Source organism: Phocoena phocoena, chromosome 9 (genome assembly GCF_963924675.1).
Source record: "Phocoena phocoena chromosome 9, mPhoPho1.1, whole genome shotgun sequence".
In the NCBI taxonomy this organism is placed as follows: Eukaryota; Metazoa; Chordata; class Mammalia; order Artiodactyla; family Phocoenidae; genus Phocoena; species Phocoena phocoena.
In genome coordinates this window covers 75,866,557-75,938,645 of record NC_089227.1, presented here as the reverse complement: position 1 = coordinate 75,938,645, position 72,089 = coordinate 75,866,557, and positions in this window count along the sequence as shown.

The following is a 72,089-nucleotide window of genomic DNA, read 5'->3' as shown; positions in this document are numbered from 1 at the left end:
GCTTCCCTGGTGGCGCAGTGGTTGGGAGTCCGCCTGCTGATGCAGGGGACACGGGTCCATGCCCTGGTCTGGGAGGATCCCGCATGCCGCGGAGTGGCTGGGCCCATGGACCATGGCCGCTGAGCCTGCGCATCCGGAGCCTGTGCTCCGCGGTGGGAGAGGCCACAGCAGGGAGAGGCCTGCGTACCGCAAAAAAAAAAAAAAAAAAATGTGAGGCTCTTCTTAGCTTTGAAGACAATTTGTGTTTTTTTTCTGCCTCCTGGCAGTTCAGCTTAAGTTGAAATTTATACAGCACACATCTTATCATAATTCCTACCTCTGAAGAAACTCAGTAATGATACTTGCACTAGAGGCTTGATATTTTAAAACACTCTTACTTTGGAAAAAATTAGATGTTAAACTCAGCATAATTGCTGAAGACACAATATTTATGAAAAATAAAACTTTCAGAAAAGTTTTTGTTTTGGGGGAAAAAGATTATATTATCAACTTGGCATTAAAAATCAAATGTAAGTCAACAAATATTTGAACACCTATTAAATACAGCACAGTTTGTTATGAAAGACACATTAATAAGCAAAAGGGAATCCTCAAGTAGTTTATAATCCAGTACAGACATAATAAAAAGCTGAATATCATAAATACTACAAAAGACATTAAATTATGCAATGAGGGAAGTTTGTGGAAAAAAGGATAATATGGGGAAAAATATCAGAAAATGCTTCAATGAGGATATAAATAGGGCTTCACAAGCAGAAATGTCAGAGGAAAAAACCTGAGGTAGATACTCGACATGAGGAAATAAAAAAGAGACTATAACCAGGCTTCCCTGGTGGCACAGTGGTTGAGAGTCCGCCTGCCAATGCAGGGGACACGGGTTCGTGCCCCGGTCCGGGAAGATCCCACGTGCCGCGGAGCGGCTGGGCCCGTGAGCCATGGCCGCTGATTCTGTGCGTCCGGAGCCTGTGCTCCGCAACGGGAGAGGCCACAACAGTGAGAGGCCGGCGTACCGCAAAAAAAAAAAAAAAAAAAAAAAAAAAAAAAAGAGGGGGGACTAGTGTTTGAAGAAACTGTGAGCAATCCAGATACATTAGAAAATAGTTTAAGCACCTAAATAGGTACTGGGATATGAAGGCTGAAAGTATGATTGGCTCATGTTGTGAATAGGCTGAATATGCTAGATTTCACTTGATAGGAAAAGAGGAAACTGAAACTTTTTGAATAAGTATGTGTATGAATAAGAAAGTTTAATTTAGTAATTGTCTTCAGAATGACTTGTGACACTTTTCCAACTCGTTTATTTATCTGTGGAAGTAAATTTTTAATGGCTGGTTAATTATATCACTACATTTTTATTGCAAATAGTACTCATTTAAGCACTTAAAAATGGAAGGTGTACAAAGATTAAATTAAGACACAGTAAATTGACTAAATATTTGGTTTTTATATAAATAAAGGTCATGACCACACTGTTGACATGTAATACTGCTATAGTATAACAATTAAACTTGTGAGTCTACAACAGAAGTCATCTGTAGTTAAACAGGAAACAGTTGAAAAAGACCATGTTAAAACAAAACTACTGGGATTTACAGGTCGGGATTGTAAGTGGCAACAAATTCACTCAGCTCCTGAGTATTTCAAGTTTTACAGTACACATTAAAAATGATTTCTTCCATCAACACTATAAATTCAAACTGTCAGATGTTTATGCATTTTGCAAGTTACACTGATTGAATTGCTTACATGGGAGCGGGGGTCAGAATACCTCCCAATTTGAAGTTTACATCACCCATATGCTAACACAAACACAACTTGTTCCCTTTCCTTCCCTCCTCTCTCCCCACAACAAAGAAGGCAGGGCTTTTTGTTTCTTTTAGGATATTGTTTTAAAGGATTTGTGATGATCAATCTGAACGTCTGAAATTCAGTAATATTTAACTCTTAGACAGCTAAGAGGTTAAAGATGGAAAATAATTTCTCCTAACACTAAGTTAGAAAATCATTTGCATCATACTGTAAACAAGGAAGCAATGTAAAGTGACAAAAACCTGTCCCCGGTACAAAACTGAAAAAATCTAAATTTCAAATCAGCAGAACTGGTCTACTTCCATGTTGACTATATGCCACAATATAAGTGTGAGCTCCGTAAATGCATAGCTAATGCAGGTAGTCTTCCACTGTGGCAAAAGCACAGGATCCAATTCCTGATCGAGCCATCAGTCCTAGATACTGTGTGGCCTGTCCCATGGCTAGGGCAAGTGGAGGTTGCTTTGGCATACTGTGGGTTTCTAATATTGCACTGCTAAGAGCTGAGCACACAGGAAAAATGATACTTTTCCAACTCTATTTTTCAAAGGCTTTTACGTAGATTACAGAGTACTGACTCCTAAAATTGAGTTTATCACTTTATCCATACACCTCACACGGCACCACCAATGCACTCATTTACAGAGGTTGGTATACTGTTTGACACCCAAAAGGAAAGCAAAAAATGCTTTCTGAATGACTGAAAGAATAATACGTATAGAGATGACTAAACTAGTGTGAAGACTAATTTTCTAATCAAGTAGAAATTAAGGCATGAAATAGGACAGGGCACTGGTAATGAAAACAAAGAATGAGTTTTAAGAAAATCGAAGTTGATTCTAAGGTTTTAATCGTGAGGACTTTAAAGAATGGAGAACAAGTCATCAACCTATAAGTGTTAAAGGCAAAGAGTTTAAAAATAGTGGGGGCATTGGTGTTTGGGGACATGTTAAATTTCAACAGCAAATGGAAGACTGAGGTGAAGTTAGGTAGAATAAAGTCATAATCATAGAACAGGATTTCTAGAAACAGGTAATATCTAGAGGTGAGGTTCTGTCAATACTCAACAATATAGAGATGATTAAAACAATGGAAGTATCAAAGTTTAGAAACTATAAAGAGAAATTCAAAGATGTTCACATTTAGAAAGCCTACATTTAAATGAAAAATGGTAAGCAAGGTAAATAGAGAAGTGAGACTGCAGAACAAAGTTATTTGGACTGGTATGAAAAGATTCAGACGATGTTGCTGCTGCTGAAAATGGAAACAATAATATGACATTTAGCTATATGCTAACCACTCTGCCAGTTATTTGTAATGATTTTCAGATTTAGTCCCCAGAACACGTGTATGATGTCTATATTATAATTTTTCCTTTTTTTTTGTTTAAATATAGGGAGAGTGTTGCCCAGAAAGTTTAGAGGAAGGAATGACATCAGGATTCAAAAAAGATTTTGTTTTGAATTTTATTTTTTTTATACAGCAGGTTCTTATTAGTTATCTATTGTATACCTATTAGTGTATATATGTCAATCCCAATCTTGCAATTCATCCCACCACCACCACGCCGTCCCCAACACTTTCCCCCCTTGGTGTCCATACTTCTGTTCTCTACATCTGTGTCTCCATTTCTGCCCTGTAAACTTGTTCATCTCTACCATTTTTCTAGATTCCACATATACGCATTAATATATGATATTTGTTTTTCTTTTTCTGACTTACTTCACTGTATGACAGTCTCTAGATCCATCCACATCTCTACAAATGACCCAATTTCATTCCTTTTTATGGCTGAGTAATATTCCATTGTATACACGTACCACTTCTTCTTTATTCATTCGTCTGTTGATGGGCATTTAGGTTGCTTCCATGTCCTGGTTATTGTAAATAATGCTTCAATAAACATTGGGGTGCAAGTGTCTTTTTGAATTATGGTTTTCTCTGGGTATATGCCCATTAGTGGGATTGCTGGGTCATATGGTAGCTCTATTTTTAGTTTTTTAAGGAACCTCCATACTGTTCTCCATAGTGGCTGTATCAATTTACATTCCCACCAACAGTGCAAGAGGGTTCCCTTTTCTCAACACCCTCTCCAGCATTTGTTGTAGATTTTCTGATGATGCCCACTCTAACTGGTGTGAAGTGATACCTCATTGTAGTTTTGATTTGCATTTCTCTAATAATTAGTGATGTTGATCAGCTTTTCATGTGCTTCTTGGCCATCTGTATGCCTTCTTTGGAGAAATGCCTATTTAGGTCTTCTGTCCATTTTTGGCTTGGGTTTTTTTTTAATATTGAGCTGCATGAGCTGTTTATATATTTTGGAGATTAATCCTTTATCTGTTGATTTGTTTGCATATATTTTCTTGCATTCTGAGGGCTGTCTTTTCATCTTGTTTGTAGTTTCCTTTGCTTTGCAAAAGCTTTTAAGTTTCATTAGGTCCCATTTGTTTGTTTGTATTTCCATTACTGTAGGAGGTGGATCAAAAAAGATCTTGCTGTGATTTATGACAAAGAATGTTCTGCCTATGTTTTCCTCTAAGAGTTTTATAGTGTCTGGTCTTACATTTAAGTCTCTAATCCATTTTGAGTTTATTTTTGTGTATGGTGTTAGTAATTTCATTCTTTCATTTCATTCTTTTACATGTAGCTGTCCAGTTTTCCCAGCACCACTTATTGAAGACACTGTCTTTTCTCTATTGTATATCCTTGCCTGCTTTGTCATAGATTAGTTGACCATAGGTGTGTGGGTTTATCTCTGGGCTTTCTATACTGTTCCATTTATCTATATTTCTTTTTTCTGTGCCAGTACCATATTGTCTGATTACTGTAGCTTTGTAGTATAGTCCAAAGTCAGGGAGTCTGATTCCTCCAGCTCCATTTTTTTCCCTCAAGACTTCTTTGGCTATTTGGGGTCTTTTGTGTCTATACAGATTTTAAGATTTTTTATTCTAGTTCTGTAAAAGATGCCAATGGTAATTCGATAGGGATTGCATTGAATCTGTAGATTGCTTTGGGAAGTATAGTCATTTTCACAATATTGATTCTTCCAATCCAAGAACATGGTATATCACTCCATCTGTTGGTATCATCTTTGATTTCTTTCATCAGTGTCTTATAGTTTTCTGAGTACAGGTCTTTAAACCTCCCTAGGTAGGTTTATTCCTAGGTATTTTATTCTTTATGTTGCAATGGTGAATGGGATTGTTTCCTTAATTTCTCTTTTTGATCTTTCATTGTTAGTGTACAGGAATGCAAGAGATTTCTGTGCATTAACTTTATATCCTGCAACTTTACCAAATTCATTGATTAGCTCTAGTAGTTTTCTGATGGCATCTTTAGGATTCTCTACGTATAGTATCATGTCATCTGCAAACAATGAGTTTTACCTCTTCTGTTCCAATTTGTATTCCTTTTATTTCTTTTTCTTCTCTGATTGTCGTGGCTAGGACTTGCAAAACTACGTTGAATAATAGTGGTGAGAGTGGACACCCTTGTCTTGTTCCTGATCTTAGAGGAAATGCTTTCAGTTTTTCACCATTGAGAATGATGTTTGCTGTGGGTTTGTCGTATATGGCCTTTATTATGTTGAGGTAGGTTCCCTCTATGCCCACTTTCTGGAGAGTTTTTATCATAAATGGGTGTTGAATTTTGTCAAAAGTTTTTTCTGCACCTATTGAGAAGGTCATATGGTTTTTATTCTTCAATTTGTTAATATGGTGTATCACATTGATTGATTTGTATATATTGAAGAATCCTTACATCCCTGAGATGAATCCCAGTTGATTACGGTGTATGATCCTTTTAATGTGTTGTTGGATTCTGTTTGCTAGTATTTTGTTGAGGACTTTTGCATCTAGAGTCATCACTGATATTGGTCTGTAATTTTCCTTTTTTTGTAGTATCGTTGTCTGGTTTTGGTATCAGGGTGATAGTGGCCTCATAGAATGAGTTTGGGAGTGTTCCTCTTCATTTTTTTGGAAGAGTTTGAGAAGGACGGGTGTTGGCTCTTCTCTAAATGTTTGATAGAATTCACCTGTGAAGCTATCTGGTCCTGGACTTTTGTGTGTTGGAAGATTTTTAATATAGTTTAAATTTCATTACTTGTGATTGATCTCTTTGCTTTCTATTTCTTCCTTGTTCAGTCTTGGAAGTTTATACCTTTCTAAGAATTTGTCCATTTCTTCCAAGTTGTCCATTTTATTGGCATAGAGTTGCTTGTAGTAGTCTCTTAGTATGCTTTGTATTTCTGCAGTGTCCTATGTCACTTCTCCTTTTTCATTTCTAATTTTATTGATTTGAGTCCTCTCGCTCCTTTTCTTGATGAGTCTGGCTAAAGGTTTATCAATTTTGTTTATCTTCTCAAAGAACCAGCTTTAGTTTTATTAATCTTTGCTATTGTTTTCTTTGTTTCTATTTCATTTATTTCTGCTCTGATCTTTATGATTTCTTTCTTCTACTAATTTTGGGTTTTGTTTGTTCTTCTTTCTCTAGTTTCTTTAGGTGTAAGGTTAGATTGTTTGAGATTTTTCTTGTTTCTTGAGGTAGGCTGGTATTGCTATAAAATTCCCTCTTAGAACTGCTTTTGCTGCATCCCATAGGTTTTCGATCATCACGTTTTCATTGTAATTTGTCTCTAGGTATTTTTTGATTTCCCCTTTAATTTCTTCAGTGAGCTCTTGGTTATTTAGTAATGTATTGTTTAGACTCCATGTGTTTGTGTTTTTTACATTTTTTTCCTCTGTAATTGATTTCTAATCTCATAGAATTGTGGTCGGAAAAGATGCTTGATATGATTTCAGTTTTCTTAACTTTACCGTAGCTTGATTTGTGACCCAAAATGTGATCTATCCTGGAGAATGTTCCATGCACACTTGAGAAAAAGTGTAATCTGCTGTTTTTAGATGGAATGTCCTACAAGTATCAATTAAATATACTTGGTCTATGATGTCATTTAAAGCTTGTGTTTCCTTGTTAATTTTCTGTCTGGAGGATCTGTCCATTGGTGTGAGGTGTTAAAGTCCCCCACTATTATTGTGTTACTGTCAATTTCCTCTTTTATAGCTGTTAGCAGTTGCCTTATGTATTGAGGTGCTCCTATGTTGGGTACATATATACTTATAATCGTTATATCTTGTTGGATTGATTGCTTGATCATTATGTAGTGTCCTTCCTTGTTTCCTGTAATGTTCTTTATTTTAAAGTCTACTTTATCTGATATGAGGATGGCTACTCCAGCTTTCTTTTGATTTCCATTTGCAAGAAATATCTTTTTCCATCCCCTCACTTTAAGCCTGTATGTGTCCCTAGGTCTGAAGTGGGTCTCTTGTAGACAGCATATATATGGGTATTGTTTTTGTATCCACTCAGTGAGCCTGTGTCTTTTGGTTGGAGCATTTAATCCATTCAAGTTTAAGGTAATTATCGATATGTATGTTCCTATTACCATTTTCTTAATTGTTATGGGTTTATTTTTGTAGGTCCTTTTCTTCTCTTGTGTTTCCCACTTAGAGATGTTCCTTTAGCATTTGTTGTAGAGCTGGTTTGGTTATGCTGAATTCTCTTAGCTTTTGCTTGTCTGTAAAGCATCGAATCTGAATGAGATCCTTGCTGGGTAGAGTAATCTAGGTTGTAGGTTCTTCCCTTTCATCACTTTAAATATATCATGCCACTCCCTTCTGGCTTGTAGAGTTTCTGCTGAGAAATCAGCTGTTAACCTTACGGGAGTTCCCTTGTATGTTTTTTGTCATTTTTCCCTTGTTGCCTTCAATAATTTTTCTTTGTCTTTAATTTTTGCCAACTTGATTACTATGTGTCTCGGTGTGTTTCTCCTTGGGTTTATCCTGCCTGGAACTCTCTGGGCTTCCTGGACTTGGGTGGCTATTTCCTTTCCCTTGTTAGGAAAGTTTTCAACTATAATCTCTTCAAATATTTTCTCGGGTCCTTTCTCTCTCTCTCCTCCTTCTGGGACCCCTATAATGAGAATGTTGTTGCGTTTAATGTTGTCCCTGAGGTCTCTTGAGATTGTCCTCATTTCTTTTCATTCTTTCTTTAGTCTGTTCTGCAGCAGTGAAGTCCACCTTTCTGTTTTCCGGGTCACTTATCAGTTCTTCTGCCTCAGTTATTCTGCTACTGATTCCTTCTAGTGTATTTTTCACTTCAGTTATTGTATTGTGCATCTCTGTTTCTTTGTTCTTTAATTTTTCCAAGTGTTTGTTCTTTAATTCTTCTAGGTCTTTGTTAAACATTTCTTGCATCTTCTTGATCTTTGCCTCTATTCTTTTTCTGAGGTCCTGGATCATCTTCACTATCATTATTCTGAATTATTTTTCTGGAAGGTTGCCTATCTCCACTTCATTTAGTTGTTTTTCTGGGATTTTATCTTGTTCCTTCATCTGGTACATAGCCTTCTGCCTTTTCATTTTGTCTATCTTTCTCTGAATGTCTCAAAAAAGGTATTTTTGAGCTTTAGTACCCTTGACCTTAACCTTAAGAATATTTCCCTTAATAATAAGAAAATCAAAAAAGGAGAAAAATTCGAGACTATACACCCCAGTATCCATTTTCAATGGGAGTAGGATAAATCTGCAAACCTGTCCCACAGTATTTGCATATATGAGGCAGAAGAATAAATGATGAAAGCCTGAGCAGAGAGGAAGAAGTCATACGTAACTGCCTTCAAGTTGGAGTGGGAGTGAAGGAATGGGAAGGCTAATGGAAAAGCCAGCATAACCTTTGGAAAGCTTCCAGTTCTGACATACTCGATACTGTTTGAGTGTGGGTACAGGTGCAAAAAATGAGAGCCTGGTGGAAAGTTGATTAAAAGCAGGAGTGGGGAAAGTCTATATTTTTCTCCAGGCTTTATACCCAATGTAGGTGCACAATGTGGAATGTATTTTGTGCATTAGGTTCATCTCGGACTACTTGACCTTTTGCCTAAGTAGATCCAGAAAATCAGCAGCCAGATTTATTGCACCCAGGCAGGACAGCTGACTGCTTTACAGTAAATTCAATGCACACAGAGTTTCCAATAAATTTTTAGTACCTGATTTGTAAATATAAATGAGCTGCCAACATTTAAGGATGAATGATTTAGACAAAGCAAGCAAATGGAAAATAGGAAATGGTGACAATGATGAAAGAAAAAATATATATTAATAATGCCTTCAGAGATACTGGAGAAGTATTAAACAATACTAAAATATCATTTAGAGAAAAAGAAAGGGGTCTTGGAAATGTAAATATAATAGCTATAAAATTAGAAAAATATTTGGAAGAAAAGTCAAGTCTTATCTCAGGAAAATAAAAAGAAGACAAGATGATGTTCAATAGGAGGAAACAGATTAGAAAATTAGTAGAGAAATTGAAGTAATCAAAAATCTGGCTATGAGAACTTCAACAAAAGGAGAAAAGTGAAACTAAAGGAAATGAACTTCTGAAACCAATCATTAAAATAAAAATCTCAGAAATAGGTACACGGTTTTTCAGAGAGATAGGGTCCAAAAAATGCTTGGTACAGGGAATGAAAACGACTCTCTTATTAAAACATTTTACCATGAAATTTTAGAACATAGAAAGTAAGAGGAAATTCCTAAATGGGGTGTAAGTCCCCAATTCAATGTTATTCACTGCCTTAATATTTGGTAAAATCTGGACTGTGTCAATGGCCTGCTCTGCTCCTGCAGAGAAGGTTCCCTAGCCAAACAACACTCCTTATCAAAGAGATCGGGCAGAGTTCCTACCTATCCCTGGGGTTCAGTTCCCTGTCAGCCCAGGGGATTTAGACAAGCCAATCACATCCTCCCACAGGTGTGAAGTGCAGCCCAACCCCTTGGTATTACAAAGCCTGCCTCCCCTGCCCCCCTGCCCTTTACCCAAGTGCACCTCCCTGAAGTATCCTCCTCCCCTGGACAGTAAGTACACGTGACTAATAAAACCCTGTTAATATCCTCTGCTCAGTGTCAGGGTCATATGTTCAGACATCCCTGTAGCCATAGAGTGTGAGACCCTCCCTCATTAACGGGGTGAATAGGAGACAAACACTAAAATATTTGAAAGAATAGGCAGGTCCAGTACAAAGGATGGTGAATCAGAATGACAGATTCTCAAATGCAGCAGTAGAAACAAGAAGAATTTTGAATAATGTTTTCAAAATTCTGAGGAAAAATCTATTTACAACTTCAAATGCTCCATCCCTTCAGATTACCTAATAAATATCAGAGAAGAATAAAAGTACTTTTAGACTTTCAAAGTATAGAAAATTTGACTCTCCTGTGCCTTTTTCAGGAAGCTATCTAAGGATGATTTCTGTCAAAACAAGGAAATAAACCAAGAGATAAGAGAACTGTGATCCAGGCAACAGGATATCTAACACAGCAGAAAGGTGAAAAAAAATCCCAGGATCATGGCAAAAAGGAAGTATCCATATGATAGTTGTATAGTAGGCCTAGAGTACATATTTTAGCAGAAGGTCAAATGTCTCCACTAGGCAGGTATTCAGAAAAATAAAATATGCTTGAAAAAGAGATAAAGGCTATGATCATATGAAAAAATGAGGCATTTCACAGAGCTTTTCTGGGGTGACAGTCGTAGGCTGAAAGTAAACCAAGTCAAAAGGGGGCAATTTTTAACTCCAGTAAAAAAAAAAAAAAAAAAAAAAAAAAAAGAAGTAGAGGAAGTAAATGTAATCAGATGCATTTTCTTGGCTCAGCAGTGAACAATATTTAAAAAGTCATCATGGAAACACAATGTTTTTAAGCAAAAATTGAGGCATAATTATATTGAGAGGAAAATAGAGGGTAAAATTGAGTCAAAATGATTAAATCTTACGAAAGAAGTTGTCAGGTAAGATTTAAATTGATTAAGCAAGATATAACACTACATTGATATTCTTTTGACCTATGGAGATAATTACCAAATAAAATAGCTAAATTTTAAATGTGTTTGTCTCTGAGGTGTAGGACAGGTCTTAAAGTGTCAAGGAATAATTTCTAAAAAGTAATCATTTCAGGGATAGTTGTTTTTTTTAACCAGTTTTATCTGACCACACATTTATTTCAAATAAATACTAATTTAAAAAAGCAATTTGGCTTATATTTCTGATTATTAAAAATGTGTTCCATAGTCATGCCCCCTAACAAGTCACTTGAGGTTTTCTAATATTTTTCTGTTGAAAATATAAGTGTAATTGCTTGCAGTATGACAATTTTTGCTATATTAATTCTACTTTTTTTTTGCTTCATGTTAGTGCAGCTCATTCCCCTTCAGCTCACATGGTAAATTAATTGGACTCTTCTTAAGAATCCTTTTGATACTCTCATTAAGATTACCCATTTGAGATCAAATTACGTTAAAAGTAAAATGGTTTCTGAGTTCCAATTTATCTCTAGTTTATGGCAATTGGGAACCTAATTTATCTAATGATGATCATCCTAAACTGCTAGGCCATGGGTGGTAATGGGTACCCAATCATTTCTTAGAATATTGTATTTCTAAAGATTCTAGTTATAAATCAAGATGTAAAAAAATAAGTTGATTCATTAAAAATCTATAGCAAAGTTAAAAAGCTACTCTTATAAAAAGGTTTTTAAATGTCTGCTAATTCATTTTGAGTCTAACTGATATAATGATGTAATGAAAGATCATTTTGGAATTGAGTTTGAATTTCTACATTTGGAAACTAAATATTACCCAGATTGGACCCTGGGACCTAATTTGCATCCAATCTAATATTCAAATCCGTTGTCTTTTGGCTTTTCAAAAATAATCCTTATATTAAATATGTTTTTACTTATCCAAAAATCATCTTTATATTTGTAAGAACACATATATTGCTGTTTGGTTCTAAAGTTATGGTCACATGAAGATATACATAAAGGTGCATTTAGTATTGTGCTTAAATCCAATATAAATCTTCAGTTTGGCACCATGGTTAAGGAATGAGGAGGTCTATATATAGCAGCAGCCATAGCAATAACTGTTGGGGAGAATATAAATCATGGGAAACTTCAGAGAGCTATGCCACCTGAGAGTATAATAAAAAGAGGAAAAGGGGAGCAGTTAAACAGGTATACCAAGGGGTATAAAACACCAGTGACATACTTGAGGGTAAAGAATATTTCAAAAATGTATCCCTAAACTAACATCTCATTTTATGCACAAGAAATATCACAATATTCCCATCAAGTATCAACAGAAGATAAATACACATCAAACAACTTCCAATTAAAAAACAGCCGATTCAAAACAAACACACTGAGAAGGATAGCAAATAGTGCATGCATTCTATCACTATATCAAATTGTTTCAAGAGTCACAGGACTGAATGAAATAATTTCAGAGGTTTCTGTAAACTGTATGGCAATTCTCATCACTTCAAATAAGATATGTAGGCAAATAAACTTATAACTGTCTAGTATGCTTTTCTTAAAACATACCCATAAGCCACATAAATCCTCATTTCTCCTTGTGTAGTTTCATCTATACTTAAGGTTTACTAAATTCTAACAAGCTATAGTACCAAATAATTGGCACTCTGCTGTAACAGATGGAAATCATGTGTACATGGAAGCGAGGTAAAATAAAATTGACAGCTGAAATCTGAAGTTAACATAGGAATCACCATAAAACCTAGCAACTCTGAAGAAAATTGATAGAAGTGATATCCCCTCTATGTTATTACATATATACCTCTGCGATTTGTTAACTAATTGAATAAGGGTATTTGTCATATTCTTGTCTAAGAACATGACAGTGTCCAAATGTAAGGAAGAGTAGAAGAAAGTCTCCCTGATGAAGGAAAAAAACCAAACAAAACCTTTTTAACAAAGCATCCAATGCTATATTTAACCAGATAAAAGAAAGTGAAGGGAGGTCACTAACCGGATAACTTACTGATACATCTTGTTATTGGAAATTGATAGTAACACATGTATCATTCACGCTGCCTCAGTTGGTCCTCTGCTTTCTGTGTGTGTGTGTGTGTGTGTGTGTGTGTGTGTGTGTGTGTGTCGGGGGGCGGTGTAGGGTGAAGCTTTAGAAAGTTAATTTTGACCTGCACGTGTTTATGACTATGACTAACAGATGATCTGTCCTTTCCTTGAAAAAAAAAACTGAGTTCACTATTTCTAAAACTGTAGAACTAACTCAGTTCTCTGCTAGTGCTCATGCCTGTACTGGCTGTTATCTCACTGCAGGAAGATGCCAGTTTAGCTGCCTGAAGGGCTGAACAGAGTACCTTGGTTTGTCCTACTGATGCATCAATCGCTATCACTCAGAACACAGGGGATAGGAAATTGACAGAAAACACCACAATGGCAAATTGACACATACTTATACTAAACATTTCCCTGTGAAATTCAATATTAATTTTCTATAGATGGGAAATTGTCTACAAAATAAAAATGTCTTGAATTATCATTCCATGATAATATGGAGTTTATTCATAGTTTAAATTGATGTGGCCTGTAGAGTTTCTGTAAAGCAAATATAACAGGAAAGAATAGTATGTAACATCATGTTACATTTCACAGAGTAGCCTTGTTCATTTCAGCAAAGAGCCTGCAGAAGAAAATTTGTGGAGAGAGAGATGGCAGGACCCTGACAAAAAATGTGTCCACAGACAGGCAAGATTTTGAGCCCAATAACATCCTTGTGCTGATGAGATTAGTTTGCTTTATAATCTACTGCTAGCAAACTAACTTTGACACTCTCATAGAAGAACACTGGGGAGATGCTGAAAATAAAGTGGAGAGGAAACTTGTATTATTAATGCAGGTGCGAGAGAAAAAGATACCATTTATTGTAAAGAGAATCTTACCAGACTTACGTTCTTAAAATGTGTAAAAATAATGATTTATTTTTCTAAAAGTATAGAACAGAATCCCATTGTGCAACTACTAAAAATTACAAGCTAAATTACTTTGTTTTGTGTGTTACTAATTTAATAAGCACTTCAGGAGTAAAAATCTGTCTTGATAATGGATTGCACTGAACCAGTAGAGCTAAAGATCTAATGTATCCTTTTTCTTAGTGATTCATGCTATCATCTTGTTGGGGAACTAAACCTGGAAGATTTATCTTATTTCCTCAGAAAGGTATACATATTCATACCGCAAAGGGAACTTAAATATGCCTAATTGAAATTTCTAATTTCTCAAATGAGATAATTGTAGCCCATATGGTTGATGCTCATGCCCAACGGCATAGAATAAACCATTAATATGAACCTTCTTACTCTTATGAGCCACTCTGTTCTGCTATATCACACGTTGTCCATGCTTCTGTGAAGCTGAAAAAAGTCTAACTTGATATGTGACCTGGTAATGTTGGATATAAATATTCTAAAATCTTGGAGGAAATCTCATGTTTACTTCTATCTATCTGATGCAGAAACCTTTAAGTTTGTCCAATGCACACAGAAATTGGTTATTTATCAAATATGATATTCCTATTCTCATCCTAGTGATTTTGCTTACATGAAATATTTGGGTGAAGAAGATAAAAAGGCCACCATTTCAAAACAGTACAGTAGGGAATTGTGGTGATAAATAGTTTTTCAAATACATGATGACAGATGCCATTAAAAGGCACAAGCTGTTAAATCTTGAATCTCATATGTGCTTTGTTCTTGATTTCTAAATTTATCCCAGGTTGTTTTCAGAACTTAAAACACAGTCATGGGAGGTTGGTGATTAGAGAAACTATTTGAAGTTTCACAATCAGAACAGCTGGTCCAGAGATGACAGAAGATGATGCTGAGTCTTATGAAGAAAATGCAAAGTAGTAATTGGGGAATGTTTTGGCAAGTAATAAGAGAAACCAACAAGAGACTTATTGCAGGTGTCAAATCGCATTTAGGTTATATATGTTTTCCTGACCCAGTGTTTCAACTGGCCCTCTTACATCTAAGTGAAAAAACTGTATGATTATCTGAAAAATATAGAAAGGAATAGAGTTTGATTTCAAAACAGGCATAAAACTAATACACGGAAGGAGTACTGAAAGAACAGGTCACAAGTTCTAGGGCATAAAATCATCATCATCTTTCATGTAAACGACTACAATCACTTCCTAACTAGTTTCCCTGAATAAATCTTCCTCCCTTAGATTATTCTTTCTAGAGAATACAGAGTGACTATTTTTTTTTTTTTTTGACTCAGGTCATCTTATTATTCTACTCCAAATTCCCCCATATTTAGAATAAAATTCAAACTCTTTCTCTTTGCCTAAATAGCTCTATATGTTTGGTTCCTGACTACTTCTCTATCAATCCCTGTTTCTCTCCCATGCTTAGAATACAGTGGCCACCTCGCTGTTTATCAAACATGCCAATTATCAATCCATTTCAAGATCTTTGCCCTTGATGTGTCCTTAATCTGGAATAGTCTTCCCCAGATATTTGCATAACTGGCTCTCAGACTTAAATCAAGTTCACGTTCAAATGTCAGCTTGTTGCCACATTATCTGAAGCAGAATTTCCAGTGACTTTATATCCTTAGCCTACTTTATTTTTTTTCCTATTACATATCATCACTTGTATTCTATTTTTTTTTTTTTTTTGCGGTACGCAGGCCTCTCACTGTTGTGGCCTCTCCCGCTGTGGAGCACAGGCTCCGGACGCACAGGCTCAGCGGCCATGGCTCACGGGCCCAGCCACTCCACGGCATGTGGGATCTTCCTGGACCGGGGCACGAACCCGCGTCTCCTGCATCGGCAGGTGGGCTCTCAACCACTGCACCACCAGGGAAGCCCCTTAAGAATTTTTTTTATAGTTCTAGAGAAATGTCACTCTAGAGCCTTTCTAAAAAATGCTGTATTTAAAAATGAAAGTAATTTTTCAAATCCTGAGACTTTCCCAAAATGCTGAATTTAAAAATGAAAGTAGTTCTTCAAATCTCAGCATCTGTCTCCAGATTCTTTTAACTGTAGGTATAGGATGAACAGCGTCCTTGGTCTCCCTTCAATTCTCTGTGCTTCTTGTTCTTTAATTTTACATCCCCAGGGCATGTTTCCTCAAGATCATCTTCAGATTATGCTCCTGTTCTGCTCTAACTTACACAGTTTGTACTTTCTCCTTCCTCTCAAGAAAGATCACTTGACTGGTGATAGTGATTATGATAATTTTTAATTTGTAGTAATTTGTGTTTTCACTGGGGACTTACTACTTACCAGAAACTTATTACAAACAGTAGTTTAGTTCCTATTCCTAAATTATACAGGGGGAAATTTAAGCTTAGCCAAGTTGAATAACTTTGTCCATGGTCCATGCCACCTTTCTTGTCACCACAAATCCCAACCCATGAAAGATCAATTGCCATGGGTGATAAGACAGAAGAATGCTGTGTTCAGTTCCACAGATTCTTAGAGGCAAAACTCTCACTTGACTCCCTAAAGTGCTGCATCATTGACTATGGTGTTTCATAAGGTTCTCTGTTTCTGCTTTAAGGGACCTCCCTTGGTTTTCAGTCCCAGATGACCACAGTAAGTTGTCTCTAGTTCACAGCAAAGGTACCAATCCCATACACACACCCTGCAAATAAGATGAGCTCCACGTATCGGTCTCCATTAGGCCTGATGAGCTAGTTTTTGGGAAAATGTAAGTTATAAGGTACATATATATTTTCTCTGAAATACAATAACTGTGTTTTGCATGCTATGCAAATTAAGCTCATATATCCATATATATGCTACGTAAATATAGACTGATAGGTATATATAAGCATAGATATAGATATAGAAATAAGACACAGTACAAAGCAGTGGTTCAGAGCCTGGCTTCTGAATCAGACTGCCTGGATTTGAATCTCAGCTCTGTGAACACTTTCTTCATGTATAAATTGATTTGATATCTGAAGTGCAGTCTAAAGGCAGAAATAATCACAACACTACAAACAAAACAAAAAGGAAGAAAGAAAAAGAAATAACCTTTGAAGCCTAATAACTTAGATTCAAATCAGAGCCCCGCTACTTACCGGATATATGATCTTGGCTGACTTATTTCACTTCTTTCTTCCTCACTTTCCTAATCTATAAAATGAGAATAAAATTCCAGTCACCTCATACAGTTCTGAGGAATAAAGAAGAGTGTAACTTAGACTCTCATCTGGTACATTACAAAAACTGTAAAAATGTTAGCTATTATCACCATTCAGTCTATTCAGAAACCAGGGAACAGAAAGGGCTACTATTCATTAAAGGCTTCTCAGGGTTAGCATATGGTTTGCAAAAAATATGGACTGCAACCTCCACTAGAAATGCTTTCTCTCTACTTGAATATGAAAGAACATACAAGGGCTTAACGTTCTTTGACAATTATCGTTCTTTAAAATTCCAGTAGTGAATGATACAGCTGCTCATAAAACAAAAAGACAAAAAAAAAAAACATATACAATTTAATTATATTAAATCGCATTCTGTAGCTTAGTCATTGGGAAAATGTTTGGGGTTGTTTCATTTGCTATTAGCTCTCACTTTATGTTCATTACCATTCCTGAGGTCTTCCCATTTTAGTTTTCTAGGATTGAAAGGCTTATTTTATAAATTATTCATGTGTGTTGTCATATTTGACTTTCCTAGATCCTTAAACTTCACTGTCAAATTTTTATACTGTTGGGGGTGTCTGTATGGTTTCTTTAGTGTATCTTTAATCCTGTATTTGTAAATCATAACTTGGGCTTGATGATCATTAGGGCAGCTTGTATAAATACGCAACTTACTTTTCCACCGAAGAACTGTCAACAGCTGCCGGCTTTTCTCTGATGCACCTGAAAACAAAAGAATAAGTATCAGTAGAAACAAGTTACATAAGTGACAAGCTAAGGCACTGTTTCTGTGTAGTAGTAGAGCCAAACCCTAAAGGCAGATGAAGATTTATGTCCAATTCCTATACCAGTTAGGCTGGCTTTGAAGGTCATGGTTAACTCAGTATCCTCAGTATCAGTGGAAAATCATAGTCTACTCCCTTAAATGTGACACCCTTTGGAAGAGTAATTTGGGTTCCACTTGATAAGTTACTGTCAGAAATAAAGGTTATCTGATAAGAATGTGATTATCAGAAATGACATATGAGTTTATCTGGTTTTTGATAAATGATCACAGGACCCCATGGGGCCCCAATCAACTACCACTGATAAGAATTAATATGTAAATAGCTCATACAGCTCAACATCAAAAATATAAACAACCTGATTTAAAAATGGACATTTTTCCATAGAGGAAATGCAGATGGCCAACTGGCCCATGAAAAGATGCTCAACATTCTTAATAATCAGGAAAATGCAAATCAAAACCACAATGAGGTATCACTTCACACCTATTAGAATGGCTATCATCAAAGAGAACACAAATAACAAATGTTGGTGAGGATGGGGGAAAAAAAGGAACCTTTGTACAATGTTGGTAGGAATGTAAATTGGTTCAGCCACTGTGGAAAACAGTATGAAAGTTTCTCAAAAAACTAAAAACAGAACTACCATATGACCCAGCAATGCCACTCTTGGGTATGTATCCAAAAAAACCCAAAACACTGATTTGAAAAGATACATGCACTTCAATGTTCACAGCAGCATTATTTACAATTGCCAAGATATGGAAGTAACCTAAGTATCCATCAACAGGTGAATAGCTAAAGAAGATGTGGAATATATATACAACAGAATACTACTTAGCCATAAAAAATGAAGTTTTTTACTTGCAGCAACATAGATGGACTTAGAGAGCATTACGCTAAGTGAAATAAGTCAGAGGAAGACAAACACTGTATGGTATCCATTATATGTGGAACATAAAAAATACAACTAGGGAATATAACAAAAAAGCAGACTCACAGATATAGAGAACAAACTAGTGGTTATCAGTGGGGAGAGGGAAGGGGGAAGAGGCAATATAGGGGTAAGGAATTAAGAGGTACAAACTATTACATATTAAAAGAAAGGAGCAAGGACATACTGTACAACACAGGGAATATTGCTGATATTTTACAATAACAATAAATGGAACAGAACCTTTACAAATTGTCAATTACTATATTGTACACCTATAATTTATATAATATTGTCCACGAACTATACTTCAAAAAAGAAAAGAATTCATAGTAAACTCTAATGCCTCTTTTGATCATTTCACCTAAAGTAATGATTTCAGGATAATTTTTTTAAATTTATATATTCAGAGTATGAAAATTATAAAACTGTAATATTATTTTATGAAGAAATGGCATGTCTAAATAACAAAAATTGCTAAAATAACCAGCTGAGCTTCCCCGTGCAGCTGTAACCAGAGTAGTCATCCATCCACCAGCTCTAGTTTGTCTAAGGGGAGGCAAGATGCTCAAGAGAATTCCTGTAATTAAGAAATCTAGGAAGAGGAACCAAGATGGCAGAGTAGAAGGAGGTGCTCTCACTCCCTCTTGTGAGAACACCAGAATCACAACTAGCTGCTGGACAATAATTGACAGGAAGACACTGGAACTCACCAAAAAAATACCCCACATCCAAAGACAAAGGAGAAGCCACAATGAGACAGTAGGAGGGGTGCAATCACAGCAAAATCAAATCCCATAACTGTTGGGTGGGTGGCTCACAGACTGGAGAACACTTACACCACAGAAGTCCACCCACTGGAGTGAAAGTTCTGAGCCCCATGTCAGGCTTCCCAACCTGGGGGTCTGGCAATGAGAGGAGGAATTCCTAGAGAATCAGACTTTGAAGCCTAGTGGGAATTGATTGCAGGACTTCAAGAGGACTGGGGGAAACAGAGACTACACTCTTGGAGGGCACACACAAAGTAGTGTGTGCATGGGGACCCAGGTGAAGGAGCAGTGACCCCATAGGAGACTGAACCAGACCTACCTGCTAGTGTTGGAGGGTCTCCTGCAGAGGCGGGGGGTGCTGTGGCTCACCGAGGGGACAAGGACATTGGCAGCAGAAGTTCTGGGAAGTACTCCCTTGCATGAGCCCTCCCAGAGTCTGTCATTAGCCCCGCCAAAGAGCCCAGGTAGGCTCCAGTGTTGGGTTGCCTCAGGCCAAACAACCAACAGGGAGGGAACCCAGCCCCACCCATGAACAGTCAAGCGGGTTAAAGTTTTACTGAGCTCCGCCCACCTGAGCAATAGTCAGGACTACCCACCACCAGTCCCTCCCATCAGGACACTTACACAAGACTCTTAGATAGCATCATCCACCAGAGGGCAGAGAGCAGAAGCAAGAAGAACTATAATCCTGCAGCCTGTGGAATAAAAAGCACACTCACAGAAAGACAAGGTGAAAAGGCAGAGAGCTATGTACCAGATGAAGGAACAAGATAAAACCCCAGAAAAACAACTAAATGAAGTGGAAATAGGCAACCTTCTAGAAAAAGAATTCAGAATAATGATAGTGAAGATGATCCAAGACTTCGGAAAAAGAATGGAGGCAAAAATCGAGAAGATGCAAGAAATGTTTAACAAACACCTAGAAGAATTAAAGAACAAACAAACAGAGATGAAGAATACAATAACTGAAATGAAAACTACACTAGAAGGAATCAATAGCAAAATAACTGAGGCAGAAGAATGGATAGGTGACCTGGAAAACAGAAAGGTGGAATTCACTGCTGCGGAACAGACTAAAGAAAAAAGAATGAAAAGAAATGAAGACAGCCTAAGAGACCTCTAGGACAACATTAAACACAACAACATTCGCATTTTAGGGGTCCCAGAAGGAGAAGAGAGAGAGAGAAAGGACCAGAGAAAATATTTGAAGAGATTATAGTTGAAAACTTTCCTAACAAGGGAAAGGAAACAGCCACCCAAGTCCAGGAAGTGCAGCGAGTCCCATACAGGATAAACCCAAGGAGAAACACACCGAGACACATAGTAATCAAATTGGCAAAAATTAAAGACAAAGAAAAATTATTGAAAGCAGCAAGGGAAAAATGACAAATAATATACAAGGGAACTCCCGTAAGGTTAGCAGCTGATTTCTCAGCAGAAACTCTACAAGCCAGAAGGAAGTGGCATGATATACTTAAAGTGATGAAAGGGTAGAACCTACAGGCAAGATTACTCTACCCAGCAAGGATCTCATTCAGATTTGATGGAGAAATCAAAAGCTTTACAGACAAGCAAAAGCTAAGAGAATTCAGCATAACCAAACCAGCTCTACAACAAATGCTAAAGGAACTTCTCGAAGCGGGAAACACAAGAGTAGAAAATGACCTAAAAAAACAAACCCATAACGATTAAGAAAATGGTTATAGGAACAGACATATTGATAATTACCTTAAACTTGAATGGATTAAATGCTCCAACCAAAAGACACAGGCTTGCTGAATGGATACAAAAACAAGAGCCATTTAGATGCTGTCTACAAGAGACCCACTTCAGACCTAGGGACACATACAGACTTAAAGTGAGAGGATGGAAAAAGATATTTCTTGCAAATGGAAATCAAAAGAAAGCTGGAGTAGCCATACTCATATCAGATAGAGTAGACTTTAAAATAAAGAATGTTACAAGAGACAAGGAAGGACACTACATAATGATCAAGCGATCAATCCAAGAAGAAAATATAACAATTATAAATATATATGCACCCAACATAGGAGCACCTCAATACATAAGACAACTGCTAACAGTTCTAAAAGAGGAAATTGACAGTAACACAATAATAGTGGGGGACTTTAACACCTCACTTACACCAATGGACAGATTATCCAAAATGAAAATAAATAAGGAAACAGAAGCTTTAAATGACACAACAGACCAGATAGATTTAATGGATATTTATATGACATTCCATCCAAAAACAGCAGATTACACTTTCTTCTCAAGTGTGCATGGAACATTCTCCAGGATAGATCACATTTTGGGTCACAAATCAAGCCGCAGTAAATTTAAGAAAACAGCATCTTTTCTGACCACAATGCTATGAGATTAGAAATCAATTACAGGGAAAAACCGTAGAAAACACAAACACATGGAGGCTAAACAATACGTTACTAAATAACCAAGAGATCACTGAAGAAATTAAAGAGGAAATCAAAAAATACCTAGAGACAAATGACAATGCAAACACGACAATCCAAAACCTAATGGATGCAGCAAAAGCAGTTCTAAGAGGGAAGTTTGCAGCAATACAAGCCTACGTCAAGAAACAAGAAAAATCTCAAATAAACAATCTAACCTTACACCTGAAGGAATTAGAGAAAGAAGAACAAACAAAACCCAATGCTAGCAGAAGGAAAGAAATAATAAAGAGCAGAGCAGAAATAAATGAAATAGAAACAAAGAAAACAATAGCAATGATCAATAAAACTAAAAGCTGGTTCTTTGAGAAGTTAAACAAAATTGATAAACCATTAGCCAAACTCATCAAGAGGGAGAGGACTCAAATCAATAAAATTAGAAATGAAAAAGGAGACGTTACAAGAGACACCACAGAAATACAAAGCATACTAAGAGACTACTACAGGCAACTCTATGCCAATAAAATGGACAACCTGGAAGAAATGGACAAATTCTTAGAAAGGTATAACCTTCCAAGACTGAACCAGGAAGAAACAGAAAATATAAACAGACCAATCACTTCAATTTCAAGTAATGAAACTGAAACTGTGATTAAAAATTTTCCAACAAACAAAAGCCCAGGACCAGATGACTTCACAGGTGAATTCTATCAAACATTTAGAGAACAGCTAACACCCATGCTTCTCAGACTCTTCCAAAAAATTGCAGAGGAAGTAACACTCCCAAACTCATTCTATGAGGCCACCATCACCCTGAAACCCAAAGCAGACAAAGATACTACAAAAAAGAAAAATTACCAATACCACTGATGAATATAGATGCAAAAATCCTCAACAAAATACTAGCAAACAGAATCCAACAAAACATTAAAAGTGTCATAAACCATGATCAAGTGGGATTTATCCCAGGGATGCAACGATTCTTCAATATATGCAAATCAATCAATGTGATACACCATATTAATAAATTGAAGAATAAAAACCCTATGATCATCCCAATAGATGCAGAAAAAGCTTTTAACAAAATTCAACACCCATTTATGATAAAAGCTCTCCAGAAAGTGGGCATAGAGGGAACCTAACTCAACATAATAAAGGCCATATACTACAAACCCACAGCACACATCATTCTCAATGGTGAAAAACTGAAAGCATTTACTCTAAGATCAGGAACAAGACAAGGATGTCCATTCTCACCAGTATTATTCAAAATAGTTTTAGAAGTCCTAGCCACAGCAATCAGAGAAGAACAAGAAATAAAATGAATACAAATTGGAAAAGAAGAAATAACACAGTCACTGTTTGCAGATGACATGATACTATACATAGAGAATCCTAAAAATGCCACCAGAAAACTACTAGAGCTAATCAATGAATGTGGTAAAGTTGCAGTATACAAAATTAATGCACAGAAATCTCTTGCATTCTTATACACTCATGATGAAAAATCTGAAAGAGAAATTAAGGAAACAATCCCATTTACCACTGCAACAAAAAGAATAAAATACCTAGGAATAAACCTACCTAGGGGGACCAAAGACCTGTATGCAGAAAAGTATAAGACACTGATGAAAGAAATTAAAGATGATACCAACAGATGGAGAGATATACCATGTTCTTGGATTGGAAGAATCAATATTGTGAAAGTGACTATACTACCCAAAGCAATCTACAGATTCAATATAATCCCTATCAAATTACCAATGGTATTTTTTACAGAACTAGAACAAAAAAATCTTAAAATTTGTATGGAGACACAATTGATCCCAAATAGCCAAAGCAGTCTTGAGTGGAAAAAACTGGAGTGGGAGGAATCAGACTCCCTGACTTCAGACTATACTACAAAGCTACAGTAATCAAGACAATATGGTACTGGCACAAAAACAGAAACAGATCAATGGAACAAGATAGAAAGCCCAGGGATAAACCAATGCACCTATGGTCAACTAATCTATGACAAAGGAGGCAAGGATATACAATGCAGAAAAGACAGTCTCTTCAATAAGTGGTGCTGGGAAAACTGGACAGCTCCATGTAAAAGAATGAAATTAGAACACTCCCTAACACCATACACAAAAATAAACTCAAAACGGATTCGAGATCTCAGTTTAAGACTGGACACTATAAAACTCTAAGAGGAAAACATCAGAAGAGGACTCTTTGACATAAATCACAGCAAGATGTTTTTTGATCCACCTCCTATAGTAATGGAAATAAAAACAAAAATAAACAAATGGGACCTAATGAAACTTCAACGCTTCTGCACAGCAAAGGAAACCATAAACAAAACGAAAAGACAACCCTCAGAATGGGAGAAAATTTTGCAAATGAATCAATGGAGAAAGGATTAATCTCCAAAATATATAAACAGCTCATGCAGCTCAATATCAGAGAAACAAACAACCCAATCCAAAAATGGGCAGAAGGCCTAAATAGACATTGCTCCAAAGAAGACATACAGATGGCCAAGAGGCACATGAAAATCTGCTCAACATCACTAATTAACAGAGAAATGTAAATTAAAACTACAATGAGGTATCACCTCACACAAGTTAGAATGGGCATCATCAGGAAATCTACAAACAACAAATGCTGTTGAGGGTGTGGAGAAAAGAGAACTGTCGTGCACTGTTGGTGGGAATATAAATTGATACAGCCACTATGGAGAACAGTATGGAGGTTCCTTAAGAAACTAAAAATAGGGCTTCCCTGGTGGCACAGTGGTTGGGAGTCTGCCTGCCGATGCAGGGGACACGGGTTTGTGGCCTGGTCCAGGAGGATCCCACATGCCGCGGAGCGGCTGGCCCTGTGGGCCATGGCTGCTGGGCCTGCATGTCCGGGGCCTGTGCTCCGCAAAGGGAGAGGCCATGACAATGAGAGGCTGTGTACCGCAAAAACAAAAACAAAACAAAAAAAACCCCTAAAAATAAAATTACATATGATCCAGCAATCCCAATACTGGGCATATACCCAGAGAAATCCATAATTCAAAAAGACGCATGCACCCCAATGTTCACTGCAGCACTATTTACAATAGCCAGGTCATGGAAGCAACCTAAATGCCCATCGACAGACAAATGGATAAAGAAGTTGTGGTACATATATACAATGGAATATTACTCAACCATAAAAAGGAATGAAATTGGGTCATCTGTTGAGACATGGATGGATCTAGAGACTGTCATACAGAGTGAAGTAAGTCAGAAAGAGAAAAACAAATATCATATATAAACGCATGTATGTGGAACCTAGAAAAATGGGACAGATGAACCGGTTTGCAGGGCAGAAGCTGTGACACAGATGTAGAGAACAAACGTAGGACACCAAGGGGGGAAAGCCGTGGTGGGGTGGGGATGGTGGTGTGATGAATTGGGCGATTGGGATTGACCTGTATGCACTGATGTGTATAAAAGTGATGACTAATAAGAACCTGCTGTATAAAAAAATTAAATTAAATTAAATTAAAAAATTTAAAAAAACAACTAATACTAAACTTTCATTGGGTTATTTGTATGGAAGTATGTTAATATAAATGTTTCAGACATTACATGAAATTCCTAAAAACCTTACGTGTTCTGGTATAATGTTATAAGTAATAATTTTAGTTATTATTTTTATTTTATTTTTTTTGTGGTACACGGGCCTCTCACTGTTGTGGCCTCTCCTGTTGTGGAGCACAGGTTCCGGACGCGCAGGCTCTGCGGCATGTGGGATCTTCCCAGACCGGGGCACGAACCCATGTCCTCTGCATCAGCAGGAGGACTCTCAACCACTGTGCCACCAGGGAAGCCCTAGTTATTATTTTAAAATGTGTATCTCAGAAATAACTAAATTTCCTTGTCAATTGCATTATTATGAACTTTCATCAAATCTTTAACCGTGGTCATTTTTAAGTTTTTTGTCATTTACAGACAGTTCTGGGTGTACTCTGATGCTTTTGCAAAAATGTTCCTATAAAAGGGTTCCATCTTCAGGAAATTCATGGAAAAGACTCTGACAAGCACAGGTTTCTGGTAACTGACTATACTGCTGAACTGAATGAATAAGCATTTTCAGGACTGTAATGGAAAACTGATGAATTCATAAAAGTGCTAACAAAAGATCAAGATGAAAAAAAACAATTGCATGGGATTGAATGAACTGATGAGGATGATTATAATTTTTGTGACTTTGAATAAAAAAAGAATTTCTTAGTAATAAAACACTAAACAAAACAACAAAAATAAAAATTCAATACATTTATTTACCCATCATTGAATTTTTAAAATATAGCTTTATGGAAATTTTCACTCCAGGTAAAACTTTTCTAAAATAATTAAAATTTGGAATAATTTTGATATCAAACCGTTTATATTTTATCTCTTTCAGAACTAAAAAATGTAAGAAAACTAGTAGCACATCAATGTATTCTCATGTAAAAAGAATACATAGTAGTTAAAAACTAAAGCAGCAAACATGATAAAAAAGTAAAAGCTCTGCTTTAATTCTCCAATCTCTCAACAACCCATAGGTGACAATCAGGAAAAATTTGATATGAATATGCAAAATATTATTGTGCATTTATGTGTGTGTAGACACAAACATAATTGTTTTTAACACATATGGAATAAAATGTACTTTCTTGTACATAATTTTGCAACTTGTGATTTTGTTTCTGTTAAAATCTCTTTTCCTAGAACATTATGTTAGATCTCTTTGCTCTTGCTAATTATATATAATGATTTTGTAATTTTCTTTTATATGAGTGTATCAGTTTATTTAATCATTCCCTCATAAGTGGACATTTATGTGATTAATAATATGTGGTCATTATAGCAAAGCTGCAGTAAACATTCATATACATGCAAGATATTTGGATTATTTCTGTAGAAATCAACATTTTCGGTAAAATGATATCACTAATATCAATAGCACTGTATATTAACAATCATACATTTAAAATAATCTGATAGATGAACAATTTTTTGTTTTGATTTTTATTAAAATTTGGTGGTTTTGTTGAGCATCTTTTTCTGTTTTTTTTTTCTTTTACAAAATAGAGATTTTTAAAAAAATAAATTGCTTCATCTTTCCTTTGTCTATGAATTTTATATGCTTATTTTAGGAAATCTTTAATCTTTTGCCTTCTGTATATGTTGAGAATATCTTCCCTAATTGTTGTTTGTCTATTGACTGTATTTATGATATTTTTAATACAGAAGATCTTCATTTTATGTAGGCAAATCTGCTGGCCTTTTTCCTGATAGCTTCTGATTTTCCTCTTACCATCTTTCCGAACCAAAATCAAGTTAAGTGGCAGGAACTCTGGATGAAATAATTCAACTCAGAGAATATTTTTTACAAAGCAACTGTAAATTAGTGAATGTGATTATAATTACTGTAACATTAGTCTTATATCAAAGGCATATCACACAACCAGGAAGGATATGTAGACTGAAGGTGTGTTGTCACTGCTGATCATACAGTGCCATTTGATGATGTCTATGCAAATCTCATAACAACTCTGCTTTACCATTTAGAATGATGATAAGCGTATGTTTTTTATATAAATCTTGCTGTGTTCTTTCTTATTTAAATTGATTCATCTTTAGATTTGCTAATGTTTGCCAGAACTACAGTCAAACTACATTAAGAAAATATTGTACTTTTCTCTAAGATACTGATTTAAAAAGTATGTAAAAATAATGTTCAGACCTAATTTAATCATGCTCCTGATTAATTATTCATACACTGTGCCATCACTAAGTCTATCCACTAGAAGGAAAACAAAAATGAATCTGGTAATGGTAAATAAGTATAAGGCCTTTAAGGCCTTTAGTCCATTTGGGCTCCTGCAACAGAAAGAGCAAAAACTGGGTGGGTGGCTTATAAACAACGGAAATTTATTTCTCACAGTTCTGGTGGAGGGGGAAGTCCAAGATTAAGGCACCAGCAGATTCAGCATCCACTGAGAGCCCACTTCCGGGTTCACAGACACTGTCTTCTTCCTGTGCCAGAATGGATGGGGTCTCTTTTATAAGGGCACTGATTCCAGTCACAAGGACTCTACCCTTGTGACCTAATCACTCACCAAAGGTCCCACCTCCAAATACCATCACATGGAAGATTAGGTTTCAACATTTGATTTTGTGGGGGACATAAATATCCAGCACATAGCAAGTGTTAGTAAAAAAATATGTATCCCATCTTTACATTAGTGTGTTGCTAATGTTTACCTGGTGATTACAGAAAAAATATGACCTATATATCCTTTAATAATTTGCAAATGGAGGAAATGGACTCAAATCTAGATTATGTTATTCAAGGTCATATATTTTATTTTGCTCTGTTTCCCACTGTGAAACTAAGCTAAGTTAAAGGTCCCTTCAAAAATTACTAAAATAATTTGAACCTTGAGTCTACACTGAACGGGACAAAGTTAATCAGGCAGTGAAGGCATTCAAGACTATTGCAATAGAGGACAGAGGCTAGAACTAAGTTCAAACTCAACTCCAGTGTAGTACAGGATGGTAGGCTTTCTCAAGGCTGGAATGAGCTAGTGGAAATTTACTGGAGGATGTGATAGGTCATGACTTGAAAGTTGAAATGACTTCTTGGTCCATGCAGAATGGATGTTGTGTTAGCAAGCATGAAAACCAACATTAATCTCATTGTACATTTCCATCAAATCTCTTAGGTGACCAGGTACATTGCCAATGAGCAGTAACAGTTTTGAAAGAATCTATTTTTCTGAGCAGTAGGTCTCAACAGTGGGCTTAAAATATACAGTAGATCATGTTATTAAGAGATGTGCTGTCATCAAGGCTTTGTTGTTCCATTTACAGAGAACAGGTAGAGTAGATTTAGCATAACTTATAAGGGCCCAAGGATTTTCAGAGTGGTAAATGAGCATCAGCTTTGACTTAAAGTGACCAGCTGTGTTAGCCCCTAACAGGAGAGTCAGCTGTCCTTTGAAGCCAGGCATTGACTTCTCCTCTCTAGCTATGAGAGTCCTAGAGGGCATCTTCCTCCAATAGAAGGCTGTTTAGTCTACATTGAAAAACTATTGCTTAGTGTAGCCACCTTCATTATCTTAGCTAGATCTTCTGGATAACTTGTTTAAGCTTCTACATCAGCATTTGCTGCTTCACTTTGCACCGTTATGTTATGGAAATGGCTTCTTTCCTTAAATTTCATGACCCAACCTCTGCTAGCTTCAGACTTTTCTTCTGCAGCTTCCTCACCTTTCTCAGTCTTCACTGAATTGAAGAGAGTTAGGGCTTTGCACTCGATTGGGCTTTGGCTTAAGGGAATGTTGTGGCTGGTTTGATCTTCTATCCAGATCACTAAAATTTTCTCCATATCACAGCAATAAGGCCATTTCACTTTCTTACCATAATTGTGTTCACTGGAGTAGCAAGTTTAATTTCCTCCAAAAACGTTTCCTTTACATTCACAACTTGGCTAACTGGCACGAGAGGCCTACCTTTCAGCCTGTCTGTGCTTTTGATAAACCTTCCTTACTAAGCTTAATCATTTCTAGCTTTTGGTTTAAAGTTAAAGACTTGGGACTCTTTCTTTCACTTGAACACTTAGAGTCCATTGTAGGGTTACTAACTGGCCTAATTTCAATGTTGCTGTGTCTCAGGGAATAGGGAGGCCCAAGGAGAGGGGGAGAGAGGAGAGGGGAAGGCTGGTTGGTGGAGCAGTCAGAACACACACAACTTTTACTGATGAAGTTTGCCACCTTATATGGGTGTGGTTCATGACACCCCAAAACAATTACAATAATAACATCAAAGTTCACTAATCACAGATTACCGTAACAAATATAATAGCAATGAAAAAGTTTGAAATATTGCAAGAATTACAAAACTGTGACACAGAGAAGTGAAGTGAGCGGAAGTGAAGTGGAAAAATGGTGCTGATAAGCTTTCTGGATGCAGGTTTACAAACCTTCAATTTGTAAAACAAAAAACACAGTATCTGCAAAGCACAATAAAGTGAAGTACAATAAAATTAGAGAGGTATGCCTGTACTATCACCATTGATGATATTTCAAATAAGTGGTTCTCAATTCCTTGAGAAAAACATTCCTAGGTTGTAAAACTCGCAAGAGGCTTTTAAAAAGTTTTACATCTCAAAAGAGCAGAGGAAGAATTTACAATTACGTTTTCTAAAGTAAATGCTCTAAGTAAAGGGAGGTCAGAGGCCTATAGTTAGTATTAAGAAGCTTATCTAAAGTTTAGTAAAGCTGGGGTCGGGGGGACATTAAGGCCATCTTGATCAATACCAACTGAAAATCTCAAACTAAAAGCAGATCTTCCAAATGATGCCACTTGTAACCTCGGCATGAGACTCAAACCCCTCTGAGTGATGTTCAACTATCACCTACATTCAGAGATACACGTATTGAATTTCAGTAACTGGAAGAGTACAGATTTTTTGGATTGAGTAAATTTATTTTGTTACAATTCACCTTACACAGAGTGTGAAACTAAACAGTAAAAAACATAATTTATCCTTCTCAATTAAATAATTTATCTTTCTAAAGATAATTTATACTAAATTATGTTTATCCTTTACTAAACTGTAAAAAAAAATGATTTATCCTTCATTAAGGCATTTGGTTTTTAAAACTATGCAAGTTGGGACTTCCCTGGTGGTCCAGTGGTTGGGAATCCGCCTTCCAGTGCAGGGGATGCGGGTTCAATCCCTGGTCGGGGAACTAAGATCCCACATGCCGCGCGGGGCAAGTAAGCCTATGCACCGCAATTACTGAGCCCGTGAGCTCTGGAGCCCACGCACCACAACTAGAGAAGCCTACGTGCCACAAGGGAGATCCCGCGTGCTGCAACCAAGACCTGACACAGCCAAATAAACAATTAATAAATATTTAAAAAAAAAAAAAAAAAAAAAAAAAAAAAAACTATGCAAGCGCCATCATTTGTATTTACTTTAAAAAACCAGGTGGCTGTGGTATTGTAGTTTTAATAATCTTACCCTTAAAATTGTTTTTTAACCAAGTAAAATTCTTTGATTTTATTTTAAGCTATTTTATAGCCACAGATATTAAAATCTAATTCTTCATACTTTTAACTAGACTGTAGATGAGATCTGTGTTTTGGAATGATAACTTTTTCATTGATTATGAATGATTTAATACATAATTGTAGAAATATATACTCAGTAATAAATTTGGCATTTGCTGGCAAATGTCTAAGAGATGCCATATCAAAAATAATGTGTTAGAAATGACACCTCTCTAGAGCATTGATTAAATAATATATTGAAAGTTCACAGCATGCAATGCAGCAATTACTGTAATGACTGTGCCTTTAAATGTGTCTTCACTTGTAAATCTTTGGGCAATTAGCTTTAACAATGCTGACATGTTTTCACCTATCAAACACCTCCACATTTTCATAAGCGCTTATAAAATTCAAGTACCTTACAGTGAAAAAATATATTATACATTAAACTGGAAAGAAAGAACAATAGCTGGATATATTCATATCCTGTAATATAAAAGAGGTAGAGATAGAGATGGTTAAGGGGGCAAAATAATATTATTGGACAAGGAAGCCGAGAATACCCAGTGGAGGAAAGACAATCTCTTTAATTTAAAAAATGGGATATTCATATGCAAAAGAATAAAAACAGAATAAGAATGAAAACAGAAAAATATATAAAAAAAGAATAAAAACATTGTGCACCACTCACAAAAAATGAACTCAAAATGGATTAAAGACTTAAATATAAGACTATGAAGGTCCTAGAAGAAAATGGAGAAAAAGTTTCTTGACATGGATCTTGGCAATGGATCCAAGATCCTTTTTTTTTTTTTTTTTCTTTGCAGTACGCGGGGCCCCTCACTGCTGTGGCCCCTCCCGTTGCGGAGCACAGGCTCCGGACGCGCAGGCCCAACGGCCATGGCTCACGGGCCCAGCCGCTCCGCGGCATGTGGGACCCTCGCGGACCGGGGCACGAACCCGTATCCCCTGCATCGGCAGGCGGACCCCCAACCACTGCGCCACCAGGGAAGCCCCCAAGATCCATTTTTATATGACAGCTAAGACATGAAAACCCAAATAAAAAACAAGTGGGGGCTTCCCCGGTGGCGCAGTGGTTGAGAGTCTGCCTGCTGATGCAGGGGACACGGGTTCGTGCCCCGGTCCGGGAGGATCCCACATGCCGCAGAGCGGCAGAGCCTGCGCCTCCGGAGCCTGTGCTCGGCAACGGGAGAGGGCACAACAGTGAGAGGCCCGCGTACCGCAAAAAAAAAAAAAAAAAAACAAGTGGGATGACCAAACTAAAAAGCTTCTGCACATCAAAAGAAACAAAGTAAAAGCTTCTGCACAGCAAAAGAAACAGTCACAAAATGAAAAGGCAACCTGTGGAATGGGACTACACATTCCAAACTACACATCTGATAAGGGGTTAATAACCAAGATATATAAGGAATTCATACAACTCTATAGCAAAAAAACAAATAATTTAATTAAATAGTGGGCAAACGACCTGAATAGACAATTTTCCAGAGGATATTCAAATGGCCAACAGGTACATGAGGAGGTGCTCAACATCCTTAAATATTGGGCATATGCAAATCAAAAACACAATGAGATATCACCTCACACCTCCTGTTAGAAAGGCTATCATCAAAAAGACCAATGATAGCAAATGTGATGAGGATGTAGATTCTGGTTATGTAGAAGTCCTGAGATTGCTCTCTGATACAAAAAATATGACCCACCACCTAGCAATTTTCTTACAGATCCTAATAGAACATGGCAAAGATGTGGAGAACACCATATTGATAAAAGTGTTTAAGGTGAAGGGCACATTTTTCAAAAAGATTTAATTGCTTTCAAAAAATAGTTTAGAAGGTGAAGAAATTAACATAAAATTTAAAATATTGGCAAATTTTAGGAAGTGCCTTTGTTCCTGAACTTCAAAAAGAAGTGTATAAATCAAATTCTTAAATAAATTCTTAATCTTCAATGTGAATAATATTAATAGGCAATAAAGAAAATATTATCAGAGGCATAACACCAGACTAACCATCTAGAATGTATCATATATTAAATATCTGAAAGTATGCATGGATAAAACTAACTTACACATAAGGTCATAATGTTGAGAGGTGATAGGGTGAAAGAATACCAGAGTACATATTATTGCTTTAGAGACCTTGGCCAAAACTTGAGTCTGAACAGATCATGTAAAAATGCCAGAATTGAACTGTATCACATTATCATTTTCTTTAATTAAAATAATTAGACATTATAAAGAAAACCCTTAAAAAATGTCCACTAAGCAAATTAACATATGATTTTAGAAATTGGAAAAACTGCCAAGAGTATTGGCAGTCAAGATTATTGAAGCCTACATACCCAGAGGGACATAGGATAGACAAAAAGAGGACAGAAAATTCTTAATATTAGCCTCAAATATGAAGAATAAAAATCTGAGACTGTGTCTTTATCTTACATTTATTAAGACTGGTAAGAAAGGACCGCCTACATGAAAGGAATGGAACAATATTAAGGTCCACTGTATTTTTGTTCCTGAATATTTATTCGCTTCACGTGAAGTATCCACCCTCTTCCCACTGGTAATTTTAGTGCCTCCCTAAGGATGGCAGATATATTTTTCCCCCAATATCAGGCCAACCGTGTACCTTGCTTGGGCTAATAAATTATGAATGAACGCAACAGTGTGTCAATTCCAGTTTTACCTAGCATTGCATGAGTCTGCTAATTCTAATTGAAGTGTGAATTTCAAATATAATGAATAGGGACAATAATCTGTAGCAGAAGGGTAATAACCATCCAATTACATGACAGGTGTTTCCGTTTAAGATATTTACTCCTTCTTTCAGTCAATAATCATTTACTGAGCATCTACAATGTGCCAGATTCCACGGCAGGCCCTGAGGACAAGGTGTATGAGCATTCAACATTATTGCAGAAACCAAAACAGAACCTGGGTTTTCTAACAAGGATGGCACATGCTCACTTGAGCTTTCTCCTTTACCTGCCAAGCTCTCGGGCTACAGAAATGTGGTTAAAATAGGAAATAACTTAGTATTAAACAGTAAGAAAGCAGGAAAAACAAACAACATAGATACGGTGAGATCACAGCGAAGACGTGTCAAAGAGCAAAGAAAAGATCTGGACAAGCAAGGAAAAAGTAAAGAGAAACAGAATGGTAGCAGTGCAACCTAATTCATGTAAATAAAGGTAAGCAACATATTATGCACAATGTAGACTAGTTTGTATGGTGCTGAAAGAGAAGAACATTTCTGATAAATGATTTAAACGCTTAAAATAGTGTATTAATGTTTTAATTAAAAAACAATACCTCTAAGACAATGTAAAGGGAAAAAAATGGGATACAAATGTAGCTTTGCAGACTTAAGTCAGATCAAGGGCAAAAATAGCATTTGGGAACATAAAATTCAAAATAGCAAGAAACAGAATGTACAAGGTAGAAATGACATAATGATATAGACTCTTTATGATCCTTATAATAAAGAGAAACGTTACAGAACTTGAAGTATGAGGAAAGAGTTATTTTAGCCACCAAATGGGTAAAAACCTTTTATAAAGGAGAACCAGTCAGCACAGAATCAAACGTCCCTAATACCATAAAATGCTTAAAAACAGAGCTGAAAAGCTCTGAATGATGGAAAGTGTAACCTAAGAATATTGTATTCAATTCAGATTTTTTCCAAGTGTAGGATATAAACTAATAGGCAGTGTCAACTATGGAAGAACGCTGGGATGACAACATACCTGAACCTTCCTTGATATATCTACTTGAAGACAAAATACAACCAATTAAGAAATGGCCTAAGAATTCAAGAAGAAAAAGGCTTGGAATGCGAGTTCATTTAAAACATAACTAATATAAATGTTTACCTAACAGACTGAAGATGTTATAAGTTGTTATGATGTAATAATAATATTACTAATAAAAATTTAAAAATGAAAAAAGAATTTAAAAGATGTTTGAGTCTTAATGACTTAGTAAAGTGGTGAATTTTAGAATAAAAACAGTTAAAAATTACCCAAGGATTCCAGTCTTAACATGTTCCATAATTGCTTTTCTTATCCATAGAATAATCTTTTAGAGATCCACGTTTTGTAGTGAATTTTTAAAAATTAGAACATCCACAGTGTTTTTATTTTACTTTATTTTCTGATGTTATATTAAAGATTAATGAGTTTCTTTAAGTATAGCATAGGAATCTTGAACTATTTTAATATCAATTTATATAAATCAATCTATCTTTTGATCAATATACATGCATAAAGTATACCAGGGCTGATGTTTTTAAAAATTAATAATGAAATATTAGCAAACTGAATCTATCAATATACAAAAAATTATACATCCCAAACAACTGAGATTTACTGAAGGTGCTCAACACTGCTTCAACATTTGAAAATGAAATAAGGTAATCCATTCACCTCTTATGAACAGTATAAAGAATAATAACCAAGTGATCACATCAATTAAAGCAGAAAAAGTGTTTGCCAAAATAAATATCCATGAGTACATACTGATGTATATAAATGACTTAATTTAAAAAATGGTGAAGAGAAAAATTTCCCCTGAAGAATTCTAAGTAATTTATATCCACTCTACATCTTCAAAGAGTTGTAGCATAACTCTCTACCTCTTAGATGTGGGCTTCCTAGAGTAACTTTCTTCTCAAGAATGTACTATGTAAAGGGGGAACAATAGTAACTTAACAGTGGAGAAACCTGACATACACCACCTCAGCAAGGTGATCCGAGATCAATATTAACAGTTATAATTAACGTCAATGGTGTGATATAATGAAAACGGCACTTTACCTCTGTGATCTTGCTCCCAAAAAACAATCATAGTCCAGTAAGGAGACATAGCCCAACAGATGGATATTATATGAAATATATGATCAGTAATGATTAAAACGGTCTCATTTTATTATATTGTCTCATTTTCTGTAAATCTAAAACTGTTCTAAACAATTAAGTCTATTTAGAAAAAAATTAATGGGTATAGCTATGTGGTAGATTTGGAGAAATGTTTCTCCATTAATGCTTTAGTAAGATAATTTAACTTACTAAAAATGTTTAATAAAGACCCAAATTTAGAAATAGAAATTCCATGATATTGTGTGCAACTGTTCTCCTGAGTCTATATTACATTGCTAAAATCAATTTTATTTTATGAAACGTTCAAATGTATGTTTATCAGTGACTACAAACTGACAAATCTTTTCTGAAAAAAATACATGGTGTACAAACAATTACGTGCATTCTTTCACTCAAGAAATATCAACTGAACACTTTCTTCTATATCTTTGAGTCTGGACATTGAAAATATAAATGGCGAAAATACTGAAAAAATATTTAAAGTTTTATGTATCAGAAAACTTTCTTATATAAAGCATACAATTATCAATAGATTTATCAAGATTTTCTCTACAACACAGTGTATTTAACACACAAACACACATACGGGTGTCTTAGGGTTCAGAAACCCCAGGGTTGCATGTAGCTACTTTAACACTTCTCTTCAAATGTCTTTTCTTTTAAGACAATCCAACATTTAACCTGTAAATACAGTCTATGATTATTGGCAACAACTTTAAGTCTGCATGTTATCAGATGATTTTCAAAATGTGTTGGCATTATTTCTAATTATTACTCTGTGGTATTAGGAGCACCAGGCCCTTTCCAAGTTGGAATATTTCTAACAGTACACAACTGATACTTTACTAACATTGCTACTCTAACAAGTTAATGAAGGCATGATTGTATAATATCAATTGATTAACAAGATAATGCTTCTGTTAAAGGTTGTCTTGCCTTAGGTATGTTTTAGTCCATAAAATCATGCATCCTGCTTGGGATACGTCACAGTTGTTTTCATTTACAGAAAAAAACTGACTCAAGCTCCATAAGTCTTGAACTGAGGTACAGAGTATAAAAATATTAGAGAAAATAAATATATGCATCAGCAGGGAAAGGCCTGCTGACAGAGACCCAGTGGAAAAAAACCAAAAATTTTGTTAAAATTTTTCTCATTCTTTTTTCCTATTCCCCTCTTAAACATGAACACACAAGTTAAACTTTCTCTCTCTCTCTCACATGCACATGCACGGACGCAGGCACACCCACCCTTCAAGCTTTGACATTTTCTTGAAGTCCAGAAATATACAGAATTATTGAATCTTGTGGATTTAAACAGCATTTGAGAAAGAGCAACGTCCAAAATATTATCTTCCAGCACTCCACTAAAATACTTATAAGTACATACAAAATTATGAAAACCCACAATTCTGAAAATCAGAATAAAGAGAAGTATATAACGTTAGAATCTTGTCGTATGCCCCCCTATCCAAGACCCAGGAATTTTATTGTGAAGAACTTACGGAGATTCCCTTTATCACCTAACATGTTTTTTTGTTCCTTTTCATTTCTCTCTCCGTTTTTCTCTTTCTCATTATACAGAGACTGCTTGGGAAATGGTAGAAGGTGCCTTAAATTTTTCTTATAGCCTATCCAATGAGTCAAAAAAATCAGTCTTTATGACTAGAAAACTGAGCAAACCAAACCTGTTTTGGCTGTTTGCTGATGCTTTTTCTTCTAGACAAAGTATTGATCTTTCAGTTACCTACCATATTTCACATGCATTCAAAGGTAGCAATTCTCAGGAGAGAGAAAAAAATTATGGCAGATAAGCAAAATGTGTGTGTGTGTGTGTGTATGTGTATGCGCGCGCGTGTGCGTTGGGGGGCAGCTAGCAGTGGATTTTAAATTCAACTGTACAGTCTCCACAAATAAAGCACTAGAAAGAAAAGGTAGAGAGGAAAAATTTTTCTTATGTCAGAGGTACAGATCGTCAAATAGGAGGGTTGCAAGAGGATGCTGTCTCATTAGAGACGTACCAAGGTAAGAATTTGAGGGAAATTGTGGATTGTGCTTGGAGCTCTAGATGATAAATTGTCCTTCATATGTAAACCCAAAAGGGAAATGTACAAGTGGGCAGAAAGCAAAGTGTGATATTAGCAATTACTAAAAATTACTATTTATTATTATTGTAATAACAGCAACCACTAAAATTATTAAATATTCTTCAATTTGGACTTTGCACATATTATTTCTCAAAATAACCAAGAAGCAGATATTATTACTAACCTCATTTTACAGATCAGGAAACAGAGATACAGTGTTAATTCGCCAGGGTCACACAACTGGGAAATAGTATTTGAGGTATTAACATGGTTTATAGGGCTTAAGTTTCTTGCAAAGTTTGAACTGTAGGACAATGCCAGATCACTGATAGAAGATGCGATTTTGATGACAACATAAAAAACACTAAAAAGTTTAAATAATTTTTATTAGGAATTATACTACATAGCTGTATACTGTTTGGATGTGAACTACATTCCAATCTTGAATCCTGCAGAAATCTGCTTCATACTCTCATTCCTTTTCTTAACATTTTATTTAAAATGTTCTAAGAAATTGTCTAAATCTTTACAAGCCGAGGTCTTATTTCATCTTTAAACAGGGAACCGTTAATGAGCCTTCTCTCCCCTGAGGGTTATCTAACCTGAAGCCCAAGAATGCCATAACCTTTCTGGATGTGTTTCTAATTGATTTGTAATTACAAGTAATTCAATTAAATGAGCTTGTTTTGATTTTTAATGAAGTTGTTAATGTAATAAATATTTTCTGGGCACTGTACTACAAGCATCTAAACATACTTCTCTTTGCCTAAATAATTCCTTGTGAAAATTAGAACAATGCCTCTTTCAATTCTTAATCGTTCCCTTATCACAAAGATGTCAATAAAGAACCCTTCTGAGTAGCTTTGCATCATCCATACACTGCTACAATATTTTACATGGTTTTATTATGCTAAGATAGAATAGTTTAAACAGGGATTTGGAGGATCACATGGCTGCTATTGTCTTTTTCAATACTGAAAAATTATCTGTAAGGATAATTCTAGCCACAGAAAGAAGAGTGGAAAAGCAGTGGAGGTATTAGTGAGCACACAAATTTCCTACAGAAACTTTATGAAAGACTAAAAGAAGAAAGAAAACCATGACTTGAATAAACAATAGGAAGGAGGTGGGGAAAATAGAGAAGTGGGGTAGGAAGGTTGAAGAATCAGGGTATTTCAAAATTGAAAATGTACGGTTAATTCAACTTACATGCTTTCTCTGAGAGGGCATGATTTCTACTTAAGGAGAAGAAATTAAGCAAATCTGTGAGTTAGAACAGAGCTTGGGACTTTTAGGATACAAATAATATTTTCTGCATATATACATATATCTAAAGTATATGATCATATGGAATAGTGATACACTCAGCTATACATGCTAATGCATAGAGAGAGACTCAGTATGAAGAGAACCCAGAAGATACCATCTGAAATAATAGAAGCAAGTTAAAAAACTGAATAACATGTTTATCCTAGACCAAAGAAAAGTCTTATAGTAGTTGTAGGCATTTCCAGGAGATACAAGATGAACTGATGATTCAGGTGATTGAAACAAGGGTCAGTTTCCTCGATTTGTTGAACTGGGTAGACAAGAGATAGTGATAAGCGGACCGACTTTTGCTGACTCAGGAAATTGAGAAATGGTGTTGACAGAGAGGCTAGGAATGGGGAGGTGATATAACTCAGTTTCCTTAGCTTATTTTTTTTAGGGGATTAGGACAAAAGAGTTATCTTTCAAGAAAGGACACTGATATCTGAAAAAATGTTTCCTGGCCCTTTAATTCCTTCAGAAGCAATACATTTTCTAGCACTTTTTGTACAAAGAGAAACAGTTCAGGAAACTGTACATTATCAGGGAAATTTATTCAGTATGTTGGGTGTGTTTGATGATGTAAGGTTGTATCATGGTAAAAGATGCAGTATTACCTTCTCTGAATATTTTCCTAACTAGGAATGCCAGAATACTTTGTTGAAATATTCTCAATACTTTAGCTGACTTCAAATGCGAAGACAACTTCTGTAAAAAGGGAAGTGTTTATGATTAAATACTGGAATAAAGCCATACTGCATCTTGAAAACAAGAAGGAAAATATTTATGGAGTAGAAAAGGAAAGATCTCCAAACAAAAATACTCAAAAACAAAGAGGAGAAAAAGAAAATATAGATAACCTTTACGGATTAGATTAGCTACAAGGAAATGACAGTCTGTTATTCATTAGGAAAATAAATATATTTTGATTTATCTGAGAGTACATAAACTCTCAGAGGATGAATATATTTCAAAAAGAAAATTAATAAGCACCACAGAAAAAAAGTAATGACCTCCAAGAAGAACAAGTAAGCAACTAAATCAGTAAAGTATATTGCTAATCCATGTAACTATATTTTAAAAACTGCAATTAGAATAATCCAATTTGATGTGTTTAAAATTAAAAGTTTAGATATTGGTAATATCTAAATTAGCAAATAGAAAGTTGAAAAGAAAATTGAAGCAAACTTTTAATTTACTGAAAATATGCACAAATATGTATTTTTTGTTAAAATTTAAGGAAAGAAAACCTAAAAGTATGTGTAGAAGCATACATCATCCAAACCAACAGAGTAAGAAAACTGAAAGTCAAAGAAATCCAGTCAGTGTAAGAGAAGTCAGGGAAGATTAATGAAGGAAGCTCACAAAAAAATGTTAAACACAAAATACAGAATGATACAGTTAAGTAATTTCAAATAAATAAGCAATCATAATGAATATGAATAGATTCAACACTCCCTTAAAAACCATATACATTTTATGGATTAAGAAAAAAATAAAATCAAGTAATTCCAAAGAAATCAGTAATCATAAAAAATATGAAACACAGACCTATTAGCACTGATTCCTTTTGATTTAAAAAATAAACTCTTAGATCAAATGTTTTAAAATGAATATGAATAAATTGAATGGAAAGACAGAAATTATAATCAACTACTTCAAAGGAGTCTTACTACAAAGTAGAGAAAAAAGGAACATAGTAGCTGGTAGAAAAGTGCGGATAAGAACAGTACTATTATTTTTTTTTTTAAGAAGGAAGACTGGGATTGTGTGTTCATGGAAATGATGCAGTAGAACATGAAAAAACTGAGGATGGAGGAAAAAATGTGGATAATTGCTAAAGCAACATTTTACATAGGCAACAGGACCTGCTAAGTTTACAAATCAAGACATAATGTTTTAATGTAAAAGTTACATCATAAAAATAACACAAGAGGTAATTATAAAAATATCCCTATTAATACATATGAAAAGAGTAAGTAAGGTAAGCGCTCTATTTCATGATGGTACATCAACAAATGCTCTTAAAAATTAATAAATAAGGAAACAGGCTCAAGATAGCTATAAACTTTATACATAATGATAAATATAAACATTAGAAGACTGAAAACAAACTTTTAGCACTGGCTGTCTTCGTGAATGACACAGATGAAGGCTTTTATTTTGAATTCTATATTTTTCTGGCCCATTTGAAAAATATTATTACCTATATACATCACTATATTAGGAAAAAAGAACTTATTTTTTATGGTAACAAATTATGGTATATTTCATCAAAGGAATATAAGGATGCAGTTACGTAGAATAAGGTAAATCTATACACTTTGACAAAGAAAGTGTTCCAATATATCATTATGTGAAAAAATTCCAGTTCTGGAAAAATATGTATTAAATTCTAAATACATACATTTCGGTATAGGATTGAATTGGTGAACGGAAAAGAATATTTTCAAGTTGGACTCTTTAATAATCAAGGACATGAATAACTCAAATAATTATATTCTTAACTGATAAGTTTTAATAACTAGTAAGGATTCTAGAAGTCAGAGGTTTCTGAGAAATATTTGCGTCATAGTCTAAGGATATATGTCATTTTAGAGGATAAAAAGCTTTTTTCCTTTGATGCTGGAACAAGGTCATGGAGCCTCCATTAGCTTACATCAGTTTGATCATTTTTAGTGACATAAATTACTGACCACTGAAGAATGAAAACCTACCTTTCATTTAGAATTTCTAAAGAGATGAGGACAGCAGGTCAGATCCTACCCTTTGCATTGACGCCCTATGCAGTATTTGTTATAATCTTGAACCCCTACACATGAATTATGAAAATAGCTTGATCATTTGATAGGGCCATCATACGTGTTTAAATTCCATTAATTTATAAATTAAATACAAGTTGACAATTTTTATTTTAAAAGAAAAATGTTTTAGACATTCCAAATTAAAACTATATTAATCACTGCAGTGTTATAAAGTTGCCCATCTATGTTTTGAAGCTAAATCTAGCTGTATAGCTCAGAGTTTAAACTCAGGAGCCGGAGACTACCTGAAATTAAACTTCTCCTGGTTCTAATATTCATCAGCTGTTGTGACGTGTAAAAACCACTTAATAACCTATCTCTGTGTTTCAGTTTCCTCATCTGTAAACAGGAATAAAAATGGCACTTAATTTATAAGGGTTATTTTGAAAATCAAATTAGGCAATATTTGTAAAACGCTAGGAAAACATTTTGACAGATAGTAAATGCTATATAAAGTATGTGTTAAATCAATCAATTTAATATGAATTAATAGGGAAAGTAAGAGTTACAGTTTGGCAATATGTTATATTAGACATGGTCAGATTTTTTCTCTAGTCCATTTCCAGTCACAAATTTCAAATTTTTGAGAAACTGATTTTTAAAGTAGATATTGATTGAATGGAAACAAAAACATATGCATTTATTTCCATGTGTTTTTATAAAATTAAACAGTCATTCTCCCATCTAATGTTAGAACAATTATCATGATAAACCCATGCTGCAGGACAATTTCTGTCAAATGAGCAAAGAAATCTAGCATATTCTAAATATGAAACACACATGTTGGATGAACAAAAGCATCAGGTTAACTAATTAAGACTTGGCTTTAAAATATGGTTCCAAACCTAGTAGCCACAAGGACCATCTGAAGAGCTTTATAAACATATTCACACCCTGCCACAGTTAAGTGATCCAGAATCTCTAGATCTCTAAGGGTGCAACCTCAGAATCCCTATTCTTTTAAAAAGCAAAATAAAACAAAATAAAAACAAATAAGAGAAAACCCTATGGCTACCAGGGAGGAAAGGGGTGGGGACGGATAAACTGGGAGATTGGGATTGACATATACACACTACTATTTATAAAATAGATAACTAATAAGGACCTACCGTATAGAAAAGGGAACTCTACTCAATACGCTGTAAAGACCTATGTGGGAAAAGAATCTAAAAAAAGAGTGGATATATGTATAACTAACTTTGCTGTACACCTGAAACACAAAATTGTAAATCAACTATACTCCAATAAAAATTTAAAAAAGAAAAGAAAGCCCTCTCCAGGTGTTGTAATTATAAACACATGTAAGAACCTCTGGCTAAAAGATATATAAGGACTATCAGATATTTACTTCTATCACTGTTTTACATAGGAGTATGACTCTGTGTGTGAACTAACTACCAAGCATTAGAGTCAAAAAACTTAAATTGTGCTTTCCTTGTCTCATCTATGTTGTACATTCCATCCTTAGTAATCTAAGCACTACCAAGTTCAAATCGCTGTATACGGTGGCCATCAGTTTCCCATGTGCTCAGTTTGTATGATATGAGCAATATGAGTCATACAGAAACAATGGGCTCATGAAAATAAAGGAAACAGATTTCCACTGCAGACACAAACTAAAATCACAACTGTAACCAAAACAGTATTTTGCTTTCAAAAATCAACATCAGATGATTAGGTCATTACCCAGTGATTCACTGGTTTTGAATATGGCAACTAAGCTATGGAAGATTTTTTTTTTTTTTTTTTAAAGGAGATGGGTAGGGGTATTGCCATTTTAGTTCAGAGCGGGCCAGCTGACACAGCTCAAATATACGTGGGAATCATGTAAGTGAAAAGAAAAGAATCTACACTTTAATATGATTTGGCAAATCATGATTTCCTAGTGCTGTGTTATTTATTTTCTAGATAAAAAATACACAGCTACATCGTTAATAAAAATAAGGTATGCAACTATAAAGAGGTGATTTAAGAAATATTAGGTACAATATCTCAGTAGACAGATCATGTAAATCCTCTTGCTTGTTGCACTGATTTGATACACTTTGCTGGTAATGGGATTCAAGTAAATTATAAGCAGATGGTTTATTGGGAGGGGTTCACACTGAAGTGTTGACAGACATTTCAAAAAGACTGCAAGGGGTTCCATTTCATAGTCAAATCAGCTATAACTGTCTATCTTTCATTAACCGGTAATAAAGAGATGCATTTTAACAGAGTCTAATTGGTTTTAGATTACCGTGTCTTTCATCTCTTTTCCATAAAAGTTCTGGAAGTATCCTGGAAAGGTATAGCTAGTTCTTTCATCCTTTTGGTCTTTATTCACAGAATGATATTTAACAGTAACTCTACTGCTACTGGTTTCTATGGAAATAACATGTTTTCACTAAAATGAGTAAATACACATAAGGACTTAGAGACTTAGACATTTTCATCTGCTGCTCTAAGATGTTTGTCAAGCAAAATAAATTACTTTTTTTACTTACATGATATTGTACCAGTACTTCCTTCTAAGGCTTGTTTTTTTTTTTATCCCATTAGGGTTCACAAAATTTTAGTTCTATTTTTTACTTCCTTGCCTTCCATTTTCCTTTTCTCTCCAGAAATAAATATATTTCAGGTCAATGTGCTGCTATCCTTAAGTTGTCTTGTCCTAAATCAACAGTTCAATAAGAAAATCAAAGCAATTCAAACTAGCTATTTCCTATACGTATCAAAATCGTGATGTGATTAGACTGTTCACACTTCACACTGATTGACCATACATATATATATGCATGTATACACATATATATAGCATGACAAAGGCAAAATTTATATGGGCACTTTATTTTTTCATAGTCCAATTCGCTTGTTTTCAGACTCTTCTTGCATAGGGCAGCAGGAAAAAGAGAGCTATTCTAATCCTAAAGTAAGCACCCTTGCTGGACTGATTCAACCTTGCTGAATAAAAAAGTCTGGTGGTCTCAACTGGGCAGATGGGAATTTGGTGCCAATAAGCTCTCAAAAATCACTCTTATAAAATTTTATTTTTATTAACAAACATTCAATTTCCTAAAGGCTTAAAAAGTAAAATTTTAGGGGCTTCCCTGGTGGCGCAGTGGTTGAGAGTCCGCCTGCCAATGCAGGGGACGCGGGTTCGTGCCCCGGTCCGGGAAGATCCCACATGCCGCGGAGCGGCTGGGCCCGTGAGCCATGGCCGCTGGGCCTGCGCGTCCGGACCCTGTGCTCCGCGGCGGGAGAGGCCACAGCATTGAGAGGCCCGCGTAACGCAAAAAAAAAAAAAAAAAGTAAAATTTTAGAAGACAATTAAGAGCCACTTATGATTGTCACATGTCTTTTATAGCAAAACAATGTATCTGTTCCATCAAAGATGGACTATGCGCTACGGACATACTTATTCCCTACAAAATCAGGAAATAGTGATTATTTTATTCATGGGAGAGAAAACTTGACATGATTCTATAACTGTTATTATAATAAGTAAATAGATCATGTAGATAAACCCTAGGCATATTCTGCCCTGAAATCTGTTACCTGAGCACCAGATAGAAATTAGTTTCCTAAATCTCTATTTTCCACATTGTGTTTGGAGAAAATACTTCTCAAAATGTTTTTATTCTAAATTAACTAGTAGCTTCAGTAAATAAAATGGTCAATCATTTATCCAATTTTAATAATGTAAAAGGATTATATAATTGTGTATTTTGGTTATGATATGTGTCATTAATGTAATAATAACTTATTAAACTTATTAAAGTTTTTCCTATCTGCATTGAAAATAGTACATAGACCCTCCATTCATTACTTACTTATTTATTTTGGGGTCTTTGATAATTTGCCAGAAGTGGATTAGTCAGTGTGTGATAACTATTTAATTGTTTGCAATGGTATCATTAGCTGCTCATGTGTTTTAAAATTCATGTGACTAATAAGTGTCCCTGGCAAGTACCTTCTATACCGTACGTGCACGAAGAGAAACTACACTGTAGAACACTGTAAATTATGCAGCTGAGCTTTAAATGCTATATAAATGTAGCCTATGAGTAGGCTGAACTCCCACCTGCTGTGGGAGCACAATACTAGATATAAAAAGTGTTCTGGAATTCTAAAGTTGAACAAACATGGCAAGAATACAGAACACCAGCTAGAAAAGAACTGATGGAAGCACATCTCTCCTTTTTTCCAAAAAGCTTAAACGCAATTATTCAGTGGCATCTGCGACCATTAAGATATAAATATTTTAAGCAATAAGTACAATCAAAATTCAATTATATTTATATACCTAAACACATTTTCCTTGTTGTAAAAATGGCTACTTTCCTGAAAACTTGTAAGTATATCAATTTGAATCTAATAACATTTCTTGACATTTACTATAACTTAAAGTGTCCTACAGAAATGATTTTAGCCCACAACATAAATGAAAGCCGTGTTCCAAAGTAAAACATGCATGTGCAAAAGAGTAAATAAACATGCTAAGGCAACGAAGTGAATGTTATGACAAGAGAGTTTCACAATAACATTGGTCCTTACCAGTAAGTGAAAACAGAAGTTTCATCTCAATAAAGGAAAACCCATAGTATTTTTGGAAAGAAAGAAAGTATCTACAATTTGGGAGGAATGGGTGATAATGGAATATGGTGTTTATTTTAGTGCTATGGATAGAAGCAAAATGTGAAAATTGAGTAGCAGATAGAGTCCAGAACCCTAGAAATAACTGAATAATGTAAAAAAAAAGGAGGTATATTTTTATGAAAAGACACATGGATTTGAATGAAAAAGGAAACCAAAACTCCAAGTGAGCAGGAACAGACTAATGCAAAAGATAATAGATATGATTTACGAGAGTTACCGTTGAGTCAACATTTAGATCGACTTTGGAGTGTTGGAGTAGAACCCACCATGCAAATCAACATTTTGTTAATGATGGTGAGCAGGGTAGCAGGATCAGTGAGTTTGAGAGCTAGGGGAAGAGCTGGCTGAGTGGCAGAAGAAATCCAGGAGCATGGGGAAGCCCACCAAGCCAGAGAATAGTTACTGCCATATGCAACCCAGCTTATAATGGGAGCTAAAGAGCAAAATCGAAAAAACTAAAGAGAAAAATTAGTGAGTCCAAGAATTCACTCAAATTACAGTGTGCCTTCTATGGCTGCTGTTGTTTTATTGTTCTTTTCAACTCAGTACGCATACCCTCTAGATCTTGTGATAACATCTTTCTTTTCTTTTGAAAATCCACCTCTCCTTCACTCTAAGTTCCTGGGTCTCCTGTGAGGTCTGGAACAGCTGTTGCTGCTGCCCTCTTGAGATCACAAGGAGAAATATTTTCTGAGAAGGAAGACTACACAGTCAAAAGCTACCCTGACGTAAGAGACATTGAGAATCAGATTCTGGGACTCCGAAACTGCATCAGGTCCATTTTGTAGTCACCAATTCTAACACATAGTACAAAAGTCAGCAGATGACAAGGAAGAAAAGTCCCAGGGATGTAGGGCATTGATATGGAGGTACAGAATTTCCAATTTTTTTCCTAAGAGGAACTCCTGGAAATATATATTTTAAAAAATGGAATAGAGAAAATCAAAATTGGCACATGTAAATTCAGATGGCTAAATAATAGCATGAATAAATGAAGATACAACATCTAGATGTATCATGATAATAGTTCCAACTGGCTAGGGTTTAAAAATTCCTCACTTCCAAACATGGAAATTTGTTTACTCTGCCCGACTCCATTTTTGAAACCTATCATTTTCTCTGAGGATACTCCTATTGGGTGTCTAAGCCCAACAGTGTAATATCTGCCCCAGTTCTCTACAAAATTCTTTGAAGTTTTTTGTTTAACGTCCTTGATTTATATGCTGTTCGAGAATCTCCTATTCATCTGCATTTCCTTGCCTCATACATTTGTGAAATTAGGATTCAAGCTCTAAATATATACCCATTCAATTCCCATTTGTCACCTCCTTTCAGTTCCAGCCGCTTACTGCTTTAACTAACCCCCATATTCCATTCAGACTTCTCAGACCAGACCACTGGAGCTCTCCTGTGGTCAGTACACTCTCTTGACATGGATAATACCATTTTCTAAGATAATTCAACTTGTTTTCTGATTTAAACGTTTTGAGCTGGAGATTATAACTAGCTTCTGAGTATCAGAGTAATGAAAAGTTATTACAGCTTTCTAGTTTACTGACTACATGTATATTAAATGTACTTATGAACGTTTTAAGAAATTCTAAAGTTGTATTCTGCAAGAAAACTCTAGGAATTCTGCCAAATATTCCATGATTTGGCTGATATTCAAGAAAAGTTTTACGAGGCACAATTTTATTGTCCCATTCTGCATGACATTGATTTGCCTTTGAACCCAACTATAAAGTCCATTACTTCATAACTCAAGTTAATGGGTATATAAATAGGAAATTTCCTTACCACTGCAGTATGTCTCTCAATATTTTTTATTTATTAAGTTTACTGAATGCCTGAAGTTAATCAATATCTAGGACACTTCAAAGAATAAATGATGATACTGAAATGTGTGCATCACTGCAAACTTAATACAAAATAGAGTATTAGGGAGTTTTCCAAGTAATATAAGCCACAGAATTTTTTAATCTTTTCTATCTGGATGACATAATTTTTAATTACCTGGGATAATTAAAATTTGTTTAAAAACTTAGTAATTTAAAACTGTAATGGTAATTGATAACTGGCCTGTAAGTCTTGAATGCTTCAGACTTCATATTCGAATATATTCAGTCATAATTTTGATTGTTTTATGATTCAACTACTGTGCAGTGAACTACCTGGAAGCAATACATATGACAAAGAGATTTAATCCTAGATAGCTGAGCAATGCTGATAATAATTGAAAGCTTTAAAATGGCTTCTCTCCCTCTAATGTCCATTTTTGAATGTGGAGCCACTAATCAAAGCAGTGATTCTGAGAGTGAACTGAATTACATAAGACAATCACAGATGATATCCCAAGGGGTCAGCAAATAGTCCACTACAGCCCAACTAATCAACCTCTAGATAATGTGCCTCATGTCCAAATGCTCTGTAGGAAATCAAATTGTATTTTCTTTCCTTCTAGGCTATTATTACTTAGCCATATCATTCCCACGTATTTACACAACAGATATGTGAACATATGTAGAAATAAAATATATGACAATGACACAAGTACAAAATAAGGGGAAGTGGAAGTAAGCTGTTGTATACTTATACTGTATGTGAAGTAACACATTATCTGAACATTGAGTATGTGTCTTCTGTCATTATGGATAATGCATTTGTGATGTAATCCATGTTGAAAATGAATCTGGACTTTGCATTTATTGCTGAGTAGTATTTTACTGTGTGAGTGGAACACTGTTTGTCCATTCATCTTTTAAAGGACATTTTGGTTGTTTCCATATGGGGGAGTTTATCTATAAAGACACTATAAACATTTGCATACAGTTTTTTGTTAAACATATGTTTTCAATTCTGTTCTGTAAACAGCTAGTTGTGGGATTGCTGGGCCAAATGATAAGTGTATGTTTAACTTGAAAAGAAACTGCCAAAATATTTTCCAAAGGGGCTGCATCAGTTTGAGCTCCCACCAATCATAGATGATTATTTCAATAATAATATAACCAGACCAGTTTTATTTCCACTAATACAAGGATAATATATCTTCTTCCATTCTTAAAATAGTCGGTTCTTCAGATGGTTGTGCCTTTTGCTGTAGTAGTTGTTTTAAATATTTTAATCCAAACTGACAGTCTCTGCCTTTTAATTTGGATATTTAAACCATTTACGAGCTGTGATTATTAACATATTTGGATTTAAATCTGCCATGTTAGTAACTGTTTTCTATTTTAACTATCTACTTTTGTTCTTTTTTCATTATTTTCTTTTGATTGAATATTCGTATCACTCCATTTTATCTATTTCACTGACTTTTTCTTACCCCTGTATCTTTGTTTTGATTTTTCATTGGTTATTTTAGGGCTTACAGGTGTGTTAGTTATCATATTCAATGTTCAAATAATATTATTTCGTTTCACATATACTATTGTACCATAGTATACTTCCATTTTTCCTAGGCTGGTGTTCACATTATCATTGTCATATGTTTTACTTCCACATCCACTCCACAGTACTTGTTAAAATTATTTTTTGCATTAAACTTTGAAACTTTTGTAAGACTTCTGAAATAAAATATACTTTATATTTACCGTATATCTATCATTTTCAGTAATCATTCTCTGTGTAGATCTAAATTTCCATCTGGTATCATTTTCCTTCTACCTGAAGGACTTCATGTTTCTTAGAGTCCTGGCCTGCAGCCAATGACTTTTTCTTTATTTGTTGTAAGTTTGAAAGTTTCTTTCAAAATCATAAGGATGTTGCTTTACAACAACACAGCTTACTTCATTTCCAAAAAAAGTTCTTTCATCCTCCTTTGTTCCTTTGGGCATGTCTCTCTCTTCTGTACAATGTCTTTCTTAGCTGCTTTTAGGATTTCTCTTCATCTCTAGCATTAGTTTTAGTATAAACTGCCTTGGTGTAGTTCTCTTCATGTTTATCGTGGCTGGTGTTTGAAATTCTTGCTTCTGTGGGTTTAGAGTTTTTGTCAATTTTTGACAAATTGTGGGCAACCAGTTAGTATGTTTTTCTGTCTCCACATCCTTAACTTCTCTTTCTAGGGCCCTACACAAATATTGAGATGCTTAATGCTTACTTACAGCTCATTGATGGAACACAGTTTAGTGTGTTCTGGCTTTTTAAAATTTTGGATAGGTTCTATTTGAATGCAATATCTAAATTGATATTAATATCATTTGGTATTCTCTAATGTTATATTTTTATTCCTCTAAGTTCGATATGTGTCTTTTTTTGTACTTCCAGGTGTTTCCCTATCATGTGTATGTTTTTCTACCTTCAACATTGAAGTTTTTTAAATAGCTGTGATAACTGCCTTGTCTAATAATTCTGTTATTTCCAGATCTAGAAGTATTTGCTGATTTACCTAATCATGAATTATTTTTCAGCTTCTTGGTATGTTTAATAATTGAATATCATACATTTGAACTTTATCTGGGTGCCAGCCTTATTGGAGAGGACGGTAATATTCTTTGAAATAGTTTTAGCATTTTTCCTGTGATTTAGTTACATTACTTAAAACTGATTTGATCCTTTCAATGTGTGATTTTAACTTTTGCTACGTTTAAACTCCCAGAGACTAGTGTAACCTTTCCTAGGTAAAAGTTGGCGTCACTAATAAGACAAAATGTTTCTGTGTACTTTACATGATTTGTAGTATCTTGGTAGGTTTTTCTACTCTGTCTATGCTGAGCCCTACTGACCTCTGGGAATTTTGTCCTGCTGTTGGCGTGAGTGGTTGCTTTGGCTTTAGGTGTACACTGCTTGGTATCAAGCAAAAGACTCAACCAGAGTTCTATGTGTAGATTTCTTCTCTTCAGTACTCTTGTGAATTCTTGCCACCTCGGTTTCCCTAAGCTCTGAACTATTTCCACAACTCAGCAAACTTCCTTTGCTGTGGCCTAAGCATTCTCTCCAGGCAACAGGCATGATATAATCCATAGCTAACCTCATTAGCTTTCCTTCTCTCAAGAATTATTGCCTTTACCACTTATTTTCCAGTGTCTGAAAATTCTTTTCATACATTTTTTCCTGCTTTTTTAGTTAAGATGACAGAGTAAATCTGTTACTCCATGATGGCCAGAAGTTTAAGTCACCAGTATATCAACAAGTTTTGAAGATGAATAAAACTTAAAAACTATCAATAACAAATTTTAACCAATGAAATAGGGGGAAAATAAGATAGGCTTTCTATTTTCTCTTTAAAAATAATATTATAGAATATTATTATCTAAAAGATGACCAACAAATAATATAATGCACAGTATGTCACATAATTAATATAAGTATTTTTTTGGATTTTATTATGTTTGTGTCAGCTATTTAAAATTGATAGTGTTATGATCTATTTTCTCTAAATAAGTACCCTTTACCATATATAACTTTTGAAAATAATTTTGCATTTACTTTTTATCTAAAGATGTCTCGCAAATTGTCTAAATTTAAGCTCCCACAAAACTTGGATTCACCACTGCTACTGTCTGGAACATAAAAACAAACACTGAAAGAAAATTTTATATGTGTAGTCATTCCAATTTAAAGGCGTTTTGTGTGTGGTATCTTGGCTCAATTAAAACTGTATCACACTTAACTCAGTTTCCCCTCTTTCTACTCTATTTAAAATCTCAGGAAAATTTTGAAGTATCTTCTTTTGTTTCCAAGTCTTCTTCTGTGACCCTGAATAAGTTACTGGTACCCTTTCACTGTGAACATGTTACCTCTCTGTTCTTAAATACTCTCTTGTTTAAGACAAATCTTTATTCTTATTATAAAAAAAGCCAACAAAAAATGAGTCTGACATAGGTTTTTGAAAAAAAATACACGAAATAATATATAAGGATTTTATCAGTCTTTTCTTGAAATTCCATCATGATTTATACAGAAATATCCTTATCAATCTACTTATCATGTCATTTTTAAACAACAAAAATAATGCTCTTAAACATAAAACCAATTCTACCTTTTCTGTATCTGGGTCCCCTTCACACATAGAAAGAATCTTCTCCATAAGAATTAACTGTATCTCATGACTGATTTCAATGACTCCTGATTTTTATAAATGTTGAAGCTTATATTCCTGTGCATCAAAGTCACCAGACAGTTCTCTCTTGTTCTATTCAAAAGCTCCAGTACTATTATAGCTGAGATTCTGGATTATTTGCTTCAGGTTGTTGGGCTTTGTAAATGAACAGCCACTTGCTTTCTGGGTTCTCTTAAATAATTCGCTTTGCTCTATTGCTAATCTTTCAACCCCCTCAGCCAAACTGTTCCTTCAACACATCTTAAAATATATCTTAGTTATATGTAGTGAGGTGGATGGACCTAGAGTCTGTCATACAAAGTGAAGTAAGTCAGAAAGAGAAAAACAAATACCGTATGCTAACACATATATATGGAATCTAAGGAAAAAAAAAAAGGTCATGAAGAACCTAGGGGCAAGATGGGGATAAAGACACAGACCTACTAGAGAATGGACTTGAGGATATGGGGAGGGGGAAGGGTAAGCTGTGACAAAGTGAGAGAGTGGCATGGACATATATACACTACCAAACGTAAAATAGATAGCTAGTGGGAAGCAGCCGCATGGCACAGGGAGATCAGCTCAGTGCTTTGTGACCACCTAGAGGGGTGGGAGGGCGGGACACACAAGAGGGAAGATATATGGGAACATATGTATATGTATAACTGATTTACTTTGTTATAAAGTAGAAACTAACACCCACTGTAAAGCAATTATACTCCAATAAGGATGTTAAAAAATAAAATATATCTTAGTGTGTCTGTATACATACTCCTCTCCATCACTTAAATTATCACACATGGGTAGTTTATTTCCCCCACTTCACTCCTCCTTTATTTTTTCTTTAATTCACAGCCAATAATCTGTAAGATGTTTGTGTCCTGAAATGGTTTCAGGTTCTGGCACCATCAGATACAGAATCTGGTGTGGTGAATACTTTGGAAACAGGGGCCAAACTACACTTGGACACTGAGATTGGGCAATACTAGGGACTATTTCTGTAAGTTATCAATCTTTTGATAATTCTAAATACCTGCATTTGAATGATATAAAATTTAAATGATATTCTTCAAAGTAACAGTTCATGCTTTGGAGAACTCTACTGTTTCTACAAAGCTACTCCAAGAGCAGTCATGAATGAGGAGAGATTACAGCAAAAAAATAAGAGAAATACTTATTCTCATTCAACAAAAAAATAAAGGTAACAAAGCCTACTATTAACTATTTTTATCATTTAATAATTTTTCTAGAAGCATGAAAAGTTAAATGATGATTCAGATAAAAGACAAATATCTATTGGAGAGGAAAAACAAAAGTACAAGAAATTACACAAATAAAAATCAATAAAATTAGCATATTTCCTTACACCAGCAATAATAAACTAGAGAAGATATTTGGGAACCAAATTTTTTTTAAGAGGAACAAAAATATATGTGGCTTATACATACTAAAATAGTATTGAAGATGTGGATGGATAAAGATGATGTGATATATATATAATGGAATATTACTCAGCCATAATAAAGAATGAAATAATGCCATTTGCACCAACAAGGATGGATCTAGAGTTTATTATATTAAGTGGAGTAAGCCAAAGATAAATATCATATGATATCACTTATATGTGGAATCTAAAAAAAAAATTGATACAAATGAACTTAAATACAAAACAGAAATAGACCCACAGCTATAGAAAACAAACATGTTACCAAAGGGGAAATGGGGGGAGGGATAAATTAGGAGTTTGGGATTAACATATTTTTGTTAAGTCAAAGGAAATAAAGATTTAAACATAATAGAACACAGAACAAGCTTTAAGGGGCAGTTATTATCATCACATTAAAAGTCTGTCTTAGAGTAGATATTTTAGTTGAGACTATGGTAGAATAAAAAAAATTATTGAGAGAAATAAATGGTCACTCTTAGCCATCTTCTAGACTTCATATTTTAGCTTTATAACTTGGTATTTAGCTATTCTTTCTAGAAATGGATTACACCTTCTTGTGGGGTAGTTAAAAATGGTGATGCATTAAATACAGACTTCAAAGACAGACTAATAATAAGTAATAATTAAAACAGAATAATAAACTACGTATGTTGAAAAGAAGGAACTTAAATCTTCTATAAGATGATCTTAGATTTTTGTTTTTTAAAATTCCTTCAGAAGAATAAAAATCAGTGCACATAAGAAAGTAGAAGAGGGTAGAGAACCAGTATGTCTTCCTTTGCCATCATCTTTCTCACAGTTTTGGACTTACTCCTCTACAATGAAATATTATCACCTTAATTCTTTTCTCAAGTTCTGTCTCCTAGAGGACCAGAACTAAGAAAATAAACTTTCTGAAAATATAAAGAAGATAAAACAAGAAGACATTTATTCTTATGTCGTATAATTCAAGATTACTTAACCTGGACACTGGCAGGGTTGAAGGAGATCAATACTGGGAATCAAGATAATAATATTAAAGACAAGTTTGGGAAAATAATAAGATAATATGAAAAGAAGCTGTATTTTCCTGGTTTTATTTAATGTACTTCTCTCAGAAACTCTCTGCCTAAATTTTAGGAGATATGCAGCCTGTGCTTCCTCATAACCCATCAGGCCATTATTCTGAATTTCCCAAGTCAGAGGTTAAAATGGGTGTAGAGGCCAGAAAGGACCATTTCCAGTGGTCCAGATGGAAACCAGAACATGAATCCTAACAGGATAAGCAGAGCACAGAAGCCTGCTGACCAGAGACAGCTTTCTAGATAGAAAAGTATACGTTACAAGATCTGCAGCATTGCTTCATAGACTCTGGATTTCAATAAAAATAAAGAAGTTGATTCTAAAAAAATGTTATATTTTTGACAGACGTTTAAAAAATATATATCTTAAGCCTGGTCTACAAACACCTGCATTAGCAAAACCCTTAGGCTACTACTCTCTGCCTGCCCATCTAAACCATGCTTACAAGAGGTCGGCCACTGAGGACTACACCTTGCAGAATGGAAGGCCACATGCATGTTTTTCTCAGATATGTTCAAAATGGGTAAGAACAAATAGGGGAGTACAGATGATGTAAAAATACAAAACAAAATAACAGCAAAAAAAAAAAAAAAAAACCCACACAAACCTTAGTTCATTGCTAGCTTTGGGAGTCCCTTCTTTTCCTTATTTTAGGATATGTATGTTTTGAATTAATAACAGTGATATGACATTTTCCATCCTCTCCTCTCAAATTAAAAACTTATCCCTGGGCTTCCCTGGTGGCGCAGTGGTTGAGAGTCTGCCTGCCGATGCAGGGGACGCGGGTTCGTGCCCCGGTCCGGGACGATCCCACGTGCCGCGGAGCAGCTGGGCCCGTGAGCCATGGCCGCTGAGCCTGCGCGTCCGGAGCCTGTGCTCCGCAATGGGAGAGGCCACAACAGTGAGAGGCCCGTGTACTGCAAAAAAAAAAAAAAACAAAAAAACAACTTATCCCTATCTTTTTTCTGCTTTTATTACATTTGTGGCTAAATGTACACTTCAACTATAAGTTATGAGATGTTGATGACTTATAACTGAGCTTAACATCACCTATGAAGCCTGGATTCGAAGCTAGATGTCATGACTATGAGATTATTTCCTTTTGGAAATATATATATGATATATACTATACACATACATGTACATATATGTGTGAATGTGGTTAGTCAAAAAGTGTGAACTCTAAGTAGTTCTTTGTTTCTGTCATTATGTAAAGTGCCCATTGTTATCACTGGTTGCACTGCGAGATATAAAATGGAGGCTACCTCATAAAATCTGAGAGCAAAGCCAGTTGGACAGAAATGTAAAAGGATCAAGAAAATTTATCAAGTATATTATTTAAGCAAATAGCTCTACTTGAACCACTATTACCTCTAGACTGCTTAGGTAAGCAAGATAATGAATTCTGTTTTTGATCTAGCTGATGTGAATTGGTTGTCCTGTTGCTAGCTACTAGAGAAATATAACTAATAAGAAAATAAAATAGCAAGAAAAATGATTTGATATATAAGTTAATTTGCTTTGCTGATGATTTACCTCTTTAGTCACTAAGACCTCTAAAGAGCAATATATTACAATTATCTACGAACAGCCTCATTTACCTGTGGTCTTACCCATCACTTTGGCAATAAACAACCATATACCAAAGCTCCCCAAAACATATAATAAATGTATTAATTCTCAATGACATCATACAAGTCACAAAGGATGTTTTGTTCTCCTCTTATTACATAGAATAAATATTCCATGAGGGCAAATTATATTTATTCTTTAATTTTCACAGAGGACTTATGATAATTATGTGCTTATTTGAATATTCAATATATTCAAATGATTAACTTTTACACTAGAACACAAGGCTCTGTTGAATAAATGCTGTTGAAGGCCCCAAAATAAAAAAGTGCACAAATGAACCATCTCAGATATGCTCATTACAATTGTGTCCACTCCAGCCAGCTGATAGCTACAGCTGAAACTGTAATGCTTACCTTCAAGCTCACTAGATTTCAACTTGTTTTACTCTGAATGGAATTTCAATCTCTTTATGTTTACAATAAACAACTTGCAGCACATTCGACAATTTGGGAATAGCCTCTGGGACTTTAGTTAAATAAGAAATGGTTTGAGAGACTATCAAATTCTAGGATTCTAGCCCAAGAATTTAAATGACTTGCTTGTTTCAGATGCCTTCTCTAGGAAAGCTAGAAGAATGCAAATTTGATTTTTGTTTTCTGAGCACTTCCACTGCATTTGCTATCACACACATACACACAAACTGTTTTACAAGAACTTATCACTTTAATGGTTACCAGATTCACTAAAACTCATCTCCTCATGATGTACTGTGAGGACCATATTTTATTTGATTGAACTTCAGATGGCACATGTTTATAAGTCAAGGGCAAGGCTGCTGTTGTCGAAGGGAAAAGCTGGCAAGGCAGTAAGCAATAAATATGGAGGTACTACTAGTCCTACTCTGGCAACTAATTCAGAAACTCATCAGGCAAGAGGTCAAGAATTATCGATTATCACGTAATATTTGAGGACATTTGTTCTGAAGCATAAGAAATATATACAGACATTTAATGAATGGACAAATATCTATGTGCTATTTGGTTGCAACTGTCCTTTAACTTTAGAGAGAAAAATAAAAGACACAGACGGCCAGAGCACACAGTGTATTTGATTTTTTTTTCTCTACTTCCAAGTAAATATTTCTTCCTAAGGTTTACTTAACCAATATCTTATGGATTTTATATTTCTGGTAGAACTGGCTATGTGCAGACAGTTAAATAAAACTTCATGTTGAGATCTACAAATACATGACACATTCATATAATACACATTCCAGATGATACTCATTAGATTAAGAAAACCGACATCTGCTTTGTTCTAAATAAGTTTTATCAATGATTTGAGAATTATAAAAATATAGTGGAATTTCTCTTTGTAACATTAACTTAGTAAATGTATTTGTGATTCCCTTAAATATAATTAAATGAAATGGGATTTGTACAACCATGAGGATTGGGCTCTAGTCTTGAATGTCGGATTTTTCTTAGTATTCATTGTGTAAAAGGACAGAATTTTTAAATTAATATAACTATTTGCAAATGTAGTTTTTCACATGTAAATGAGTTTCAATATAATATTAACTATACACACATGCAGATACATACAATATATATATAAACATGACAAGTAAAGTAAAGAAGGAGTTAGCTACTTGTTTGAAACTCTTTGGTCAAGTTCATCTATTTAACTGGAACAATGAAACTTTGCTTACATAATGCAGGAAGCTTCCTCAAGTCTCTTATCAAGCATCGGTATATATACTGTTTTTATTTTTCTTCTGTGTCTTTAAAATTATATATTAAGGGCTTCCCTGGTGGCACAGTGGTTGAGAGTCTGCCTGCCGATGCAGGGGACACGGGTTCGTGCCCCGGTCTGGGAGGATCCCACGTGCCGCGGAGCGGCTGGGCCTGTGAGCCACGGCCGCTGAGCCTGCGCGTCCGGAACCTGCGCTCCGCAACGGGAGAGGCCACAGCAGTGAAGAGGCCCGCGTACCAAAATAAATAAATAAATAAAATTATATATTAACCCCTAGCACGTATGTTAGAATACTCATTTTAGCATTATGAAAGATTAACATTCAAATAGGATCAAAATAACTGATTGCTTTATACTTATATGAATCACATTTATAATTAATTTGGGCTGAGGGAGAACTGGAAATGATACCAGACATCATTTAAGATAACCTGCCTTCTGACTTAATAGCTGTTTAGCCATACCAAATCACTTAACTTTTCTGATCCTCCATTACCTCACTTGTAAATGTGAAATTAAAAATGTCTTCCATACCTCTTTTTAGAGTTTTATGTGAAACTTACATGAAACCATGAGACTGAGTGTACCATCAGCCCTCTTTATCTGTGGGTTTTGCATGCAACCAATGATCAAAATATTTAGAAAAAAATTTTCAGAAAATTCCATAAAGCAAAACTTGAACTTGCAACATGCCAGTGACTATTTATATAGCATTTACACTGCATTATAAGTAATCTAAGGATGACTTAAAGTATGCAGGAGGATATCTGTAGGTTATATGCAAATACTATGCCAGTTTACACAAGGGACTTGAGCATCTGCAGATTTTGGTATTCTCAGGGGTCCTGGAACCAATCCCCTGTGGATACCAAGAAATGAGTGACTACACTTAATAAACTGAAAATATTACATAAATGTGAGGTGCTAACATAGAGGGCAAGATACTATACTTGGCAATAAGTACTAGGTATTAGTAAGCCCTCAGAACATTTTTGGGCCACAAATCAAGTCTCCAATACAGTGAGGGACAAAGAATTGAGCTGGGTATATGACTGAAGTGATGGTTTAGAATGCAGTAAACTCATTTTAATTACAAAGTGAGTCTTAATTACCACAGGGATAGTGTTCTTATTAATGAACATGAATAGACAGCTATAGAATAAGCCCAAGGTATCAACAAGAGACAGGAAATGGATATTCAAGGAAGCTTGAAGTGGTGAAAAATAAAGATGTTTATTCTAGAAAGTTCAAATTATTCATCACACTGGTTACCTTCATGTATTAAATTTCCTATTATCACCTTTTAAATTTTGCTTTCCTTTTCATCCTAGGAAATTCTCAGTTTTGCCTTCAACATTACTGATTCTGTTTTCTAAAATGCAAAATTTGCCATTGTTGTTTAAAAGCGTTGGGTAATTTCAAACCATAAATTTACCATCTCATCTATCTTCCTTTTTATTTCTGAACACCTCTTAGTTTTTTTAAAAATTTAATGTCATATATTGTTTTATAATCTTTTAATTTGCTTCTGATGATTTTAAGAATGCTCTAAGTTTTAGGTACACTGCAATCCATTTAAGATTCTTCTGTTATAACTTCCCAAGTTTCCTATACTTTGGTTTTATAGAAACTCATAAGAATTATGCTGGTAGCCAATTTAAACTTATCCAGATACCTTATAAACAGAAAACTACAAAGCACAAATGAAAACATACACATGCACATACAAGTCAGCCTTGCTGGGGCAGATGGAAGTAAAAATGTATCTGTCATTTTGTCATATACATTGATTTATAGAAATATTGTAATGTTAACATATTCTAGGCCATTGTCTAGGCTGATGACAAAAGTAAATAGCTGAAGGGGCAGAAAGGAAATTTAAACTAGTTAGAGTAAGAGAAATAGGCAAAAATTGATTATGTTCAAATTGATTAAATCTTCAAAAATTCAACTAAGTTTGCAAGGCTGTTATATTTGCTGTTAAGTCAAAATGCAATAAAGTATATTGGTGAAAAAATAATTTTATCAGATGCCCAACCACAGCTAATCTTTATGCACAATATAATGATGAATTCTCACTGGTAATTCTTCTAGGTTCATGAGTGAATGAGTTTATATTTTGTGCAATACAATCTACGCTTTACGAAAAATATTTATATTAACATTTTGAATCAATAGACCAACAGAATTAATAGCCATCTTTCTTATAAATAATCAGAACATGCAAAAACTCTTTTCCTTACTTATGGAAAACCATTATAAAACCTAGAATTTGTCATAGATTATGTTAAATATATACTATGTTAATAACACATGCCAAAAAATTTATTTGATAAAATACTTGTGATTTGAAACAACATAACATGCTTCCCAGTTCAATAATACTAAAAGTATTATGCTGAAAAAAGCAAAAATGCTAAAAACAAACAGCATAAAAAAGATTTATAAAGCAAAGAGATACACAACATTTGAAAAATGCTATTTTCAGTAGAGATTAGGATGGTGGGGAAAGAAAAAAAAATGGAAGCTCACACCTAAAATAACAGAGAAAGTTTAAACAACACTATTTAAACCAAGCCAGGAACAAACACAACATACTGATCAAAAGTTACATCTCAAACAGTCTTCCCTGGCCTTCCCAAAAGTTTCCTTCTCCCATGCATTCCTCCTCCTATATTTCATGATAGTATTTGGAGCAAAAAGTATCAAGAGATGGGATCACTGATATATAAAATAATGGAAATAGCTACTACATTAAAATAACTTATTCTAAGTATGTCTCTTGTGCTAAATGAAAGAAAATGAATAGCTTAACAAGGTTAAATGAGCATTTGGAAATAAAACTTTCTTTACAAAACAATTTATTATATACTATGAATATATGCTTTAGAGAAAATGATAGTTACATCAAAAGGTCTTAGAAAAAATGATGTGGCACCCAATTTTTAAAATTAATAGTGGTTATATTCCTTCCCCTTCACCCTGTTATTAGACAAATTTGAATTTATATCAAGTAAAATGATCCATAAAGCTGAAAATTATCCAAGTACATTGATATATTTTGCTTTGAAACAATCTTAGCATAGGTAACTGTCAAAATATATATACATGAAAAACAAAGTCTCTTGTTTCCATCCCCACTTTTAATTTATGCTTCTTAGACTCTACAAAGGGATCTGAATATTCAAATAATATCATAAAACAAAGATCCAGGGGAAGTACAGAGGGAATTTTAGAAAAATGTTTGGCTTTTCAATTAGTCTCCATTTGTATCCACCTTTGTATTCTGTTCAGCACCGGAAACAAATGTGATGAGGAAACACGGTTGTTATTGCTCTACTTCAGGGACACACTTGTGGTGCTTATTAAAGATTATGTTGATGTTGACCATCTGAATGTAGTGTTTGTATTTTTGACAGAGGGGAAAATATAATCAAGAGCTCTGGTTAGAGCTATTGAGTTTAACTTCTGGACACATAGGTCTCTAAATGCTGAATACATATCACACAACAGGTACTATGTAAAAAGTTGAATGACTGAACAAAACAATGCCAAATTCACTACTTTTCCTCTCTTCTTATGGACTTTATTCTTGCTTAATAAATGTCCAAGCAGAGGAAAAATTCCATATTCTCTTTTCATTCCCAGAATTCTGTTCGTTCACTATTTTTTTTTTTTTACATCTTTATTGGGGTATAATTGCTTTACAATCGTGTGTTATTTTCTGCTTTATAACAAAGTGAATCAGTTATACATGTACATATGTTCCCATATCTCTTCCCTCTTGCATCTTCCTCCCTCCCACCCTCCCTATCCCACCTCTCCAGGCGGTCACAAAGCACCGAGCTGATATCCCTGTGCTATGCGGCTGCTTCCCACCATTCACTATTTATTGCCCACTTAACATGTGCCAGCCTGCCCAGGATAGCTTCAAGCGGTTGTCACCTCCACACGCCCTGGTCCAGAGAGAAGGCTGTAGACTTGAAACTGGGCTACAACACCGCAGAAGTTAAAGTAGTTGGCCAGTTTCACTAAGTCTGATCTAATTTCTTAAATTTCAAAAATTCTTATACTTTTAAAATTTTCACAAGGGTAAATTTTTATTTAAAAAATTTCCAAATTAATAAGTATTTCAACAATATTCCCATAAACAGAGAATCTCAATGAATGGTTTTCAGTCTCAAAGTTTAACTCATTCACGTTTCAAATGTTTTCCCTGATATTACACGACATGGATGAACAAATCTGTTTGTACTGTGGATATTTTCTTCATAATTATACAATCTGAGGTTGTTTTATTTTTTATTTTATTTATTATTTTTTGAAGTCATTTTATTTTAGATTGATTAGTTCTAATTATAAAGAATGAACTATTTTTCTATAGTGATTTGCTTGCAAATAATTATTAATCATTTCATATCTTTGTATGTATGCTTGAAGGGACAATTTAAGGTCATGTTTAGATTTATTCCAAAGAAGGACAATTCCTAGAATTGTCCTTCTCACTACTGGGTTGATGGAGGGTGGGGGGAAGCAAAAACAAAAACAAAGAAAAAAACCGGCAAAAATTGATGAGGATAGATTTCAGCAAAACTTCCATCCTGCTTGAAAAAATAAAACACAATCTACATTTAAACAAAGAGGCCATTAGACCGAGGTGGCTCTGATTCCTTGGTAGCCTGTGCAAGCAAGGCAAAACCTAAGTCAGAGTTAATGTACTCGAATCCAAGAAAATAAAACTTAAGAACAATCACAACCGACCACTTAGGCTTTACTAAATAAGCCAACTGTTTAAGCTATAGCCAATTTCCTTGCTTTGCTTCCTGATCTTTCCTATAGAAACCGCTCTCCTAGCTTCTGTGGAGCTACCCTAACCACCTTTGGTGTTGGCACTACAAGATTCCAAAATATGTATGCATAGATAAACTCTTGGAAAAAAAATGTTAATGTACCTCAGTTTACCTTTTAACAGAGCACATTTGAATTTCTCCTTAGGATTTAATTAAATACATATGATTTTTTTGCATCTTCTTGGTTTTATGTTCAGAATGACTTCTGTAAAATGCTTGTTTAAAATATACATATCTTTAAAGAAGTTCTAACAACAAATGTGTACAAATATCTATATATTAAATATATGTATTTTCATTCCAAAAAGACTTGCATTGAAGTGATTTAAATTATTTAAAAATTTTCATGTTTTCTAGAAATATTGATTATTTAACTCAATCTATAATATTTTTATATTAATGTAATTAACATACAGTTTTTCAGGTACAGTGTGCCTTTATATTACACAAGCCATGATATAATAAAGCATCTTCTTTATATGTACGTAATACCAGGTGCATGAGCTACATATTTAATATGTCCATATTATTTTATATTCCCAAAATAATTATATGCTTTTCTACTTACAAATGATATATCCAACAAGGGGTTAATATCCAAAATATATAAAGAATTCATAGAACTCAACATCAAAAAAAAACCCAATTAAAGAAATGGGCTGAGGACCTGAGTAAACATTTTTCCAAAGACAACATACAGATGATCAACAGGCACTTAAAAAGATGCTCAACATCACTAATCATCAGGGAAATGCAAATCAAAGTCACAATGAAGTTATCACCTCACACCTGTCAGAATGGCCATCATCAAAAGGACAATAAATAACAAGTGCTGGAAAGGATGTGGAGAAAAAGGAACCCTTGTGTACTTTTGGTGGGAATGTAAGTTGATGCAACCACTATGGAAAACAGTATGGAGATTGCTCAAAAAATTACAAATAGAGCTACCATGTGATCCAAGAATTTCACTGCTGGGTATTTATCCAAAGAAAAACAAAAAAACTAATTAGAAAAGATACATATGCAGCCCAATTTTCATAGCAGCATTATTCACAATTGCCAAGATACAGAAGCAACCTAAGTCCCACAGACTGTTGGATAAACGTGTGGTATATGTATATACGCATCGCGCACACACACACACACACACACACACAAAATGGAATGTTACTCAGGCATATAAAAGAATGAAATATTGCCATTCACGACAACATGGATGAACCTATTTCACCTGTGCTAAGTGAAGTAAGTCAAATACTGTATTTCACTTATAGGTCGAATATAAAAAACAAAATAAATGAACAAACAAAACAGTTATAGATACTGAGAACAAACAGGTTGCTATCAGAGGGGAGGAGGCTGGGGGGAGGAAAGAAATAGGTGAGGGAGATTAAGAGGTACCAACTTCCCATTGCAAAATAAATGAGTCATGGGCATGAAATGTACAGTATGGGGAATATAATCAATAACTGTAATATATTTGAATGCTGACATATTGTAACTAGATTTACAATGGCGATCATTTTGACATGTACAGAAATATCCCTGTGTAACAGGAACTAACATAGTGTTGTAGGTCAATTACACTTCAAAAACAAAGTCAAAGAAAAGGATATGTGGTTACCAGAGGCAGGGGATGGGAATAGGGTGAATCAGATGAAGACAGCCAAAAGGTACAAGCTTGAAGTTATAAGATAAATAAGTACTAAGGATGTAATGCACAACATGATAAACAGAATTAACACTGCTGTGTGTTATATACGAAAGTTGGTAAGAGTAAACCCTAAGAGTTCTGATCACAAGGAAAACATTTTTTCTGTTTATTTTTGTATCTACGAGATGATGAATGTTCACTCAAGTTATTGGGATAATCATTTCATGAGGTATGTAACTCAAACCACTATGCTGTACACCTTAAACTTGTACACTGCTATATGTCAATTATATCTCAATAAAACTGGAAGAAAAAAATAATTATGTTTTTATTAAGTGGCATTTTGCTAAGATTCTTATTTATTTTGTCATTTCTAATCCTGCTTGAATTTTTATCGATAAAAATTGCTTTTCTTTCACATTATGGATTATATTCAAATGTTATTTTGAACTAAAATATTAACAGTAATGAGCATTGGTGGAGGCTGTATCATTCATGGGAAAATAGATTATTTTGTTCTTGCCACATGAGCAACGGTTCTTGTCAAAACCAGTAAGCTTTCTCCTCTTATTAAAATTGATTACTTTGAAATTGAGTATTTGAAGACATGAAAAGTAAGGGCAGTAATATTCTTGATTATGTTTCAGGGTCAGGGGTTCAATCCTGAAGGAAAATACTGAGGTTTCTCCATAAGTTAATGTTTCATTGTGGAAAGTAAAAGCACTTGAATTTTTGGAATGGGATGGAGACACACACAAAACATTTGGCAAAGATATAACCAGAGCTTATTACAAGGTTGAGTTCATCGATAGTGCTCACATTAATTTCCGCTGCAGAAAATAAAAGAGTGTCTTGGGAGCAAGGGCAAAGTTGCCCAATAAGGAGTTTTCCTTTCATTGTGTGAAAACTGCTTAAATACTCAAAGCTTTAGGGCATTTTACCCCAGCATCACTTTGAAAATGCTTCTTTCTGCTTCAGTTACCAGAGGAAGCCTAATCTGATCTTAAGAGTGTTTACGGGCCTCTTTCTTATGTTCATAATCAAATGCTCTCAGTGCATCATTACAGGTCTAGGCACTCTCTTGGTACCAAAGACCACAGAAAGTCTCCTTCCTCTAACTATAAACTAAATTTTCATAATATTCTTATTTTTATTTAATATTTATGTAACAAAGAACCTTTACAAAATGAGCCAAAAATTAACATAATTGATCATTTGAGTTAACAAGTTAGAGTCTATAGATGCAAATGGAGACTGTGATTTTGCGAGTGCCTTATGAAAAAGTTGTGAAGTGGTCTGCAAATCATGTTGAGTATCTTTTTACCTACCTTCAACAGAGATAGCTTTGCTTTTTGGAAACAGCTGAGCTTAATTTGGAGTCAAACTAGTAGATAAGGGAACAAATAAACTAAAATAATCGTATTTCAGTGATAAAATGAAATAGACTGTAAGCTAAGACTTGCTTTTCTATATTAGTTGTATTTCTATATGCTGTGGCTAGACAGAGTAAAGAAAATTTAAATGATCCTGGAGCATAAAACAATTCAACTCTGTCAAAATACGAAAACATCCCCTGGAACTCCATAGCCCAAATTACAATGCAAGTTAAGACTGGATACCATCCAGAGCCAAAAGGAAGTCAAAGTGTAGCCACTGTCCCATGTTTGTTTGCTAAGTAATGTGTAAAACTTATATAAAATATACTCATTAAGTAGTTGTTATACTGAAATAAATTGATCTGAGACAAAGTTCTCTCTCCAGAAAGAATATTCATTAGCGTCAATATTTCATTAGATTTCTCCTTGAATTAGTTCCTATTAAGAAATGTATAGGCAAATAAGATTATTTCTTTTGTTTCCGAAATACTGCACTAGAATTCCCCATCTAGATGCATACTAAAGAGATATTTCATAATTGATAAGATAAAGATTATTTTCACTCCCCAGGTTTCCAGGGTATTCACTTCGGTCTATCTATTTATCTCATTAGAGGACAATTTTGTTTTCACCGCAAGTCCTTATGACTCTTAGAGGTTCTGTGAATAACACCACAAGATGGCAGTATTTCAGAAATTAACCCTTGGAGAGAGCAATCGTTTCCCTAAAATATAATATATTTGGCTATATTTTCAGTGACTAAAAATATTTAAAGTCATCACTAAAGTGATTAAAAATTAATGTTACGAGGGTACCTGTTTAGTAATAAGTTGCTTCCTTTAAGTAATATAACTGTCAGTTTGTTCCAAAACATTAGTAAGCTTCGTCAACATATAAATGAGTTGATCCTAAAGGGTTGTCAGTAGATTCATAAATCTTGTAATTGTTTACATATTGGTCTATAACTACAACCATATTTTTATAATTGTTTGAAAAATAACTCAGTCTAATAAACCATCAATTGTATTTTATTTCTGCGTGATCGTTTAATAACCAGTTTTCAAACAAGAAGTGGAAATTTGCAATTACCTATTAAATGTATCTTTATACTTTTCAAAACTGTTCAGAATTGGGGATCAGCAATCTTTTTTATTGTGACTAATCTCATAAAACTCTAAATTATTGCTTGTAAAAGAAAATATGGTTTTAATGAAAATACCTGTCTAGAAAACAATATAGTATATTTTCATATCTTTATAGAAAATTATATTTTTCCACTGTTACCCCTCTTGTACCGGACCAGGGCGGGGGTAGCTACTTTGGCCACCATCTTTCCAGGAATCACATTAATTTTTATCATTTACTCCGTAAATGATAATTTTTATCATTACTTCGTAATGTACATATATGTATACATTAAGTGGACCTAATCCTCCTACTTTTCAAAGATGGAGTTATTCCAGTAGTAAATGGGGACTATCCATCTATACTGAAGAAGGTAAATTCATCCTTTTTATATTTTCTTAGTTATCTAATGGAAATCTGGCAGTATTTACATCAATTTTTCATTAATTTATTTTTAAGTTATTTTTTCCTTTATATCTGTTTTTAATAGTTCATTCCACTGCTCTATGTTTTGCTTTGGGGCAAGAAGATAGGCACAAGTTTCACATAATACCATTGCTGTTAGTCTGATTCTGAACCACTTTAGCTGTGAAATAAATCCCTGGATCTGACTCAGTGATTAGAGACCTACCATTTCATCAAATGATGACTTCCAAATTATTAATTAATCCCTTTGAAGTGGACACTGAATAATTCTTAGATACTTAGGTAGGGCATCCCTACTCCTGTGCAGACATCCACTAAATACTGTTTTCTCTTAGATTTTAGTAAGAGTCCTTGTTGTATTTTTAGTATCCATCTCATTAATTTTATCCTGAATGTACACATAAGGGGCTCTGTATCAGAGGCATATTATCATTATTTGATTAAAAAGCAAATAATGATGTAAAACAAATAGTGCTCACCATCTAGTTTTAAAGCATCAATTCATTAGCCACTGCAGTTGTTGACCAACAGTGCACCCTGAGAGGAATGCAGGATGAAAAACAAGATGAGACACTCTGTGCTTCGGAAAAACAGGCCCCTTAAATAGTTAGAAGCTAGATTCCTGCATCTTCCTATACATAGAAAAAGCACTCAAATCATTAACTGAGATATCTGTTCCTTGGGACTAACAGTAACCTTTTACCAAGTTGACTGCATACATTCCTTCGCCAAAGTCATATATATACTGCCTTCTCCCCTATCTCCACAGGGCGGTTTTCTGGGAGCTACTGAGAGACTGTTTCCCAGGCTATAGTCCTCGGTAAGACCCTGAATAAAACTTAAACTCACGACTCTTACATTGTGCTCAGCAATATAACCTCGGTAGACAGTGACTCTGTTTTTCTGTACCCCTATTTTTTTTTTTCGGTACGCGGGCCTCTCACTGCTGTGGCCTCTCCCGTTGCGGGGCACAGGCTCCGGACGCGCAGGCTCAGCGGCCATCGCTCACGGGCCCAGCCGCTCCGCGGCATGTGAGATTTTCCCGGACCGGGGCACGAACCCGTGTCCCCTGCATCGGCAGGCGGACTCTCAACCACTGCGCCACCAGGGAATCCCTATACCCCTATTTTTATACCTGGGATAATACAATGAAAACCAGGTCAAATATTTTACTGATACGAAGTCTGTAACATAGACAACAGAGGAAAATGGGCTTCTCTGCTTAGGAGAAACCTGCTACCTCTCACTAATCCCCCTTCTGAAGAGAGAGAGAAAGTCCTTTGCTCCTTCGACAGAATGGATAGAATCCTGGGTTGTCACTCTAATCTTTGAGAATATAAATACATCTCCCCAAGGGCAAGATAAACCTGGGCATGTCCCATCTTTAAGACCTAGAGATGTCTTCTAAGTCCTGCTCTCATTTCCCCTTGAAGTGGAAACACAAACATCTAAGAGGTAAGTAAATCTCCCAAATTCTCTCACTATTTTTGCAGTTGTAAATTAACTTCCCAAGGCTTTATCTTAAAATTTTAATCATATTTTTTGCCAATATTACTGACAGTTGTAGTATACACTATCTACTATTTTATAGCCACACAATTATTATCTTTTATTTCTTAACTACCTATTACTTATTTCCCCCACCCTTGATATATTATCAATAAAATATTCTGCTATTAATCCTTTGAAGGGCAGAACTTGCCACCCTAAAACACGCATCTTTGGCATAAGAATTATTTTAGGCTGATTATTAAGAACCAAGCAGACATAAGAAAAGCTCTGAAAACCAGTAGAAGTTACCCTTGTGTAAGAGAAGCTTATGTTTATAAGGGAAATCTCTATTTGTAAGGACGTCTCCCTCCCTGTACAAGAGAAGGATGACTAAATCTCTAGAAACTCTTATCAACAGAGAAGCAGATGACCTGGATGTACACAACTTTACCCTTTGTTTACTATGCTTCTCCTGATAGCCCCCCATAACTGGCTCCTCCATCCCCCATCATCATCTTTTGCCCTTAGCTGGAAATGGTATTTAAGGTGGTGGCTTGGACCATTTCAGGGAATTTCTCAGTTCTCCTGGGTTTCTCCCATGTATAGAGGAGGTATATATGTTATGAAACTTCTGTTTTTCTCCCATTAATCAAGTTTTTTATTATAAGGGGTCTCAGTCAAGAACCTAGAAGGGTTGAGGAAAGATTATTCTTCCTCCCCTACACCTTGCTTTTAATTCTGACTTAAAAAAAACAAAACTCTATATAGATTGTTTGCAACTGCCAGACTATTTATACACCCTTATATTAGTCTAGTAATTGTACATAAGGCACCTTTCATTGTGAAGGCTAAGTGGGCATGATTTTCTTACACTAGTAATATTGCAAAATCTATACTGCTCAAACATATGACTGACGTGCATTTTTAGGGGCTGTTTGAAATCTTGTGTAACAATTACCCTTTGTTGTAAAGTGAGCCTGCTATTTCAGTGATATTTTCTATTTAATTCCTAAAATCAACAGGAATCTCCTCCTCTCCTTTCTCCCCAGCTGAACCTTGTTTCCAATATTTTTTTGTTGTTTTTAGATAAAAATTTAAAGGAAAAAAGTTAAAAGAAAAATGGTCCAAAATACCACCCTCTATTTCCCATAGACTTTCTTTTCCAGCTAAATGGAGAGTTACATGGACATAGTGTTTGTTTAATCAGGAATTTTTCTAAAAGATATTTTATGATATCTTCCAGTACTACTCTGATATTATATTGATGAATATTTACAATTTGATGTTGTGTATATCAAGATTGCATGTATTTTAATCTTTTTTATATGCTGTTAAATTTTATTTGTCCCCAATTTTTCTGAGTTTTTCCCCAAATAATACCCATCCCTATTATTCATTCATAAATTGGTGCTTTTTACACGTTATATATACACGTCCTGAAAACTGTCTCCATTGTTCACTTTCCTGTCATTTGGTTATTGCTCTTCAGGAAACCTTATTTTTACCTCTTTTCATTCCCAATGGCTAACTTGCCCTGCAATTATTGTTACCTGTGAGCCTATATGTATCTGTCAATCATACTGATTTTCTTCTTTATCATTTTGGGACTTATGCTTAATGGTTATGGTATGTGTAGAGGCAATTCCACTGACCTGACCAAAATCTGGGACCACCGCAACTATAGGTCATTTATTTCCTAATCTGAGGGTTTAAATGACTTGTAGCCCTGAAGGCTAGAGTACATTATTTTTTCCCTTGTGTTCTTGTCTTGTTTTTTAAATCAAAGTCTTGCTTTCTATATAAGACACATGGTTTCTCTACCAGGGCTTTCATAGCTTTTTGTAATCATCTGGATTCTACCAGTGTTTATGTATTACTGGCATAAAATGTTTTCAGTTAAGGGTGTTTCCTTGTTTTCATTCCACCTTTTGCCATTGAATTATCATTTTTATTATATATGAATGTTCTTTCATGCTACCTATAGGTAATAAACATATCTTGTCTTTAGGGATGTTCCTATCAATTATGAATTAAGGTCTTTTTCTCTATATTTCTTCATAAACAGAACACACATGTACACACACATCTATGTGTATGTATTTATATGTAGTGTTTTTTATATTTAATTTTTGAAGCATAAGATTTATACTGAGCATTTTCTCAGTCATTCTCAAAGCATCTATCAATCCCTCAATTTTTTCCTATAGCAGCTCTAATGCTACATGATTTAGTTTTGCTCTGTTGGTGGTGCAGATCTCATTACTCTCTTCTTAATTTATTCCATTTCTTCTACATATAGAGGTCAGTCCTCTAACCTTTCTGGTTGTGATTAGTATATCCATTTAATTCTACCAATATGGTTACTAATTCAATGGCTGCTATTATGGGTTATGATGGCTTTATTAGGCTCAGACCATCAATGTTTCCATTCTTTGAACACCCACCTCAGTAAAGACTTGGTAATATTTTTAGGCATGACTATTGTTTTTTCGATTTTTAATTATATATGACATTTCTCTAGCTCTACCTCTTCCTCTGCCAGAAACCGATATCTTCTTCCTTTAAATAAATAGGAGCCACAGAGCTTCTGATGTCCCTGGCTCACAGCAGAATCCTTTCCTTACATTTTGTAGGTCTGCCCTAACGTATGAGCTGGTTCCTATGACCTCCTCCATTTTAAATCTTTTCCATTTTAAATCTTTTCTTTAACTCATTGCTCTAGCTATCAGGGACC